Below are 72,089 nucleotides of genomic sequence, written 5' to 3'. Positions count from 1 at the left end.
AAGTATTGTTTGAGTTGCATGGGTTGCATGGGCATTATGATGTTTTATTTTGTAGAATATTTCTTATACTTTGATTTAAGTGGATAATATTTCTTAAATTGTGCTTATTATTACCCACCTATTAATAATATTATAGATCTATGTGAGTTTCCTTTTTTTATATTTAAGTTGCTAAATTGTATTTAATTATAAGTTTTTTTGGAAGGTGAAATGTAAATTAAATAGTTTGTAATTGTAAATTTTCATGTTTGTATATATATGCATATTATTTTCACATAATGGATGAGTTTGAGATAGATGAGCTATTAGGTCTAGCACCACCTCCACCCGATCAGTTGAGATAGACAATTAGGATGGATATTGATGCTTTGATTAGAGATATTCATAGTATTAGGCATGAGCCTCATCCACCTCCTCAGTTGTTATGCCTTGCAGATAGTATGCAAGGCATTATACAGGCTGTGCTGCCATTAGATAGCAAGCTAGATAGCTATTGTAGTTGGTGTGAGGGATTGCATGCATTTTACACTGATGGCCTCACATACAAACAAGTTAATTAATTAAAAATAACAAAAATGGATTTGAAAAAATATTCTGTGAACCCTAAGATGGGTGAAGAGATAGATCTAAAGAAGCCGTGGATCTCTATTCGATGGTGTAGGCACCTGGGCATTGCTAGCCAATTTTGGGGGCAGTGGTGGATGGTCTTTGACCATCCACCACACTCCAATCATGAGGTCCCAATGTATTTTTTGAAGAAATTATGGGCCGAATTTGAATTGCGCAAAAATCCCAATTACTTTGATATTAGATCATTTCAGGGGGTTGGGAGAGGCATGCCCTAGGATAGGCCAGAAGCAAAATTGAGCGACAAGGTTAGAAACTGTGTGCGCAATGATCCATTGATTCCTCTTCCATCACCAGTTGTTCCAGCACCTACCCATCATCGAGCAGTGGATTCTGCTCGAGGTTCATTGAGTGCCTTGTCGGGCAATTTGGTACAATAGTTGCATGAGGTGAGGGCTGCCCCCAGCTTAGCACATGTTTGCACGAGTTGTGGGGATGTATGTATGGGTCCATAGAGTGAGGCTGCCCCCAGAGGAGATGGTGATTTTGATGATGTTGATGCTGCCCATGGTGGTTATGATGAAGCCAAGGATGCTGCACATGCGGATGTCATCTCTTTATAAGTTGATCTCTTGTGGGCAGACGATGATCAACCTATATAGGTACAAATTTATTTATATAATTTATAGTGCAATATTAAATTCCCTATATATGCATATATGAATCATAACATGAGTCAATTTTTTCTGAATAGATGATGGATAATACCACATCATTGAGGAACTGACATCATGTTACCTCAATACCTATTGATGTTGGTGCCCCATTTACAGTATGCACTTTCATCTAGATACATTGTATTGATATGTACATTTAAAATAAACAATAAATTTTTTAATGTAATGATGTACATATGATATGTTTTTTCAATTTTGTAGGGTGCTTCATGTAGCATTGAGGTGGGTAGTTCTTCACATGATCTATGGACCACTGAGGCTCAACCTCATATACCACTAGTATGTTTTTCATCCATTAATTTGAAGTGTTTATATGCTTACTAATTTTTGTACAACTTTGATTCATGTTCGTTATTTTTTGCAATTGTAGGCTTCTGGATTGTTTGATGGTGCATAACATGTACGCCTTCGACCATTAGTTACTTTGTCTGCATCACATTTATTCTTTTCTGTGATAATCTTGTAGTCTATATGTATACTTTATAATTTATGTATATATACAAGTTTGATTCATGCTTTATATATGTTGTTCAAGTCGATACCACTACCAGTATTGGTATCGCTATGGGATTGAGCCAGATGCAACCATCGACATTATCATTTGAGGTGATGATTAGAAAAATAATTTCTAATATTTTTATACTGTGTGCTTGGCTTTTATAGGGATTATCAAAATTGATGTACAATGTTTTTTTTTGCAGGACTTGACTACGACCACTTTTCTTGTTCATGATAGTGGACCTCCATGTACCAGTGAGGGCATTGTAGAGCACAATAATATGGTAATTTATTTTAAATTTTTAGTATTTAATTACTTTATAAGTGAATTATGCAAGTAAATTCTTCTCATGTTAAATAGTCTTCTCATGTAAAATCTTTTAATAATGTACAGGAGGGTGGAGACACTGATACTGCACATGAGCCTAGAGTCACTGATACTGCACAGGAGGCTGGAGACACTGATACTGCACAGACACAGGATGGTGTATCTTAGGACCACGTGCATTAGGATGATTCATCTCAGCCACCTTCACGTGGAGTGAAGAGGACTGTAGATGAGATGCACGCGAGTTCTTAGATTGTATATTTTAGATCATGTCATGTTATTGTATTGTGGACTTTTTATGATGACACTTGTTATGTTATCTTGGGACTTTTTATTATGTGATTATATATAGGACTTGTTGTTATGTGATTATATAAAGGACTTTTTATTATGTCATTTCCTTGCTATTATGATATCAGGTCATGTTATGTGATTTGGCACACTCTAGTGATTATATATGTGATACATTGTTTTGTTATTATGTTATTTGGACTTGTTTTAATGTCATTTCCTTATTATTATTTTTTCAAAATTGTTATTATGTCATCAGGAATTGTTATGTGATTGTGTATAGGACTTTTTATTTATGACTTGTTATGTGATCTATTTATGACTTTATATTTTAACATTGTGATTGATCATCTTATAGTGTAACAATTTATAATTCAATAAAATAATTATCCCAATTTACAATAACATCATATTCTTAAAATAATAATAAAATCTTTTAACTTACAATTAATCTATGAAGTGATTACGATAAAATAAATATATCATAAAAAATTAGAATTCAATTATAACACAATTACAATGTGCACAAAATAACATTCAGAAGAAGATAACTAATACAATGTTGTTTATGAAACCAAAATTGTATCAAATGTAGACAAATACAATGTTAAAGGGACAAAGAAAAACAATTATCATGATTAAATATAAAAGAGTTCACACAAGTAACACAAACTTACATGCATATAAATTTGATATGAAAATTATAAAAGGATTATTAATTATAAATTAATCTCATAGAGGAATCTGATAGATTGATGGAACTAAGGCTAACCAAATTATTAGGAAGGTTTGAAGAAAATTATTCAATGATTTGAAAGGAAGTAGACATAGATTCTTTCTTTTCAATTTCTTTTTGATATGCATGATTCTTTTGACATTTTGAAGGGTTGGAATAAGTAAAGGAAGCCCTACTATATGGAATAATCATTGAAAGATGGTAGGTGAACATTGTGACCTCCTTTTCCATAATATAATTCATTTATATAGCTATAACATAGCCATTGGGCAAGGAGTGTGTAACAACCTCGAATGCAAAATGTGTAATAGAGTAAGAGCTACAAACATATTATCGACTTTCCTCTTAAGTTGACCACACTAATTTACTAGTGTGTTGAAGGTTTATAAGTGTGGATAGTAGTGGTATGAAAAGCATGAATTTCATGGTACTAAAATAAAAAAACACACTATAAATATAGATTTTTCATACAATGATAAATATAGAGTTGTCATATTTAAGACAATTCTATCTTTGAACTTTCAATTAATCTATGAAGAGATTACGCTAAACTAAATATATCATAAAAAAATAGAATTCAATTGTAACCCAATTACAATGTGCATAAAATAACATTAAGAAGAAGATAACTAATACAATGTTGTTTATGAAACCAAAATTGTATCAAATGTAGAAAAATACAATGTTAAAGGGACAAAGAAAAACAATTATCATGATTAAATATAAAAGAGTTCACACAAGTAACACAAACTTACATGTATATAAATTTGATTCAACCTAATTTACCATCTGCATCCTCTCTCTTCTGCAATGCGTCTATGATTGCCTCATGCTCTTCTACTGAAAGTGTCCACAATACCTTATTAGTAGGTCTACCTTTGTATCTTTCTCATTTGATGTTTGTTGCCACCACCAAATGAGAATAGTGTATAATCTTCTTTTCTGATTGGTAGTCTTCATAAGCTAGTAAGCCATTCCTTCTTGTTAAGTATTTGTGTAGCCATGTACCAACTACCACAAAAGACCCAACTGAATACTGAAAACCATCATCATCTACTTGATCACATATCAACTTTTTCTTAGGTTCTACACATGCTAGCCAATACTCAACCTGCTCATCATTATCCTCAGGTGCAACAACAGCATACACATGTCCTAAAAAACAAATTTAAGTACATGTAGAAATAAAACTTGTTAGAATTTATAATTCAAATATGTAATCATAAATTATATGAAAATACATAAAAATATATAATTAAAAGTTATAAACAATAAATTGAATTAAATTACCAGGTTGTATAAGGTCTGAAACACGATCATAATCTTCTGATGCAAATGCATGATTGGGGTCTTCATTTCTTCTAACATCTTCATATTGTATCTCAGTAGGTGTTAAGGATTTGTGTTGCCATTCTTCGAGTCATTCTGTATTCTCACATTCTTCCCATTCACCTACAACACAAAATTGACAAAAACATGCAAGCTCTCTAGTCCATATAGTCCAAGTGTTAGAATTAGAACTCTTAAATGAATTCCATCTACCTAACCCATTGATTGTATCATAATCATATCTTGGAAGGATATTCTCCTCTTTAAATAGCCAGAAGAAATGTCTAATTGTAGAGTTCTGACTTGATCCTGTGGATAAGTTTACACTAAACCAATCCATAATTGCACTTGCATTTTTAAATTTAGCCTTTTCCTCGAATTTGAGTTGCTCTTTGCAAAGGGATCTCTTAACACATGCACCGACACCGTCATTTTCTCCTATCTTGTGTCCAACCTCAAAAAACTCCACATGTGTTCGATATTAGTTTTCTTATGAATCTTACTCAACTAATAAAACATTTTAGCATTCTTGAATTGCCTTGTGCAATTATCAGACCATATTAGATATTGTGTCATCTGAATTTCTCTCTCCCTCAAATTCTGAAAAAAGGTCTTGAAGAAAAACTGGACAAACTCAGATGAGTGTAATTTATTATCACCCATATAGAAATGGTGCTCTCTCAAAATTTTGTGATCCTCTTTTGTACTATTTGGTGCATGCCTATAAACAATATGGACAAAAATCGATACTTGCACTAAATTATAGTATTATGATTGGACCTCATCTTGTGGTGCAAGCGTGTAGTTCTCTACAAAGTCAACAACCAAAAGTATACTACCAACAGGAAATGCATCCTTACATATTTGAAATTGACCATCAAGCCATCTAGCATTTTGAGTGTGTTTAACATATTTAGGTACGATGTTACTCTTGAATTCATTCATAAATGCATGAACACTAACTTTTTCAGTGATTAGATCACATCGTTTTCCAACCTTTCCATCCTTTAGTGGATACTCAACAGTTTTAAATATTTTAACATCAACTATTTTTTGTCCAAAATCATTTGAAATCTTTTCATACAAACATTCATCCAACAATGCAAGATTGCCACATATATCACATACACCAGAAACATGTGCATTGAAAAGAAAATTTTGTTCATTTAGTGGGTTGCAAAACAAACTTGAAATAAACTCCTTTATAGTTTTAGGTGGTATATTTATACAACATTCTTGTAACATTCCATTACTATACATGGTAACATGTATATATCAAAATACATCATAATGGTAGCAAAATTGAACATGAGATTTGCAACAACATGTGACTCTTTCCTTGTTAATTCGAACATACCAAGGTTTACACTTTTCAAAAGACCTTTGACAAATGCTAATAGTCAACACCTTATCATCCAATTTTTTTTTATAAAATTTATTTTGAGTCATGTCCAATAGGCCTTTTGGATGTGGATCATGAATTTTTGACCCAACTCTAAATTTAAGAACATCTCTGTAAAGCGGAAAATCGCAATCGAACCCTAGTTGTTCTCCCCTCTTCCAACTCCGAGGAGAGAGAAGGGAGGTTTGCTAGGATTCGATGGTTTTCACTTAGGGGAGAGACTTTACATTCAAAAGAGGGGTTGAAACTCATAAGATCCAATCCCACATAATGCAAGATTGGATGCTAAATGAATTTCAAGGGTCAAGACAGCAAGGCTACCCTCTTTTGTAAAGAATATTGATAAAGGAATTAAGCTAGGAATGCATAGAAAGTGACAAAGATTCGCTTATAAACTGAGTTCGGATTATAGGATGAAGCTGCAGACCTGGAATTAGCAGTAAAATGTCGATACGGCACTGTCCTGTAAATTTGAGCAAAAGTTGTCAGGACGATGGCGCCCGGCGCCACGGTCCTTCGAAAAATCTGCGAAACAAAGGGGGATCTATTCGTCTTTGCACAAGGATTCCAGATCTTCAATCTCAGCCGCATACCTGCAACCTACACACAGAAAAGCGAAGACGATTGGGGGGTTAGGGATTAGGGGTTTGCCTTTAGGTCAAACCCCGGTTTTGGAATTAACCAAGAAATGAGCAAGTGCTGTAAATGTAAATGACTGTAATGTAAAACAAGTACTAATACCTTGTTCTAAGAATGTTTGTATCCTTATGTGCGAAGGTTTAGATGTTGTTGTTTGTTGTATTGTTGTATGTTGTAGCATGTAGTAAGTGATCTCCTCTTCAATGGTTGAATCCTTGTCTTGAATGCAACACTTAGCCTTGAATGGAGACTTGAAATGATCAATTGCTTGAGTATAGTTTCCACGCTTTTTCGGTCATGTATGTGTTATGTTCAAATGAGAGAGAAAAATGTAGTTTATATACTTGTCAATTAGCGCTGATAGACTGATTTTCCCGACCTTAGGTCGACCAGGAAATGTAATTTCCAAATTGCAAACAAAAAGACCCGCAATCTCCTTAGGAGACCGGGCCCAAAATAGGACCCAGGGACCAGGGCGCTGGGCGCCATGGTCCTGAGGGACCAGGGCACTGGGCGCCATGTTCCTGAGGGACCTGAGGGACCAGGGCACTGGGCGCCATGGTCCTGAGGGACCAGGGCGCTGGGCGCTCTGGTCCCACCTCCCGGGACAGCAGGGTGCAAGGAGGTTCAGGCCAGGGTACTTGAAAAATGCAGTTTTTGGTGTCGTGAGCAAGTTTCGGGGTCTCCATTCAGGTTGCGTGTTGCGTCGCCATCGTGAAGACCGAAATGCAGTCAAAATTGTAAGTGTCGCAATTTTAGGATGCTACAATCTCTAACATTAGGTGATACTCTCGTATTATCGTGCCAGAATTTTTCGATCAAATTTTTGACTTCACCAGTAAGTTTCATATTAGACCTTGGTAGTCTACCACTAAAAGTCCACAATTTGTTTGCCGGATCACTTTCAAAAATTAACTCTTCTTTTTACAACTGTTGACAAAGTTTTGCGATGAATATTAAGATATCCACTTATGTTACTCATGATTATTTTATTAGAAGTTGTTTGGCTTACTAAAGCTATTGTAATTGCTTGTCATGCCACATTTTTATCTTTAGAATGACTTTTCTTTCCAATTGTATCAAAGGCGCTAGCAATAGTCGATACAACTTGTTTTAAAGACTCATCCTTCTTCTTGGGTTTGACATAAAAGCCTAACTTCTTCATCACTTTTCGCATTTTAGTCATTTTAATTAGTTGTACCATTAATTGACATTGAAACCCAAATTTCTTATTATAAAAAAAATGTCTAAACAATCTACTTGCATGTGTCCTAATCTATCTCCATGAAACCAAGCCAAGAAGGTTGTCCAGTACATCACTTTTAATTTCAAAATTTTCATTCATTTGATTATCATTCAAGCATGTTTCATTTTCAATTGGTGTTTCCATGTCTACATACACATTATTGGTTTTAGTTGCAGGTGGATTTTCAATTTCATTTGGAGTTTCAAATTCGGTTTCAGTTTCAGTTTCAAGTTGAGATCTAGTTTTATTTGGGGTTTCAATTTGGATTTCAATTTCAGTTTCAACTTGAGTTCTAATTTTATTTGGGGTTTGATTTTCAATTAGAATTTCATTTAATAAGTAACCTGCTTTTGCTTCTACTAAATCACCAATTTCTTCATGAGAAAAAACATAGGGCTATGAAGACATACATGTATCCAATAATGGATTAGAAGATGAACTTGAATTAAATGGTTCTATTGTGTTTCCTTCGTCATCATTTATGATCTCATTGATTTTCTCCTCTTCTAAAACAATTGTGGAACTTGAAGCTCCTTGTCTCATTCTTGACCTTCTCTCTCGTTGACGCATTGCCTCCTTCTCCCTATTTGTTGCAATCTCCTCAATTGTCAGAACCTTCCTTTGCCTCTTCCTGCATTGATTTGATCCCAGGGCTACACCAAAATTTGAATTTGAATCGATCCCCTTATCGAATCAACAATAAGACAAACAAAGAGAATGATTAATCAAAACACTATTTGCAGATCGTACCTGTCAGACAATGATTGAAAAATAATTCAATCATTGGGATTTGTGCTTGTGGGCTAGATTATGTTCCATAGGATCTTTTCAGAAATGGGCGCCCATTATTGAATATAACAGGCGCCTGTTTCGCTTTCAACGGTACAAAGCAAAATGGGTGCCCGTTTGTTAAAATTAGAGGCGGGAAACAACCCTTAGCTTTGTTTTTTGCTTTGGGATAGGCTTGGTCCCACCAAGCCTATGCTTGGACCTCCAAAAAAATGACTAAGGTAAAATGGCATTACATTTCTACCTTGGCCTAATTTTTTGAGGGCCTTTCCAATTGAATTTTTTGACAAAACAAAAACCCATTAGAGTTTTTAGCCTCCTGATTTCAGAAATGTAAATTTCATAGTGATAAGATTACTTTTACTATTTTTGTATTATTTATTAATCAAAAGTTGAACCTAAACCTAAAATACCAAGGTTCACTAAAACTTTAATAACATTTTTCATTTTTAGGATTTTAGAAAAATAAATTATATGACATCAATCTACATACAATTCTTTTGAATATTAAAAAATAAAATGAAAAATATGAAATTTTCATCAAATTATGGTGGTAATACACCCAATGTTTTGAAAATATACTTTAGTGTCAGTTAAAAATTAATAAAAAAATATATTCAATAAAAAAATAAGAAAAAATATTCTCATCAATATTTGGTGTCTTAGGTATGATTTCGCAGAAGAATTTGCAAAAATTCATTTATTTGCATCAAAAAAGGGTGGTCGTACACATGTGTGGTATGGTCCTGAAACAGGTATTTTGAAAAGCTGGTTTTTAAACATGCCTACTAAAAAGGGATTTCTAGCATGTGGGTATTAAAATAAATTACATATTTGAGAAGTAGACTCTGAGCACTACATTTTCTATTATTGAAGTTTTTTGAGATTCAATCTCTAAGTGCATCAAATTTTGACATCAATCGATAGAAAATTTGAAAAATAGAGAAAACACTTCCACTTTTTGCCCAAAAGTGGGACTCAAATTCTTGCAGCCACCCAAGGAAACTAACTATCCATTCCCATGCTCATGCATACTTACATGACTAATTCTGCCCTTGTGTATCCTAAACATTGGAGAGACCTTACTTGACTTTCCTAATCAATGTGGTTGTTGTCCTAATATGAAATACTAAGTTCTACCCTTGCCTCTGCATCAAACTTCTCACATCATGTTTCTTCACCAAAACACACTATTCCGAATCTTCACTAAAACACACTTTTTCGCTTTCTAGATCAGTTGTCTTAGCTTACTTGGTTGTTGTTGAGTCTTTGTTGTTAACCTTTTATTCATAGTTGCTCAGGATATGGCCAAGTCCTTCTCTTTGAAATGAAGTGAGGTTTAACATTCCCTTTGCTTAGCCAAGGCATAATCCCTTCCACTTCTTTCGATCCTGTCAGTGGGTGCCCAAACCCAATCACTCTCATTTCCATTTCCTCCCATTTCCACCTCCCCTAACACTTTACACTTCCATTTACGATACCTTCTAAGCCACCTACCTTCCTATCCTCTATCCTTTAACCACCTTTCATATCCCATGCCTTAACCTCCTTCACATCTTAACTTAAACCTATCCTTACATCTTACACCCTCATCTCCCTCCACTAACTTCTTTTCCACCTTACCCCTACCCCTATTCTATCCTAGCTTCTCCCTTCCCCTCATACCTTATATCCTACCCATATCCTATCTCTATCCTAACCTAGCACCCTACACCCTTACCCTTTTTCCTTGCCCCTTATAACTCCCATTATAACCTACATCCCCTTTACCCTTTCATTACCCCCTTATACCTCCCACTCCACTTTATTCCCCAAGATATCCTAACTCCAACCCCTTCTAACACCCACATCCTAAACCTCTTTCCCCCGCACAAATATCAATCTTCCATCATTTATATCCCTTATGTGCCTAAAGAAGAATGGGATAAAAGAATGTGCCTATTCTGTAACACTAGAGCAGTAGAGACAGGGTGACATTTTGTCATGAAATGCTGGACATATAGTGGCATTTGTGCCATTTATGAAGACATTTTGAAAATAGATAATTTAAACACACTTTTTTAGGAAACAAAACTAAAAAAAATGATGAGTTTTCTAATTAAAATTCACTGAAGAAGAGTAGATCTTGAGAAGAGGTTACATGTTGTTTAAAGTCACAATGCCCCAATTTTATAGGTTGTGTGTTGTCTGTGGGTCCCATGGGCTGCTTTGGCCTCGTGGACATTATTAAAATCCATCATCATCATCATTTCACATGGAATTCAGGGTATCTTTGTGTTCATCTCAACTTTTCTTCCTATTTGGGCTTCTTCATTGTGAAATTGAGTTTAACTACTAAAAAAAAGTTGCATGTAAACCCTTATATGCCTACTGCACCACCAAAGAAGCCACAAAAATGGCAATAATCTGAACCACCAGAAGAATCATGCATATGAAGGGCAGTCCCAAAGATTCAACAAGCATTCAAAGAGCAAGTCAAGAAGAGTTTTCAACCAAGATCAGAGATTGAGGTAGGATTTCAACCCAAAGCCAACACCTTACATTGCAAAGGAAAAAGTATTTGCATTCAATTTAGATTGTTTATTGATAAATATATAATCCTTATCAATTACTTAGGAGAGATCATAATTTGTGAATATTACATAAGGAGGGCCAAAATAAGATGTTTGGAGAGATATGATGACGACCCCCAAGGGTTAATAGTCACAAAAACCACAAAGATATCAGCCATTACGTAGAAGATAGTGAGTAGAACAATGGGAAGATGATCAAAAATAGATGGAGCAGAAAATGTTAGAATTCAAATAGATGTTTTATAGCAGCCAAACATAGATATTAAAATCTCATGCTTAATGGATAGGTCTGAAGTGCTACAGATAACAAGGGTGGAAAGAAAAGTTTTAGAGATGAAGAAAACACACGCTTAGATGGATTTCATTGACACCGAGGAGTAGAGATTTGTTCTTGGCCTTCAATTCCTATGAATGCATGCAAACCATTGCCAATGATAAAAGATATAGGTTTGTATAAAGAACCAATAATGGAGAATATGATATTCTTAGGAACACAAGAATATAAGCATGAATCTCAGAGTAGTCACAACATCAAAAGACAGTCCAATGATATATTTTGAGATCTCTTTTTGGCAAAGAAATTATCAAAGGGTGACAGTTGAGGTTTAGGAGAAAGTGGAGCCAATCAAAAGAAGTTTAATATAAATGAGAAACAAAGATCAATAATACAAATCATAGCAAGTATGCCCAAGGATAACAAATAAATTCACCACAAGCATATGGGAACAATGCCAAGTTGGTAGTTATGTAGTCCAAGACAGTTCAAGGACAAAGGCATTGGAACTTGTAGAAGTTTTTTTATCATCCAAATGGTATGAGGCAACAAGGTTTTATGACAAAAATATAACTATGTGAACAAAGAATCATGTCAAGACATAAAGAGGTAAGGTGGTATCCTTACAATCAAAGTGTGACAATTAGGAATATTATGAAGAGAACTCACATGAATAGATCTAGTCACCTATGAAAACATTTTAGCCATCTTGTGAAAGTTAAAGAGGGCACTAGTAATAAGTCTTCATGATGGAAGTCCATTAAAGGTGGTAGTCAGCATAGTGAAAAGGCCTAATCATGTTTAGAGAAATATGCAACCTTAAGAACAAGAAAAAATAGTCATGTGCTAATGCATAGGACAACCTTAATGCCCAAGTTTAGAGAGCATACAAGATGAATAATGATAGTCTATCTGATAAAATGTCATTGTTGGGTGAAGATGATGATCTATGGCTATTGTGAACAATGGAGGATGCAGTCAAATTCAGAGCATAGTCAATGATATAAAATAGTGAGCATCATCTTCAAGATCTTTACGAAAAAGAAAAAAATTGATAAGGTCTGCTACAAGTCTACATTAGTTAACATTGGGAAAGAGTTTGGTTGATCCTCTGTTCATGACTTCTAGTCCATTAGCAAGATTGGGAAAGAGTTTGGTATTGAGTTTGGTATTGGTGGAAGGTTTAAGGACGTACACTATCATCATAATGAATCTTAGAGAGTGTTGTGAAGAAGAATGCCCATGAACGGAGTGACTGTCCTAAGTGCTTGAGACTGTCACAAAAATTGAGTATTGCAGCAGTGAATCTTCCTTTGACCTATGGGTGGTTGGGAGGGTAAAGACCCATGGTGGTATATGCTGAGTGGTTGGGAGGGTAAAGACCCACATATCAACTATCTACTTTGACATCCTAGGATGGCATCCGCCTACTTTAAAACCTTGTCGACACTCTTTATCTGATACTAACATATACATAACATGTGCCTCTCATATAACCCTATGTTGGCTAGGCCCCACCATAATTAGAAGATCCTAACTACTGTCCTAAACCTTGCATTGACTGTCACAACTTGATAGTGAGTTGAGTTAGTCCATTAGAGAGATTGGGAAAGAGTTTGGTATTGAGTTTAGTGTTGGTGGAAGGTTTAAGGAGGTACACTATCATCATAATTAATGTTAGAGAGTGTTGTGTGAAGAAGAATAGCCATGAAAGGAGTGACTATCCTAAGTTCTTGAGACTATCACAAAAAGTGAGTGTTTCAGTACTGAATCTTCCTTTGACCTTTAGGTGTTTAGGAGGGTAAAGATCCATGGTGGTATATGTTGAGTGGTTGGGAGGGTAAAGACTCACATATCAACTATCTACTTTGACATCCTAGGATGGTGTCCACCTACTCTAAAACCGTTTGGGCACTCTATGTCTAATACTAACATATACATAACATGTGCCTCTCATATAACCCTATGTTGGCTAGGCCCCACCATAATTAGAAGATCCTAACTACTAAAAACACTAGATTCTCCCCTAAAAGTTTGTTGAGTCATAGAAGGCCTAGCTTGATAGCCCTAGAGTCTCTCATACCTGAAATATCCTTGTGTCGATGATGGTCACATGTGACTACCCTATGGCCCCTACTATGCTCTAGACCTTTGTCCCTAATATTGATACTAATGGGTTTTTCTTTCAAATCCTATAGTAAGCCCAAATTCTTGTTTGAAGGATGGGGAGTCCTATGGACACTTTAGTCCCTTGATCAAGGTTACAGACTTCTCTCATGCCTCTTGTGTCCTCCCATGTACCTCCTTTTCCATAAGAGACTTTTCCATAGCAACCCTAAAGTCATTTAGATTGGCCATGTGTAGGAAAGTTGAACTTTTGGGCTTTCCACCCCTAATGAAATAATTGACAAGTAACTTGTCTTGAATGTAATCTACAAACTAAAAGAACTCCAAAAACTAAATCTTATGTTGAGCCACTACGACACCTCATTATGTAAATTGTGAAATTCATATATGGACCTTTGTCAAAAATATTTTGAAATAGAACACACTTTGAAGCACTCCAAAATGGTATCCCATCAGAGGGTTTCCAATGTGAGTTGGTGCATTTTATCCTCCCAGTACCACAAGGTGGAAGAAAGTCCTCTCAAAAATTGCATTGCAAATTATGCCTTTAGGTTTCTCACAGATAGATGCAACCCAAAGCATAAGTCCAAGCTAAGTAACTAAGACTTAGCCTCAACCCCGTTTGTGGATCTTAAAAATATAGAGGATTGGAGATAAAGCAACTCTCGAATATGATCCTTTGGCTCATGATATGTTCTTGCTATAGTCTATACCTCTTGTATTTATGCATGATGAGGCTAGGTAATGTGTATTGATGAATCTTCTATCTCCTCTATGTGTATTTCCCATATTCAAAGAAAACTCCTAATAATCTCCCAAGATGCAAGTATATGCTCCTCTACTACAAGTGGATCCTCATGAGGTGTCTCTGTTGTCGGTGAAAACCTATCCTATATCACACCTATAAAATTCTATAAGGCTTGTAAGATTTGAGGTCCATACTCAGGCTACTCATCTAGGTGAAAACTCTCAAAGTTATATGACTCTTCTTGTCCCTTATGTGAATGTTCTTCTCTTGAAGCACTATGGCATGAATGACCCTTCCTTTAATTTCCTACACCCTATTTTCTAGCCCACACCTCATACCCTTTACCTCACTTCCTATCATTATTACCTTCCATCTACCTTTCATATCCTCTCTCTTAACCTCCTTCATTTTCCTACATCCTATCCTAAACCTTAACCTCATACACATTTACTTTTACTTCACCTACCTAACCCCATTCCATCCTTCATATCATTTTAAGTCCCCCCATTCGCTTTCCTACCTTCCAAAACCCTAACATATTGATGCAGAGAGTCTTGGAGCTTGATACAATTCACTTTCTGGATTGACTTGTCTTAGTCCACCCTTCAACTACTCAAGCCCATCTAATGGAACCTAGTAGGGGGTTTTTCTATTGATACCTCCAAGGTTTGAACCACTTTGGCTTTCCTCCAAGGTATAGCCACTGTTCATAGACAATCCACTCCTTCTATTGAGGTTGCCACCTCAAACTCTTCACACCACTCCTAAGGCTCCACCAACTCATTCTATGAATTCCAAATGCATTCACATAGTGATTTTGAAGAATTTTAGGCGTTTTAGAATCACAAAACCCAGCACCATGGTTCCTTAGCCTTTCTTGGTCTCTACCGGGCTAAAATAGGCCTAATTGAATTAGCCCTCCCTTGGTGGTTTAAGAGACTTAGTTTGCAAAATTCCCAAACAAGGATAGAAATAAATTATATATTTGAGTACCCTTTTCAGAGTTACAAACAATAATAGAAAAGTGCATCTATTTTATCCATACACATAGGGTTTCCAATACTACACTATTTTTAAGGGTTTAGGCCTCCCCGAGTGACTTGGAAAGATGGTTTTAAAAACCTTCACCAGTCAAATCATCTGCTCAAACAAATTAGGGATTCTTCAAGGGAATACTCATGGATTTCCAACCATGTGACATTTTTTCCTGCACCAATCCCCATGTGCTCTTAAAAAACCCTTCTTTCTCTGTCCTAACTCACCAACTCCCAACGGTGAGCCTAGGGCTTCATTGTTTCTCCTCCACAAGGTCCTACAAAACAAAAAAAAAAATTCTAAGCCTACATAAAGAACCTAACCTAGAATACCTCTTGATTTCAATAGGTGCCATCAATGAATGCTTAGGTTAGAGCCATTTTTTCTATTAAACCCTACTTGCAAGGGTTTTACACCTAGTTGCAAAGAATGGATGAAATCTCTGTAACTATAGATTATCAATCCTACAAATAAAGCTTACTAGAAAGTAAATTTAATGAACACTCATTCCTAGCAATGAGATTCTTCAACTAAGTTCGTACTAGACCATACCAAGCAATGAAAACAAGAGAAAAATGTCACAAACGGTGAAAGAGAAGATTGCTTCAAGAACCAAAAACTTGTTCTTGCATTCTCAATCATCTAACCCATAAAATGAAGTGAATTTTATCTTTTATTCTATTGGTTCAGTTGGTTCAACCAACTTTTCAACGCCATCTACCAAAAATGCAACTTTTGCAAAAATTGTAAAAAATGTTGCTCAACAAATTTTTACATCTTTTGAGTCCTAAGATGCAACTTTGCATTCTAATGCATCTCAAGAATCTTGAAGGCTCTCAAACACTCTAGAAGACCTAAACAAAACACAATTGACCCCTATTACATGATAACAATTATCTAGAGTACTACTCCTATGATCTACCTTAGCATTTGACTTCTTAGGCTGACAACATCCTGAACACAAATGACTCAAACCAAAACATGGACAACTCAATGATGGCTATATTGAGTTCCAAATGGTTGATCCATTATTACATCATAAATACAACACAAAAAACTTGAAAGAAACAAAAAATTACATGCTTGGAGTGTTAGGTTCCCTACACCACATATCCCAACTTACTCTTTCACCATTACATCCTTCATCACTTACCTTCGTATCTTATCCTAACGCACACCTCATAACCTTATACCTCTAAGATTCCATTTTATACCTACTTCCTATCATGATACACCTATCCTCCCTTCCAAAACACTGACAAAAAATGGCACTCGATCACTACAAAGTGGTCTCACAGTCCTGCAACAGGGAGTTTCTGTCACAACCATATATACCAGCATCCATACCCAAGGTAAGCTCCTTAGCTAGAGCCTACGTTTAGGCCACTTCCAACGAATGTCAAATAGAAGAGTAGCACAATCTGTGGCTCTTCCCTTTTTGATCACCCAGGTTTAGGTCAGCTCGCTCCTTAATTAGGGTCTACCGTAAGAGGTTATGCCTATAAAGGGGATAATTAATCACTTCATTTGCTCAACCATCCAATTCAATCTTATTTATATCTTTTTCTACCAGACAATGAATATGAGATAGGGAAAAAAAAATTATGAGAAGTAAAATTCATTATAAGAAGGATACAACTTGATCATCAACCAAGACAAATGCAACCTCTTATGTAAAATTTAAACAATTTCATCACTACATCAAGCAAATTCAACACATTGTCACAAACATAACGAATTTTTCTTCAAGAAAACATTCTGTGAATGAATTGGTTTATTACCCTACCTTTTTTCTTCAACTGGATCTTGGCGGCACCCCAATCTAGAACTTTTTCCCTCCATGTAATGCCTAATTTTTTTATGATGGTAGAGGTCAACGGGATGAAGAGGCAGGATTAATGTTTATCAAATGACTTGGTCTTTTTTTGTTTTTTTTTAAGTAATGCCCATGGTCGTCAGAATTTTGACAATCACGGGCACTTTTTCTCAAAAAACACAAATTTCATTGCCAATTCCTTTTCCGTCGAAACCAAATGTTGAATTATTATCATAATTCCGACTAATGCGGACATTTTTTCAAAAAAATGTCAAATTTGGTAACAATATACCTTCTCCATTGGAATTTTAGGCCAAATGTATTAGTGAGAGACCCATAATTTTTAATTTAACCCTGATCTCTCCTTGCAAGTGGGTTTCACCCTTTCATTTCCACTAAGATAATTTGCTCCTAGGTTATTGATTGTTTTTTACGAACCATGTGTAGATGGGCCCCTTAGACCCATGTCTAGATTTTTTGATAAACCCCCTAGGGAAGCACCAATTTTTTAGTTTCCATTGGGATCCACATGACCAACTTCTACTTTGTTAGACTTACCTTCAATGTCTGCGTTTGATGCCTTTTGACCTTCATCATTCACCGATCCATTCTTTGATGCCGCCAGATTCGCACTAGCATCTGTGCCTCCACTCAAACCTCCAATTTTGAAATTCCTCTTCTCGTCGCTCTTCTTGCCGCTCATTGCCTTCAAAATATTTTTTCAATTTAAAAGAATTTATTGAATTCACATTTTTAGATTGTTTATTACATAATATAATATAACATTATACATTAACTTGTTATTAATACTTATTATGATTCTCTGGTAGGTAGATTTTAATTTTGTCAAAAAATTCTTTTCTTATACAACTTATACTACTCCTTAATGTGGCTTCTTTGCAAGTAACTATTAAAAGTGATAAAAAGGAAGATCAAACAGTTTCTATGGTCTAAAGGGGAGGGTAACACAAATATGCATGTTGTTAAATGGGATTGGGGCTACCTAGATAAAGATGAAGGAGCGCTAGGCTTAAAATATTTAAAAACATGGCATCACTTTCGAAATAAAATGGATAATTAAAGCATTAAAAGGCAATGAACCCTATGTTGGAGTAATAAGGTTATTTACTTAATTAATTAAATCATCTTTATTTAATAATTAAGTCACCTTTTACTTTATTTTTTACTTAAGCTAAAATTAGGCACATTAATAATTAATTCATTATTAGTCAGTAATTAGCTCATCCTAGGGTTTTTACTTTTAGGTTTTGATCTCCTTTTATAAGGATTGATCCCTTTGTAATTATTCATTTTTTATTGCATACACTTTTTTGCTCTAGGCTTTTAGAGTACCTTGTTTGTGTTTCATGTATGTGACATGTTATTTGCATGCAGGTGTTCACTTGATTTTGCGAGGTTGTATTTCACAACTTTAACATGGTATCAGAGCTTCAGATATGTCGCTTCTTGTTCATCTTTTGAGGGATCTTGTCTTGAAAGAGAATTTTTTATGCATTTTCAATCGTTATTTACCTCTGTACTGTGTCCGGAATGTTGAAATGAGTCAAAATTGACTTATGGTTTATCAATTTTGGACTCACGGCATCAGATTTGTGAGGGTTTTAAGATTTTGTATTTTTTAGATCTCAGGGGGTGCATGCTATTTCAGAGCATTTTGGGCCCAGATGAACCTCACTATTACACTCAGAAGGCTTGAGAACCTAGAAGATGACTGTAAATTTGTCCAATTTGACCTTTGTGACCTGTGAGGCAATTTTTTTGTTTTTGGGGCCCTATTGGTTGTACCATATGGACCTAGCAAAAAAATAATTTAAAAATAATTTTTGCAGTGTGGAGGCCACTGACAAGCTTAGCCGTCAGCGACCCCAAACTAATCATTGGTTTGTTGATGATTAGGCAAATTTCCCATTGAAAACAACCTTTCAAAGCCACCAATGGTTTTCAAAACCACTAGCAGCCCACTCGTGGCTAGCCACCAGCCAGTCACTGACAACCAGGCCACCAACACATAGCTGCACCCCCATTGATGCTTAGCTGCCATGCCATTGTTGTCGGCTTGCCACCAATAGAGCCACCCTACCCCAGTTTGAAGACTTTTTTGACCTGCTTGGCCTTTTTTTTGATATTGGGAGCATACAGTATCAAAATGCGCAAACAAAATATCACTGGAGAGCTCATTTTGAGTACAATCTAGAGGTGAAGGTTATTTTTTCATATTTTTATATTTTGCTGCATTTATTGCCAGTCAGAATCAATCCTTATTTTTTACACTTTCGGGGGTGTATCTTTTGCATATGGACTTCATTTTTCTCACATGAAAAGGCATTGGAAAGGCGTTTGAATGCTCTTTCTAGATCGATAGTTTATTTCATCAGAAAAGTTATTAGGTAAACAAAGAATAGTTAGAAGTATTTTTTATTTTTTCATGCTTTCTAGCTTTCAAAATTGTACCAGGGCTTTGTTTTTTGTGTTGTGGGGGGTGTTTTTTGCTTCCTTTCTGTATATTCACATAAGAAATTAGAAACCTCTATCTTTAAACATATTTCAAAACCATAAATATCATGGAGAATACCTCTTCTTTGTGACCATCTTACTCCACACAATTATCATACTTGGAAGACACATATGACTAGACTACTCATGTCTAAGGGGTTATGGTCTTGTTTGGATGAGAACCAGCTTCGATTGCCATTTCCCTTTAAGGTTCTACAACACAGAAACATAATGGATGAGGCCATGGGTTTGATGTGTTTACATGTTATAGATAGTATTGTTTTTCACCTGGAGGGTTTCACAACTCCTTAGGTTATGGACTAAGTTTCATGATCTTTTTGGCACCATTAATAAGTTCAAGGCACTTTAGAATGAGGCAAAATTGACCACCTTGGCACCTGATTCTTTTCCATTTATTGAGGATTTCTTGATGAAATTTAAATCGCTGTGATCATTGTTATAGGGTTATGGTAAGACCAAAAGAGACACTAAGTGTATATACATGATTTTATCTAAGCTATTCTCTTCAACCTTCTATTCCACCATGGATGCTTTGGGTCCAAGATTTTCCATGCCTATATTTGAGGTATTCTATGATCGGTTGACATGAGAGAAGTCCCACCTCACATAGTTGGATTCTCTCCTAGGATCAAAGATCCAAGCATTGGTAGCTCAACCATCTCAAGGGAAGAAGAAGCCAAAGATAGATTCAATAGGTAGTGAGAATTCCTCTAGGCCACCACCTAAGTCTACTTCTAAACCACAATCCAACCCTAAGTAGGGTGAATCTTCTAAGTTTGGCGAGTCTTCCTCCAAGACTAAGAATAAATTAGGTTAACCTTGCAGTTTTTGTGGCAAGGAAGGTCATCTAGTTTCCAGGTGTTGGAAGCGATTAGAGGCTTTAGAGGAGGCCATGCAACAACATCACCTCATCTCACCTTAGTCACATTCCCCAACCATAGGGAAAGGTCATGCTCTTTCTACATGAGCATTGCCTTCAGGATCCTCTTGGATCTTAGATTATGATGCTTCTCATCATATGAGACACACTCAGGAGATTGTTATTACACTTACCTACTGTGGCACTTCACACATTGCAGTTGTTGACTCTACACAACTTTCCGTTATGGGTTCAAGTATTGTTTCATTGGATGGTGGTTGTCTAGAGGATGTCCTTGTTGTTCCTGATATTTTGACAAACCTCCTTTATGTCTATCAAATTTGACACTCAGGCACTGGTAAGATAATTGGGTTCTCACCACATGATGTGGTTATTCAAGACCTTCATGATCTTAATTTGGTTGTGGCAAAATATACATATGAGAATGTATTCTATGTGTTGTAGCTACATGATTATGTTGACCCTGTATGATCCATTATTAGATTATAAGGTTATTATACAAGTCTTGTATAAGATATATATGCCCAAATCATTAGTTTTCAAGGAAGAAACCAATTTTCACACGTAAATTTTGTGTACATGCTTTTAGAATAACTTACACAAAGGATGAACAAGAAATCATGACACTAGAATATCTTGTAGTGATTTGTTGCCAAATTGATTGTAGTATACAAGACTTTTACATGCCCAAATAATGAATTTGTGAGGAAGAATCCACCTGTGAATGTTGTGTGCATGTTGTTGTATTCAACAAAACAATTTCCATGAAATTTAGGGTTTTGAAGAAAGTAGGTATAGTTTGATTGGGATGTATTGATTTTGTCATCAGTTGGGTTGGTGTCCAAATCACGAGTCTAATTTAATCTATTTTATGACTCCGTGATATCTTATATTTTATTCAAAGAAGGAAAAATTATTACAACTAATTTTATTCGCCTACCAAACACTATTTTACTTATTGAATCCTACAATATGAAAAAACACAAGAATATAATTATTTGGAATTCAATGTCTTAATAGAGAAGATAAGTATCAAACATGTAATTTCATCAGCACATTGTTATCTGGTGAAGTTTCCATATCCGTGCCGATTTAATTAAGTTTTGAGTCCATTTTCAAGAAATGATAAATGATATTAATATTAAAGAAAAAGAAAATTATTTAATGAAATTTTAAGTGGTATATTTGTATATATAATTTTGTCTAGTTTGAACAATTGATATCTTAGATTGTACTCTTATTCCTTCATATTTCTCATCTACTCTCCACTTTTGTTAAAATGGATGATTTACTCTCAACTTTTGTTAAAAGGGAAGATTTCAAGAAAGATATGCATATCCAACAAAGCATAAAGGATAGAGGATTCTTTTTTTATGTTTAAGTTGTAACTTCATAGGGACTTAGGATTAGGTTAAAAATAGTAGTATACAAATTAAATTATGTTGGTATGTTAAAGTATTTGTCTATGTGTGAATTGCACTCTCAACCTATGTCAAAATGAGAGCTTTGGAATGGGGTACCGACATCCATCAAGGAATAAAGGATAGAATAATTCCAATAGCATCATAACTCGCATTGTCTTGGTAGATAGAAGTCCAAAATATAAAAGCATACACAAGGCTAAAATAATAGTGAATCTTAGTCTATTAAAAAACTATATAGATAGACATTTTTGGACCTTCCTTTCATAATCCAAGCAAGAAATTTATTTAAGTTGTATTGTTGCAACTTGACATATATAAAATAAATCAAGGACCAAGATTGTGTTTATTTTTGTTTCAATCCATGTTATCTAGTTTTATGTTAGAGATTTTTGTTTCTATCTTTTCTAGCGGTTATGTGGTTTTCCCTATTAAATAAACCTTTCTTATTACATTTTTCCTAGCAATTATATGGATGTTCTTTTTGTACACTATCATTTTTTTATTGTTTTAATGAGTTTTATTCATTTTTATGTTTCATGGTTAAAGTTATAAATGAAGCACTAAACAAGACTACAATCTTTCAAAGTTTACATTTGTATTAATAATAAAGCTGAAGAGTTAAATCCCAATTCTACAAAACCCCTTCATTTAAAAGAACAAGTATGGATTTAAGACCATAACAACAATATCCAATAAAAATATCTCTATTTTATTTTCCACTTAAGCTTTGGAACTATAACACCCAAATAAACTTAGTGGTTTGAATTCTCATTTTTATATAAGTTTAGGGTATTTAACATCTGAAACAACTATGATTATAGAAAAGAATATAAGTGTTGGAAAGAAGTTAGATAAGGGACAATAATGCTGAGATGTTTTATTATATTATTGGATGAATATGGAGAAATATTTTTAGTCTTATATAAGAAAAGGTTTCTAATTTTTTAATATTTAACACATTTTTTATCTCAATAATTATGATAGTATAAAATTTCATACTTATACTAATTAACATTTTTTTCTTAAATTTATTTTTCTACAAACCAATTTTATAATTGAATTCTTTGTATTCCACTAATTATTAAATAAACATATTTATAAAAAAATAAAAATATATATTCTAAAAAAAAATGAGCTAAGTAAAAATTACAATTTGTAAAGTTCCTTGTTCAATGAGAAAGCACACGTATAAAGATAAAAGAATAAAATTACTCAAGCCTTAGTAAAACTTTTGAATATGTAAGCAAGAGACATCTCAAACAAGTCATATGCATTCTTCAATATTAAGTTGTGTGGCTTTTGCTTTTAACTAGAAGTTTTTATCCAATGATTTTTTCCATTAGTACAAATAATGGTGAGAATCTCTTTTTTAATAATTTTGTCTAATTTTAAGCTAAAATCTAGTGTATTTCTTACTGTTGAAATAAAGAATTAAGTTTTGATGTTTGTGTAAGCTTCTATCTTTATTTATGTAAAATCTAAACCATTTAAATATATTGACTCTAATTAAATATTTATCTTATATAGATGTATTCTCCACCATGATGAATCCATTTTCTTGAATGTATGTCACTTTAATAAAAATGTATGCTTTGGTAGAAATAGTTTTGAAAGGAATTGGAGCTTTAGTAAGCATGCATTTTGGATATTTTAGTGAGATACTATTTTTATTTCTAAAATTTACTCTCTCCACTATGTCGATCTATTCACCAGCAGTAATTATTTTGGAATTTAAGAGATACCAAATTTCAAACTAAAAATAAATAATTAAAATGTGTCACATAATCATTAGTACATACCTTTTATAAATTATATTTTTAAATTTATAGAATATTTGTAACAATCTAAGCTAATTTTTTAATATCAATTTAGCAATCTTCTTTTAATTGTAGTTTTTTTTTTTTGATTTTGGGTAAACTTTAATAGTATTCAATTTTATCATAATTTAACATGTTATATAAAAAGATATTATAAATTTGCACTAGTAATTATAAACATGTGAATAAGTAAGAATGGTATAAATATCACTTAATTTATTTTATGCAACCATTCAATTAAAATTAAAATTAATTATAAATTATTTAGAAGTATTTATAATAAGTACAATTATAGATTATGATTTTAACTACATTTATTATTAATAATTATAATTAGGATTAAAATTAGAATTATAACAAGAGTTAGTGTTAGAATAAGGGTTAGCACCAAAAGTTAGAATTGAGGTTCAAACTATTTATAAAATTAAGGTTAGAGTTTTTAGATTAAGGACTAGGGATAGAGTTAAGGAAAAAATATGATTAGGATTGTATTTAATGTTAAAATTAGGTTAAATATTAGGGCTATCTACAAATTAATGTTAATATTAGTATTAGGGTCATTATTACAACTAAACATAAGACCAAAATTGAGATTAGGGTTAAACTTCTTTTTTTTATTAAGCATCATAAAAACAACCAATACAAAATTTGAGAGTTTGGGCTGGAAACCACACAACCAGTCTACAGAGTTAAAACATAAGATGCAATAGCTATATCAGGTAGGATCTCAATATACAATATACAAACATTTAGATAGGAGCTGTTACAAAATTATACAAAATGATAGACATGTCCAAGCATCGCGGGGGTTACAGTTAATTGAACACAAAGGAGGAAGCAGGGTCATTGTTGTCATCCACTGGGGGGATCCATGCAGTCCAGCCTAGTTCTCCTTCGCACCAAACCAGTACATTCCCTTCGGCAAACTGATCTCTGTAAGGGTGAGAGGGAAGTCCTTCCAGCTCTAGCTCTATGAAGTCTTCTCTCTATTGTTGTGCCTCAGTCTCTTGCATGAACCTCATCAGCCCTTGTTCAAAATGAGTCTTATTGCTTCCCATGTGGTCCCATGTGAAGCCATGTGAGAGTTCTCTTATAAAGACTAGAGTAGAGCCATTCTTCAGCCACCTATCAAATTTGTCTTCCTTGAGTCTTAGTACCACTATGACCTGCATAGCCATTCTTTAGCCATTCTTAAGAGACTCAGTGAAGTACCTACTCTTTCCATTAAACACATCATCATTCCTATATTTCCAAATGATCCACATAATTTCCAAAGAGAGAGAGGACTAGAAAAGATTAGCATGTTTCTTTCCATCTCTAATATAATCAAGTACCATCTCTTCAATAGTAAAACAGTTGTTATTAAGTGAGATCCCAAACAGATTCCAGATTTCGCTAACAAAATGACAACCAAAAAAGATGTGGTATACAGATTCAGGGATGCGGCAGAGTTTGCATAGCAAGGGGTCACCATTGATGCCCTTAAGAGGCAGTTTATGTAGAAGAGTCTCTAGGCAAAAAATTTCTTCTTTGGCTCAGTCAGGGAAGACCAGAATCTCAATAGAGTAGAGTGCCATTGTTTGGAGTCCCAGGAAAGGTTCCAGGAGCAGTTAAGGTGGTTGACCAAGGATATCCCCAGAATCAGTAAGGGTAGAGTAGATCATTTTGGCTTTGGTTTGCAAGAGGGGAGATCCATCTATCCAGCAGAGGGAGGCTAAGGGGGGGGAGGTGGGGGTAGGAGCAGGAAGGATGGGAGCCAATGCAGACTTAAGGATGGAGTAGGTTCTAGCCTGGGAGAGGGGGAGGTTTAATTTAGAGCTAAGAGATTCCCAAGAGATCAGGGTTCCATCTTGTAGAATGTGTTCAAATGAGATTAGTCCCAGGTTGTGCCATTTTAGGGCAAAGCATCCTTGAAGATAGGCTAGTTGTTTTCCATTGTGTAGAACATTCCACCATATAGACCTTTTCAGATTAAGGGATCCTTCCTTATCTATTATGTATTTATTGCTAATGAATTTCCTAACATGGTTCCAGGCTTTCCATATCAACTTGAAGACTTCTAACCCTGTAGGGGATACCTCAAAACTCCCAACAATCAGATCACTGATGGGTAGGTTCTTCCATTTTTTTGCTGATTTTGGGGTGTAGCATTGAATATTGTTTCTAACAAGCACTTTCCAGGGTTCGTTGCCATAAATGGCTTTACAAATCCATTTGGTAGCTAGGGCAATTCCTTGAAGTTTGAGGTCTTTGAGGCCTATACCTCCCCGAGTCTTAGATCTGATACATGAGTCCCATTTAACTACATGTTGTTTCTTTTTGCCTTTTCCATCTGACCAGAGGAAGTTCCTGATTTGTTTTTGAATGTAATTGAACTGATAATTACTAAATAACTAGGTTGAGGAGCAATATATGTTATAGGAAGATAGAAGTTTCTAGCAAACCTGATAGTGACCTGCCAAGGAGAGGAAGTTCCGGTTCCACTTGGTGAGTTTCTTATCAACCTTATTTCTGAACCATTCCCACATTTCTTTCAAGTTTGGAGAGACAGAGAAAGGGATTTCCAGGTATTTAATGATGGTTTCTAGGCCTCCCCACTATAGGTCAAACTTAGATAGCCAGATAGGAGGGGCATCAATCCAACCTAACAAGGTAGACTTGTGGAGGGAAATTCTACTCCCTGATGCTTTGCAGAATATCTCGATATTGTGAAGAAGATGTGATAGATTATCCTCTTCTAGGGAGAAGAGAATAACTGTGTCATGTTCAAACTATATATTGATGATTTCTTCTTTGTTAGGGAGTGTTATTCCTTTGACCTTAGGAGATAAGATGAAGTCTTTTAGTATGTAGTGCATAGCATCCACAACCAAGACAAACAGGGCTGGGGCAAGAGGGTACCCTTTCCTAATTGATCTGGATAGAATGATGTTATCATATTTTAGTCCATTTACTTCCACAACTGCATTGGCATCACTAAGAAGTGTCTGGACAATCCTACAGAAGGAGACTAGGAAGCCCAGATTGTCTAGCATCTGTGTAATGAATCCGCATTCTATCCTATCATATGCCTTCTCAAAGTCTATTAATAACATAACCCCATTCTGACTAGAGGCTTTGGCCCATTCTAGAGACTCCCAACAGGTCACCAAGTTCTCAAGGATAAACCTGCCTTTCACAAAGCCTGTTTGGGTAGGGCTGATAATCTTAGGTAGTATTCTGATTAACCTATTTGCTACTACTTTAGCTAATATTTTGTAAGACACATTTAGTAGTGTGATAGGCTTCCAATTCTTGACCAAGGTCTTGTCTCCCTCTTTGGGAATGAGTTTGATAAGCCCTTGGTTGATCTCTTTACCAAGGGTTCCTTTGGATATGGCCTCCAAATATAGGGCATGGAGGTCATCTACAATCCATTTCATATTTTTCTTATAGAAATCCACTGGGAATCCATCTGGACCAGAGGACCTATCATTGCCCATAGAGGAGATAGCCATGACTATTTCTTCTTTTGAAATAGGGCACCCCAAAATCTCACAGTCCTCCTCATTAATTTTGGGTGGGGTCAGTTGCTTAATAAGGATTCTAACTTGTATGTGCTCTTCATTTACTTCCTTTGAGGAAAAAGATTCTGATAATAGAGGGAGAAACATTGCAGGATCTCCTGGGAGCCTGTGATGTGAGTGTTATTGTCCCATATAGCATTGATGTTGACCTTAGCCTCTTTAACTTTGAGCATGTGGAAAAAGAATTTGGAGCCCTTGTCCCCCGAATCCAGCCAATTTAGTTTGGCCTTGGTTTTAAGCCCTTTAATTTTCTGGTTCTAAAACTTCTTGAGGTGGTCTTTGATTGACATCAGAGTGCAGGTGAGGTTTTCATCATTTGGAGAGTTTTGAAGATTCATTTCTGCATTACATAGCTCCTCCTGGAGAAGTCTTTGAACCCTCCTGGCATCCTTGGCCTTTTTTTGCCCACTGTTTGATAGAGGATGGTCCAAGTTTTAATGTTTGCATTCCAGGCATCTAGATAAGATGGTTGCATCCTATCCTTTTTATTAAACAGTTTGATAAAGGCGAGGGCAGAGTAGAGGTCTTCATCTTCTAGGAGTCTAGTGTTTAGGATAAATGAAGAGGCTCTTGAGGAGGAGGGGGGGCCTCTGGGGAGAGGTCAATTCCTATTATTATCAAGTGATGATCTGAGAGGGTATATGAGGAAACAGAATAATGGTCACCACTGGGGCCTTTGTCCATCACAAAGTGGGCTTTATTGAGGTAGAACTTCTCCAGCCTACAGTATATCCTTTTATTCAACTGTTGATAGTTGCACCAGGTGTACCATATAGTGTTCAATTTGTCTTTCTTCCCAGCAATAGGGTCAAAAAGATGCAGTTTATTGATCATTCTATCCCATTGAAGCCTTTCCATTCCCTTCCATTCAAATTTATTGCCCCCTTTTTTATCACTGGGAGATTCCACCATATTGAAGTCTCCCCCAATAATCCAAGGGATATCCTCTAGCATTGTTAGCTAGTTCCAAAGCTTACCTCTTTCCCTTTAGTCCTTCGGGGCATATATAGAGCATATTCCAAACATCTGGTTCTACATTTGAATGGAGACCCATATAGCTCTAGCATAGGGGGATTGACCCCAATTAACTACATTGTTGGCCCATTTAGGGATAAGGAGTATGGGTGATCCAGCTTTTCCTTTGGTATGGTTTGTGTAAAATGAGGTGGCCTCCCTCCAGATACATTTGAGACCAATTTGCAGTGTGAAGCCCACTTCCTTTAGCTCCTGCAGGAGGAGACAGTCCAAGTTCTTATGTGCATTAAAAAATCTCTTTATGATGTATTTCCTATTAGGGGCCTCTAGGCCTTTGATGTTCCAAGATATAATCTTCAACATGATTCACCTGGTTGGTGAGATTCAGTTTGGGATTTAAACCCCTCAAAACACTTGGGCTAGTCCTCTTTGTTTGCTATATTGCTAGCATCAAATGCAATAGAAGAGGAGGGTCTACCTCTCTTTTTCCTTGCCTCTGAGATTTGTTCAGGGCCTAGAGATTCCTTCATGTTAGCACTATCCTTGTTGTTCTTAGGAGATCTCTTCCTCCTAGCTTTCCTGTATTTAACCACTGTAAATTCATCTTGAGGGATTGTCATTCCTTGTTTGAAGTTGGCTTCCACTAGAGTGAAGGGGCCTATGCTGGGTTCCACAGGTTGAGTGGTAGCTATCTCTGCCTTCAGGGCACTAATAGGGGTGCTAGTCGCATGGGGGGCACCACTAGGAGGGTCTCCCCTAGAGTCCTGTAACTTGCCAAACTCATCTAGAGGGGTTGTCGGTACCTCCTCCTGAGTAGGTTCTTCCCCAACCCCTGGCCAAGTAGGGGGAACCTCAGTATTGAGACCACTATGTTCTTTGCTAGTGGATAGCTCAGGGTCCTAGGCCAAGGCCCTACTAATGGTGTTTTCCATATCTGGAGCACCTCTATCCATGTTCTCAAGGTCAGGTAGCTGGCATCGAGAGGCCTCAATTTCCATTTTCTGCTTGAGGAGGTTTAGTTCAAAAATTTTCCTTGCCTCCACTGCTTTTCTCAATTTCTCCATCACTAGTTGTTGAGCATTAAGGATCCTTGGGTTAGAGAGGTGGGATGGAGTATCAACCAATTCAAAGGAGGTAAGGGGGGAGGCTGAGCAGTGGTGAGGGCCTCTTTGTGTTAAATTCTAATACTAAATGTAAAGTATTGATGCCAATAGTTAACAAGATGAAAGTGGGGGGGTGAATCATACAAACTTAATCTTCCATAAAATCAATAGATTCAACCTCGGTAACATATACTTCAGCAATATAACCAAAAACTGCTAAACATGCAAACACATAACCACATAATCATCACAACACATATAACACCAGATTTAATGTAGAAACCCAAATAGGGAAAAACCACTATGGGATTTCAGACTCGCTAAGAAATATACTCTTCTAGAGTATGCTTGGTTAAAAGCAAATCCTCTTAAAGATTACAAACACATTGCTAGATGTGACCCGGTTAAGGGATTTCCCTCAGATCTGTTAGGATATTCACTTTGTTAGAAGTGACCTTGTTAAAGGATTTCAAACACTCATTTAGAATGTTACCTTGCTAGAGGGTTTACAAATAAGACTGTTAAGTCCACTCGGTTAAGAGATTTTCTGTCACTTACAAAATAACAGTAATAAAAATATATCTGCAACTTCACATCTAAAATGCTAAAGCAGATTCTTATTTGCTCAAATAAATCTAGTCATAAGACTTATCTAGTCTTCTACTGAGCTCCTTACTCTGTTACTCAAATAGGTATCCAAGCTTCTATGCTTGGTAATCACTATGTAGCATCCCTGTGCTTACACTTGCCCGCATACATTATTCATCAATTATTTCTTATTTATAAACAATTCTAACCACTCAATCTCCTTGATCACATTTCCCATGATCAATTTTAGCCATCAGATATTCAAACTTGACTGGGTTCAATGCATCCTTTGATTTGAAAATGTGTTACCTTGCCTAGGGACTTGCAGTCCTTTCTTGGAACTCATGCAAGGTTATTGCGATTCAATCTACGTTGTAGATCTTCCTGCCAATTTTTCATTGCCATAGATCCTTGAAAAACTTCATGTGCGGCATACCAATCATTTATACATCTCCAGCTAATCATTGTCCTTCATTAAATAATGCTTTCATTCATCCAATGCGCTCTGTCATAACTTGGTTGCAACTCGATAAATACTAAACTTTACTCGGTAGACATTCCGCCTCCATTAACCGATATTGATAACCTTAGGGTTTACTGACTAGGTTCCTTGGGGTTTACCGACTAGGTTCTTTGCTCAGTGACATAGTATAGTATTAACCTTACAATCAATAACATTTGTAGGATATCAAAACAATCTAAACATCATGATCTCATCATTGTCTAACTCGGTAATAGTTGCCCATTGAATAACTTATTTCTCCCCTTATTCATCACATTCTTTTTGTGTCACTTACCGACCATTTAATACTTATCAAAACATGCTTCTTAAGATATGGCAACATCATACTGAATCAGAAAATCAATTTCTTGACATCAATGACAAAATAATGTTATAAAGATAGTTATCATCCTTTTTCAGTTATATCAATAATCTCCAACAACCTTCTCAATATCCTTAATGAATATTAACAATCTCTCTTTCTACTGAAAATGCCAACAATCTCCCCCTTTGGCATTGATGGCAAAACTAACTTTTAAATGGTAATACCAACAAAATATTCAAATTGATTTAGATTCAGATTGCTGGAAGACTTCTCCTGTTATCCTTGAGCTGTAGACTTCTTTCTGAAATCTTCTCCCTTTTTGTAATCTTCTCCCGCTGTCATTAGTCTTACGTTCTTCATTTAGTCTTGCTTTATCATTTAGTCAACCATTTAGTCTTCTCCCCCTTTGACAACAATGCCAAAAGTAAAAGAACTAAATCATGATTTCTTCCTCTATGAAGTGATTTGCCTTGCTGTGTATCATCTTAGTCTCGGTCAAAGTAACTTGTCTCTAATTCCTATTTCTTGTACAACTTTAGAAAACCTTCTAAAGTGCGTAAATCAGCATCATTCCACACATAATATTATGTAGATTCATCGAATTGATGCTTTCACCAAACTCTGTCAGTGAGTAGAAGATAGGGGTAGGACCCCTAACTTGCTTCTAAGATACTCAAAAGTGTCCCTTGGCAGTGGCTTTGTGAAGATGTCTGCTAATTGCTCCTTTGAACTGATCAATATATTCCAGCACAACTTTCTTCTCTTGAACTTCTTCCCTGAGATAATGATACTTTATAGATATATGCTTTGTCTTAGAGTGCATTACCGAGTTCTTTGAAATGTTAATGGCACTAGTATTATCATAGAATATAGTTACTGGCTCGATAACTTTTTCATTTATACCTTCCAACAGTTGTTTTATCCATGCTATATTTCTGCAATTCAATGTTGCAGCAACATATTCAACTTCTGTTGTTGACTGTGAAATACATCCTTGTTTCTTGCTAAGCCAACTTACTAGTCTTTCTCCTAAAAAGAAAGCTCCACCACTTGTTCTTTTCCTATCATCTATGTTGCCTGCCCAATCAGCATCAGTATAAACTTTTAAATCAAAATCATTTCTCTTTTCATATACTAAGCCATAATCTTCAGTGCCTCTCAGGTATCTGAAAATTCTCTTGATTGCTGTCATATGGGTTTCCTTGGGATTTGCAGAAAATCTTGCAACAATACCTACTGCATGTGCTATATCCGGTCTACTATGCACAACATATTGCAACTTCCCAATCATAGACCGGTAAAGTGTCTCATCAAAAGATGCAGATTCATCATTCTTTGAGAGTTTATAGTTAGTAGTCATAGGAGTACTTACTGGTTTAGAATCCTCCATTCCAAATTTCTTCAATATTTCCTTTATGTACTTGGATTGAGTAATGAAAATCTCATCTTTCATTTGCAGTATCTATAAACCTATAAAATATTTTATCTCACTGATTAATGACATCTCAAATTATTTGCTCATTTCATTTCCAAAGTTCTTGCATAGAGAGTCATTTCCACAAAATATAATGTCATCAATAAATATGGCTGAGATCAGTATTCCATTATCCTCATCACTCTTCATGTACATGTTGTTGTTTTCACTTGTCCTTATAAAACCAATTTTGATCAAATAAGAGTGCAGTCTCTCATACCATGCTCTAGGTGCTGGTTTCAGATCATATAAAGCTTTGTTTAGTTTACATACCTAATCTTTACTCTTGTCTTCAACAAATCCTTCAGGTTGTTCAATGTATACTTCTTCTTCTAGTATACCATTCAAAAATACAGATTTAACATCCATTTGATATACCTTGAAATTTTTGAAAGTAGCATATGCCAACAATGTTCTTACTCCCTCAAGTCTAGCCATGGGTGCAAAGGTTTCACCATAATCTATTCATTCTTCTTGAGCATAACCTTTGCAAACTAGTCTTGCTTTGTTGTGAACGACCTCACTTTTTCATTTAGCTTGTTTTTAAAAATCCACTTCGTACCGATTACATTTTTGTCCTTCGGTCTTGGAATCAGTGTCCATGTGTCATTCTTCTTGACTTGATAAATTTCTTCTATCATAGCATTTACCCAATCTTCATTGTCAAATGCCTCTTTTACTATTCTCGGTTCAAATTCAGATATCAGACATGTGTTCTATCTCAGTTTGTTCCTTGTCATCACTGGATCATCCTTATCTCCTATAATCTAACTTGATGCATGATGTCTTCTGACATATTTGGCTAATATAGGCTCGGTAGGTTCTGTATGATCTTCTTCATCACTTGGCAACTGGACATTCTCTTCATTTTCTTCAACAACTTTCTCGGTAGGACTTCTCGGTTGAACATAAACAAATTCTTCATAATCTTCTGGTTCTTTGGAATTTCCTTCATCATTTCTTTCTGCAAATTCATCAATTTTTACATTTGCACTTTCTACTATTTTGTTAGATGATTTGATCAAACATTTAAATGCTTTACTTCTAGAAGAATAACCTAGAAATTTTCCTTCCTCACTTTTCTGATCAAAATTTCCATTTCTGTCATCTTTGTGAAGATAGCATCTACTTCCAAATATTTTAAAATAACTTACATTAGGTTTCTTGTCATACCAGATCTCATATGGTGTCTTCATAGTCCCTTTCTTTAGTTGAAATTGGTTCAAGGTGTAAACTATAGTGCTAATTGCTTCTCTCCAAAATGTTTGAGGTACCCTCTTTTCTATCATCAAGGTTTTGGCACAATCTACAATTGATCTGTTTCTTCTCTCGGCTATCCCATTTTGCTGAGGTGTTCTCGGTGTAGACACTTTCCTTTTTATACCATGATCATTGCAGAATAAGTTAAATTCATCAGAAGTGAACTCTCCTCCTCTATCAGATCTAAGACATTTTAGTTGTCTCCTTGTTTCATTTTCAACTCTTGCCTTGTACCATTTGAACATTTAAGAAGCTTTTGATTTTTCTTCTAAAAACATAACTGACATCATCCTTGAGTAATCATCCACAAATAATTTGAAATATTTATCACCATAATAACTTTGAACTTTTATAGGGCGACACAGATTAGTGTGTACTAGATCTAAAATTCCTTTAGAAGTGTAGGACTTACTTGTAAAGCTTGATCTTGTCATCTTACCCATCTGGCATCCTTGGAACATAGCATTCTTAGGTTTTTTTAGACTCGATAGACCTCTTACTTGGTGCTTCTTACTTATTTTGATTAGATTATTAAAATTTACATGACAAAACCTTTTATGCCCTAACCAGGTATCATTTATCTTTGCATAAAGACACTTGTTCCGAGTTGAGTCAAGATAAAATGTATTACCTTTTGTTTGTGTCTCGGTAACAACTAACTTTCCATGCTTGTCATGAACTTTGACAATTCCTTTCTGAAATTCTATTCGGTATCCCATATTGTTTAGTTGTGCTACACTCAACAAATTGTATTTCAAACCTTCAACCCAGTATACATCATCACGTTTAGCATCGTCAAGAAGTGTTATAGATCTTTTACCTTTCACCGGACATGGTGCATCATTACCAAATCTTACATAGCCTCCATCATAGTCTTCTAATTTAACACACTTGTGTTTATCACATGTCATGTGATGTGAGCATCCACTGTCTATGATCCAAGAATCATTATTATTTATGTGAGATACTAGGGCTTTCTCTTCATACCTTTCTTCATCAGATCCATCTTTAATAGCCACTTAAACAACTTCCTCAGTATCAATTTCATCAGATTTATCATCGTTGGATTCCTCATCAGCTATTAAGCATGTCTTTCTATCTCTCCTTCTGAAGTCTCGGTGTCCTCTGTATTGGTTGTCTTTCTTCTTGTCTTCTCGGTATTCTCTCTTTTCACTAGATTCTTTGTTAGGACAGGTGGAAGCCATATGTCCTATTTTATCACAATTGAAACATTTCAAAGGTAGCTTTCCTTTATACTTACCTTTTCCTCTCGGTAACCTTTTGGCTAATAATGCTTCAAACTCTTCTTGCTTCTTCATTTCCTCATACAATTTCTGCACTTTTTCCATGTTATCGCGAAATCTTTCACTTGCTCCACTATGATCCCCTTTAGAGTACTTACTCATTCTATCATTCTAATAGTCAGATTCACCAATATGAAAAGAATTGAATGCAGATTCTACTTTATTTACCGAAGACACACTGTTATCAAAATTACTTAACTCAAATGCATGTAGCCTACCAATAGTAGCATCCAAAGAAATTGGCATGTTAGGTATGGACCTCAATTCATTGATTGCAGAGACTCGAATAGCATAAGTTGGTAGAAGGGTTCTCAACAACTTACTTGTTACATCCTTTTCTTCAATAGTTCCTCTTGCTCCTTTAATTTGATTGACAATCTCTTTTAATCTTGTACTATATTGGGTTATGTTCTCACCTTCATTCATTCTCATGGATTCAAGTTGTCCTCTTAGACTATCTACTTTTTCTCTTTGAACATGTTCATCACCACCATATACAGATATGAGCTTAGTCCATATTGCTTTTGCATCATTACAGCCTTCTAGATCATTAAACTCTGAGTCAGTCAATGCTGATGTTATTTCAATCATAGCTTGAATATGTTCTTGCTTTTCCTTTATCTCTTCCAAGGTCATCGGATTGGTGCTCGGTGCAATGTAATCATTCTCCAGATAATATGTTGCATATTCTCCAATTCCCGATAAATGCAACTTCATCCTTTTCTGCCATGTGGAGAAACTTGACTTGTTCAGCTTTGGTGCATCCCTTTTATACATCTTCGGATCTTTGCCTCAAGTACCTTTAAACTTTTCTTCCGGAGTCCAAAGCTTTGATACCAATTGCTAAATTCTGATACTAAATGTGAAGTACTAATGCCAATAGCTAACAAGATGAGAGGGGGGGGGGTGAATCATACAAACTTAATCTTCCATAAAATAAACACATTCAACCTCGGTAACATATACTTCAGCAATATAACCAAAAACTGGTAAACATGCAAACATATAAACACATAATCACCATAACACATATAACACCAAATTTAACGTGGAAACCCAAATAGGGAAAAACCACTGTGGGATTTCAGACCCTCTAAGAAATATACTTTTCTAGAGTATGCTCGGTTAAAAGCAAATCCTGTTAAAGATTACAAACACATTGCTACATGTTACTCGGTTAAGGGATTTCCCTCAGATCTGTTAGGATCTTCACTTTGTTAGAAGTGACCTTGTTAAAGGATTTCAAACACTCATTTAGAATGTTACCTTGCTAGAGGGTTTACAAATAAGACTGTTAAGTCCACTCGGTTAAGAGATTTTCTGTCACTTACAAAATAATAGTAATAAAAATATATCTGCAACTTCACATCTAAAATGCTAAAGTAGATTATTATTTGCTCAAAACAATCTAGTCATAAGATGTATCTAGTCTTCTGCCAGGCTCCTTACTCTATTATTCAAAAAGGTATCCAAGCTATTGTGCTCGGTAATCACTATGTAGCATCCCTGTGCTTACACTTGTCTACATACATTGTTCATCAATGATTTCTTATTTATAAACAATTCTAACTGCTTAATCTCCTTGATCACATTTCCCATGATTAATTTTAGCCATCTGATATTCAAACTTGACTAGGTTCAATGCATCCTTCGATCTAAAAATGTTTCACCTTGCCTAGGGACTTGAAGTCCTTTCTTGGAACTTGTGCAAGGTTATTGCAGTTCAATCTGTGTTGTAGATCTTCCTGCTGATTTTTCATTGCCATAGATCCTTAACAAACTTCATGCGCGACATACCAATCATTTATACATCTCCAGCTAATCATTGTCCTTCATTAAATAATGCTTTCATTCATCCAATGCGCTCTGTCATAACTCAGTTGCAACTCGGTAAATACTAAACTACTTGGTAGACATTCCGCCTTCATTAACCGATATCGATAACCTTAGGGTTTACCGACTAGGTTCTTTGCTCGGTGACATAGTATAGTATTAACCTTACAATCAACAACATTTGTAGGATATCAAAACAATCTAAACATCATGATCTCATCATTGTCTAACTCAGTAATAGTTGCCCATTGAATAACTTATTTCTTCCCTTATTCATTACATTCTTTCTGTGTCACTTACCGACCACTTAATACTTATCAAAACATGCTTCTTAAGATATGGCAACATCATGCTGAATCAGAAAATCAATTTCTTGACATCAATGAGAAAATAATGTTATAAAGATACTTATCATCCTTTTTCAGTTATATCAATAATCTCCAACAACCTTCTCAATATCCTTAATGAATATCAACAATCTCTCTTTCTACTGAAAATGCCAACACTTTGATAGCATTGTTGTAGTTTAAGATGGAGTTAGCCATCGAGGAGGGTGGAGAGGCAGGGGGAGGGGTGTGGCGGAGTGGCGAGGGGAGGGGAGAGGAAGCAGGTGGGTGGGGGGTGGCGAGGAAGGGGAAAGAGGGGGGAAGGCGGGGACACGTTCAGAGGGAACGACTTTAGGTACAAGGGGGGATCGGAGGCCCTAGTTTTAGACCTTGATTTTTTTCTCGATAGTAAGGGACATTTGCTTCTAAAGTGGCCACTAACTTTACAAAAGTGACAGGCATCTATTCCTCCCATGTATTCAATCGGACAACAATAGGTTTTATTGTGGAGATGAATAACAATCTCTGCAGGGTAAACCATGCTTGGTTTTAATGCAATGAGCAATCTAGCATCGAGATGAGGGAGGACCGAGGGGGAAGAGTCAATTTTTACAATTTTTCCGAAGGGTTCCGCAATTTTGTCAACACAGAACCAAAGGAAGGCTGGAACATTTTTAATGGTTATCCATTTTGGGCATTAAAGGGCAAGAATTTCATCATTACAGGCTTTAGGGTCCCATCGAACCGCCCTAAAAGACGAGTTTCCTATTAACCAAAATTGTTTATTTACAATTTTGCTTTGGCTTTCCTTATTATCAAAGAAAATTAAAAATAAACCCTTTTGAATCATTCTACAAAATGAAAATTGAAACCCTATTTTTTTAACCCACACATCTTGCAACATTTACTCATGCACTGTTGAAATGGTAAGTTATTTACATCAAACGCAGCGAAAAAAAATTGCTAAATCCCTAAGTCTAGAAATCTCCAAAGAAATGGTAGAGAGCATGGAATCATTCGGTTTAATGGTGATGCGTTTGGAAGAGAGGGCCTCACCTTGTGCTGGCATGAGACTGGTTTCATCTTCATGGTGGAGAGCGGCTTTGAACCTTGCATCTTTAGGAAATGAACACCGTTTGCCCTCCACCGCCTGGCTGAAAGTTTTCCGCTGCTCTCGAGCGTTCACTGATGAAGAAATGGCCTATTTAGGGATCTTTTGGCCATCTTTATTTGGCTCCATTAATTGCAGGAGGTATTAAATGACATCGAGGGCCTCCCAGCAAGGCCAAGGAGCCCTTGCACACAGTAGTATACTGCAACCAGCGGCACTACGGGTTTCATGCCCTAATTGCAGAGCGCTCCCCAAAAGCTTTCTAAATCAGATTAGGGTTAAACTTAGATCAAAGGTTAAGGATTAAGGGTTGTTAAACTTTGAACATATTAAAACCCTTTAAAAAAAAATTTTCGTATTAAAAATAAATCTAATAATTTTCATTTATTAAAAAAATTAAATGGTTATAAGGAAACCATTTAAATCACTCTACAATGGCTGACTTTATATATCAGACATGGAAAGCTAAGCAAAGTCCATTACCAAATGAACTAAATTACAAAAGAAAACCAGAATTTGTGGAACGCGCAGAGCAAGTTTATATGTTCTACTTGGGGCACAGATTATTGTGCTTCCTCCCTTCGTCAATTCAATAAAAATATGTTTACAAAGCCATGATAAACAGTTGGAGGAGTCATTGCAGGATTTACCCAACCTGAATTTACAAAAAATAATGACAAATTCTTTCAGTTTTGAGTTTGTGGGAAAGAGAAAATACTCAAATAGAGCAGTGTTAATGAGTTGCAGTGGGCATATACCTGCGGAGGAATTAAGTCCTCTTTGTTTAAGTTCTCTGTGTTCCTGAGACACAGCGCAGCATTCAAAGCACATATGCACCCAACAATATGGTGCCTGTACATTCAGAGCACATATGCACATACGCACATATGATGCCTGCACATTCACAGCACATATGCACACAACAATATGGGTTATATTCAAACCTGTTGGAGGATTAAACAACACAATTTCTATAAAATTTACCGCTGAAGAACAAGTTTGCACATTTGATAGTTTTGCTTTAAGAATATAAAAGATGTATAGATATATAAATCTATATGTTCTGTTTCCAAGAATGCCGACTGATTTGTTTCTGTTAGCAAATTCAAGCAAGCCGCCAAAATTTGTCAAAACAATGGTTCTTTTATTTATCTAATTGCTTGGTACAGGTCAACAGAATTCGCCCCCACCAGTTCCGGTAATCTGATTACATTGCGAACAGAGGTAGTTGGAATTCAATGGCGTAATCCACAAGAAATATATGTCCTCCAGTTTCACGATTATGTGTACAATTACGTTATATATATTTAAATAGTAGGCAATTTTCGTCAAAAACATTGGTAAAATTCATGTTGTAGGTATTTACATGGTGCTTAATTTAAATGTTTTTCAATAGAAAAAGAAATATTAGCTATCTTTTGGTTAGGTTGTTATGAGTAGGGTAACTTTATTTGTTAAAGCATGTTTATTTTAAATTAAATTTTGATATCAGTTTAGTGTATTAGTGATATTAGATTTTATTTTTTATGGAGGATTATCATTCACAAAGTCATTTTATCTACCTATTTCATTTGGACATATTTCTAGTCTCATCCTTTATGATATTAGAGTCTTGCATTCATCAAGACTTGATCCCTAGTGGGCCCATTAAAAACCATTCAACTTGACCAAGAGATCTAGGGCCTAATGACAATATGAAATTTTTACTAATTGTTATTTCCAGATTAAAACGTATCTAAATTTTTTGTATCAACATCTTGAATTGCGTTGTGCAATCCATCATCAGAATAATAAAGAACAAAAGAACGTTAGTTGCAAACCAAGATAGACTAAAAAAAGGGGCAAATGGGAGAGAGAAGTGGCTGCACATAGTTCAAGACACAATCATGGCAAAAAGACTCAAATATGGAAGATAAAAAAGGAAATAAAAAGCCACAAATGAGAGGAAGGAATAAACATTATATTTATGAGCTAGAGTAAATCAAGTATGCTATTTTAAGTAAAATTAAATTTATTATATCTAGTAAAAAGGATAAGTAGAAAACAAGTATTTAAGGGTTTTTACTTGACATCATTTGTCTATATTTGGTTAAGTATTGTCTCTAGATAAACATAGAACATATAGGTTAGGAAGTTGACATGTACACCATGAAAATTTCCAAAAGAGTAAATTCAAAACCATTATTTAAGTTGTAGAATATTCCACAAAAAGGAAGCCATGGTGTTGGAGTTGGTATGCCTCCATGAAACTAAAGAGTGGAAACTAAGAAATTAAAAGACTAGACAAGTTGAGCCGGATTGTCACATTTGATAATGATAAATTTATTATGTTCTATTTGATTCATAGGTTGACCTTATAGATGATCATATAGATTAACTAGTTATGCAACAAAACTACAAACACCTGAAATAAAATAGATAATACCAAAAGATATTTGAAATGAAGAATGCTTCTAGCAAATATGCCACATAGAAATCATATCATAAATATATAGAGTTTAGATGAGAGTATAGGTATGCATATTCTATGCTATATAAAATGTACAAACTAGGTAATTATAATATTATAGGTAGGATATCAAGTAGGCTCCACTTAGGTGTTGACAGTTTCTTCATCCATATGGCAAATGGTTTATTTCGTTGGAGTGATAGTGACACCAAGTGCAAACCTATATCATGTTGGCTATATTGCTAAAATATGACACAAATAATGTCATATTTTATACATGTATGTTCCAATTGTTGGCAATTGACACTCATCTGGGCTCATGGTGTTGTCATTGATGGCAAAACACATCATTTTGGGTTGGATACTTAACCGGTACTCATCGGTATTCAAGTTTTAACATCCAACATTCAAGGAAACCAACAAGAAAGCGTAACCGAAAAACTAGGAACTGATATTTGGAGGCCGACATAGGAGATTGATCCGACGAAGGTTAAAGTAGCAACACTCATGAAGATTAATGTTTATATTTTTGTCTGGGCCAAAATGTAATCACATTGTAATATGATTGTAAGCTGACATAAGGCATTCATGCTTATGTATGTAAAGGGTATATAAGTCAGTCCGGTTAGGTCATTTTGGAGAGATAGGTGTGAAAGGTTATGTGATGTTTTGTGACAAAATTCAAATGTAATTATTTGTAGTCGGCCTTGGTAATTGGTCAAGAGGATTGGGAAGCAAATTGGGTTATCAATAAGGTAGGAGATAGTGTTAACTGATACAGATAGTGCTTAAACCAGAACTCACCCAGCATACCAGATGCACACTCAAGAGTTTAGATTTTTTTTTGTAATTTAGTATTTTGAATCTATAGTCAGTGAGGCTCCTTTTTGATGAGCAGTGTGCCTTCCTACATGTACAGGCCCCTCTTGTAATATTTATTCATTTGGCTAGTGGATAGATATTGTGGGTCATCAATCCCACTGTGGTTTTTCCACGTACAAATCTCCATGTTATGGTGTTGATCTTTGTGGTTGCATTATTATCACTTGTTGTTATTTCTTTTGTGCATACCGATTACTGAGCCATTTTGTTAATAAGGTTAAAATTAATCATATCGATAGAACACTGATTCACCCCCCCCTCTCAGTATTCTTGGATTCCAACAATTGTTATCAGAGCCTGGTGCCTCAGAATAAGTTTAATAGCTTCATGAAGATCATGAATCCAGAATCCATGGAGATGAGTATAGAGAAATAACTTGAAGTAGCACTTGAAAACCATGATACTGAAAGGTTGAAGAAAATGAAGTTGCAAGATGAGTTGAATTCTACAAAGGAATTCATCCTTACCCTTCAAGAGAGGTTGTCATCTTCTCAAGCCAAAATGAAGGAACTTTAACAAAATCACGATGATAAAGAGAAGAATGCCCTCAACAAGCAATGTCAGAAGCTAAGTCAAGAGAATGGTGTCATGAAGAATGAAATGCAAGCCCTAACCACGAGGATGTCCAAGGAGATTGAAGATTAGAAGAAGAATGAATAAAATATTGCCAAATCTCTAAAAGACAGATCTGAAGAATGCATTAGGTTGGCGCATGAGAATGATATGTTGAGAACTGAATTGGTGCAATCCCAAAATAATGAGCAAGTGTTGGAAAGAATGGTGGTAGTCCTAAGAGGAGATTTGGATGTTACAAATGAATACAAAGACAAGTTTAAGGAGATATCAACAAAGCTTGATGAATTATTGAAGAATCAAAGGTGCAATGGAGACACTAGAGGTCTTGGATTTGAGCATGGAGAAAGCTCTGGTACTGCAAATTAGGAGAATCCGCCAGTCAACTAGAGCCAGAGATCACTACTAAGGCAACCCAATGCACGTAAATTTAATGGTCAACATTTTTTTTGCAATATTTTTGGTCATATGGTAAGTCAATGTAGAAATAGAGTCAATCAAACTAATAACTCTAGTACCAGTCAATGTTTCAATGACAAAAAGTATATTCATAGAACAACATATTGTAGAATGAATGTGAAATGTTATGCATGTGGAAATTTTGGGCATATGGATAATCAATGTAGGTCAAGAAATGATCAAGGTTACAACAAGGCAGTTCAAAAGAACAATGTCACTTGCTATGCATGTAACAAAGTAGGAGACATTGCTAAATTCCACACAATCAAGAACCCATTGGCAGGAAATGATGAGAAGGGAAAACAAAAGTTGATGATATCCTGAAGGAGGGTGAGAAGAAATGGATCAGAAAGTATGAGGATCAACCGATTGAATAAAATAACTTGGTTACTCAACCGACATAGCAGTATGTTCCTGCACTGACAGGAAACTCATTCGATAACTAAAGCATTAGCCTTAGGGGGAGGAAGATTAATGAAAGATATTACATTACCCTCGGTAGTGGTCTAAAATATTTTTCAGACATTTGAGAAGTCAGTTTGAAGGTTCACAGGTGCAAAAATGATGGATCTTGGATCTGGCATGATATGTCAGCAAGCATTTATGTCAATAAGAAATTAGGGTCTCACAGGTTAAAAGGTAAAAAGTGATTCATTTTTATTGACCAAGCATTCAGAGAAAAGAAGAGTGAGTTGAAGGGGATTCGGAGAGATCTTGAGGATTCCTAAGCAAATTCCTATGCATTTAGAGAGAATTTTTAAGGTTTTTCACTGACGAAGTTTCTAAGGTATTTCTTGGTTTTTAGCTATCTTTTTTATGTTGCAATGGCTTCTGGATTTTCTCTCACTCCAAAAGATGTTTCTACTCCTTTTGTGGTTGATATCAAGGATTGTCCATGCTTGGTATTCAAGAAATGCCCTCAGATTGTGAAGGCTGATGATTCATTCGGTGCATTTTCTAGGATCCTCGACGATGTTCTATATGTTGAGGATGTCAGTGTACATTCACTTCAGTTTGGAGGAAATGGGGTCATCTGAGATGAAAACCATTTATATGATCTAGCATTATTGGACAAGACAGGTGTAATCAAACCAGAATTCAGACATTTGAAGAATAAAGGGTTTACCAACATTCTGGAGATGCTTGAATTTGATGATGAAATTATCTGGTATGTGTTGATCCGTGTTCATGGTGAGTTTATATGGCTAGATTGACCTCATAAAATCAGTAAGGATTCCATTCAAGTGATTACCGATCTTCCCCAGGTTGGTTAGAGACTAGATAAGAAGAAAATCTTGAACAATGAAATCAACAAGTTAACCGGTGCCATATTTGACAAACAGTCTATGAGGATCAACACAATCAAAGATAAGGACATGTAGCTTTCCAGCATGGTTATTGGGTATAAGGTAACTCAATCTAACTATTTGAACTATGTTTCTAGCTCCTGTATCTACTATGCACACAAGATGATCAAAGAAAATGAGAAATACGATCTTCGCCAGTGGATGTGTGATGAATTGATGTTGAATCTTGGGAAAATCAAAAGTGAGAAGAAGGGAATATTCTAGTATGGTAATCTTATTTTTTGTTTGATGTTATTCTTCAACATGAGACCCCAAGATCCGATAAAAGGCAATGGGCCTTTGACATTCCGTTAGGGAAGAAAATCAAGGATTCCTTAAGAAGCCTAGGACAGGACATAGAATCCACCTTATGGGGATATTTCAAGGCTTTCTAGAAGGCAATGAAACAAATGGAAAGAGTGCCTAAGCACATTGTTGATAAATATTCCATTAAGATTTGTTTTATGGTTAAGAAAGATGAAACTCTGATGTAAGCAGTGCAACCAAGAAAGATATGGATAATTGAGATGGGCTATGACGTTGATGTAGATATCTTGGATCTATATGCCAAGACACTTATAGATGCCCTAGTAGATGAGTCAGAAAAGACCTTTAGGATAGCAAAGCAAAAGGAACTTGAAGTTGAAATTGGGTTCAGTAAGAAGAAGAGGGAAGGACAAATAAAGAAGGTAGGATAGTTTGTTGATAAAATGTCAAGTGAAATCAAACATATTATTGGGTTAGCTAAGTCATCTTCTCCGGTAGCAGTTTAGGCCTCACCGATAGCAACAACCAACAAAGGTGTGATGAAAAGGAAGAAACCAAAAACCTTTATTGCCCCTATTGCTTCCGGATCTGAAACTGAAGATGAACCCCCTAATATTCCCAAAATCTACATGACAATTAAGAGGAAGAATACTGAGGAAGGAAAGAAGCAAAAAACAAAGGTCACCCCTTTGGCAGCCCCTAAGCAACCTATGAAGGAGAGGAAGCCTATAGAGAAGAGGAAATCAATAAAAGAAACAACTCCCACTCCCGGTAAGAAGAAGAATTTTGATTTAGACATGGCTCTTGAATCTGATAAAATTGTCAAAGTTATCCCTCCTTTATTTGTAGATGAATTGGTAGAACAAATTACTAAGGACGGAATTTTGAGTAATATACAGTATTACTGTGTACATATGGATGATAAGGTACAAAAGGAAATTGAGGAAGCAATTTTTCTATACTTATATATATATATATATATATATATATATATATATATATATATATATATATATATATATATATATATATATATATATATATATATATATATATATATATATATATAAGAAGGTTTTAATAGAGATAGAAAAGAAAATTCTAGCATAATTATATAATAAATTAGGTGCTAGGAGATTGGTTGTAATTGAGGAGGATAAGCATATAAAGGTTCAAGAATTATTGAATTTTTGTGGTGCAATTACCGAAGAGGAGATGCGTCAATGTCTTGAATTTTCTAATAAAATAATTTTCCAGAGTAGACACAAACATGTTAGCTTAATGGTGGGTAGAGTAAATGAAATAGTTAAAGAGACTCATGAGGCATGGGTAAAATTCTTTATTGATAAACTAGATTTATTTACATCACCAGAAGTCCTTTCTAAGTCTAACATTCTAGACATCTTGGTTGATGCTAAGGGTAATGGTATATTGGGTGAAGATCCACCAATATTGGATAGGTTAATTGTGGATATTCCTCTGACAGTCACAAATTTAAAGGTTGTAGATGATAAACCAACAGATATTGAGGATAATTTTCCTCTGGTATTTGATGTAGATATAATTGAGATTCATGATTTAGTAGTAGAAAAAATAACTGCACTAAGTGGCGAAGCCACCGGTGCCAAAGAGAAGGTACATAAAGATGTAGAGGATAAAGAACATGAACAAACTAAAGTTAGGGTACCGACACAATCACCGATTGTTGGTCCCTCATTGTTGGCACTTGACACATCCGGTCAAGTAGATTTTAGGCATTATGAGAAGAACATTGAGTAGTTGAGTAGTTCTGAGTTAATGATTGTTGCAGCTCAAAAGCTTATGAAGGAAGGATTTGAGGATAAGTAGGTCATTGAGCAAGCCATTTTAATTAGTTTCGCAACAGCTTGCATCGGGTTATAAGATAAATCAGGTAACTATCCCTTCTGGCAAGCTTAAAGGTTCGATTGAACACATTCTAAAGGAGTTCCAAACTCTTCAGCAAGTGTGAAACTAATAGTTGGTGGAGAGATATAATGTAGCTAGGAAGGTCTCCTATGATAACATGATCACATTAGATAAGGCTAAGCTAACATAAGAATTGAAAAATATTGATGAAGCTCTTTATTAGTGTAGCAGTATTTACCAGTCTTTCACTAACACAACCAAATTAGCATGAGACTTGAAAGTTGAGATAAAAGCAGCTAAGGTCCAGTTAGAGCATCTTGCAAACAATTTTTAAGGTACTCAGAGATATCAACTTTTTCCTACAGAATGCTATCGATGGTCAAATTTTTCTTACAGAATCAGAGATATCAACTTTGGAGAAGGATATGGACAGGTTAATCCAATGGGCCAAAGAATTGAGAGCTTGTGTTAGTCCCCAAATTAACACCTTATTACTTCACAAAAGGGAATGTATAGAATAGATGAATAATCCCACACTGGCCACCCTAACAGAAGAATAATTACATGCATACATTTTTAATGAGTTTGTATCAATTTTAGAAACATTGAAAACCAGTTGGGACACTTACTTGGTATTTTTGTAGAGTGCTTATCCAGATATATTCAAGTAAATATAGCTCCAGTAAACACAATTTTGATTTCATTCTTTCATTTATTATTATTTGCCCCGAGGGCTTTGACATTGTTGTCAAAGGGAGAGAGGTTGGATGTGCACAATGTTAAGGGACATAAGAAGTAATGTATAGCTTAGGGGGAGCAACCTTTTGAGATCAGTTTTGGGAGATTAGTTTTGGGAAGTTTGTGGAAAGGAAAGGAAATAGCACTTCAATGATCCATTTTTCACATGAGTGTTACCATCAATGCCAAAGGGGGAGATTGTTGACAATTAACACTCATCTGGGCTAATGGGGTTGTCATTGATCGAAACACACATCATTTTGGGTTGGATACTTAACCAGTACACACCGGTATTCAAGTTTTAACATCCAACATTCAAGGAAACCATCAAGCATGGGTAACCAACAAACTAGGAACCAATATTTGGAGGTCGACATAGGAGACTGATCTAGCAAAGGGTAAAGCAGCAACTATCATGTAGATTGATGTTTATATTTTTTCTAGGCCGACATCTAATCACCTTGTAATATGATTGTAACCTAACATAAGGTATCCATGTTTATGTATGTAAATTGTATATAAGTCAATCTAGTTAGGTCATTTTGGAGAGATAGGTGTGATAGGTTATGTGATATTTTGTGAGAAAGATATTGATTGACATAATGAAAATGTAATAATCTGTAGTCGGTCTTGGTTATTGGTCAAGAGGATTGGGAAGAAAATTAGGTTACCAGTAAGGAAGGAGACAATGTTGACCGGTACAGAGAGTGCTTAAACTAGAACTCATCCAGCATACTAGATCCACACTCAGAGTTCTGATTTTTGTTTGTAATTTAGTATTTTGAATTTGTAGTGAGTGAGTCTCCTCTTTGATGAGGACTATGCTCTAGGCAGTGTGCCTTCCTGCATGTGTAGGTCCCTCTTGTAATATTATTCATTTGGCCAGTGGATACATATTATGGGTCATTAATCCAACCGTGGTTTTCCCTCTTTGAGGTTTTCCATGTATAAATCTCTGTGTTATGGTGTTGATCTCTATGGTAGCATTATTATCACTTCTTCTTATTTGCTTTTGTGGAGGCGAGAAAAGAGAGATCGAGTGACTAAGACCTACTCCTACTTCTGTCAACACATTGGGAATATAAAAGAGCCTAGGGAGGTAGATCACTTTGGCTACATCTTGTGAAAAATAGAGAGCCAAGGACTATCTCTTAGGGTTTCTATTCATCTTGTTGCAAATGATGAGAAAAACTAGGGTTTGAATGATCAACTAGACTAGGAGATGAAGAATAAAGTACAAATGAACATGAAATTACACAAACTTGCAGATCTGAAACTTGATGGTATGATGAAAAAATAAGTATCCAGTAGATTGCTGAGAGGGGGGGTGAATCAGTGAATAGAAAAATTCATACAAACTTTCCCAAACTCAATATAAATCACACAAAGTAAACTTTTCAATGAAATACCACTATCAAGATAAAAGCTCATAATAAAACCGGTTGACTATTACAACAACTTAACAGTAAACAACATTAACCTTATAAACATCCAAATTCTTTATCATATGTCAACAAACTTCATTTCTAAATGCTTCTGATTATCATGCCTTATGAGAATAGTTAAGTAGTTAATAAAATCAATCATAAGATCATAACCACATAAACATTCACCACATGACACAAGTATTTTGACGTGGAAACCCAAATGGGAAAAACAATGGTGAGATGAGACTCACAAGATAACTATCTGAACTCTTCTAAAGTTCACCCTGTTAAGATCCACGCCTATTTAAGCTTTACAAAAGTCCTGTTAAGAGCTGATCCTATTAGGAATCACCCAATTAAGGGATTGACTACAAATGCCTTGTTAGAAGCAAGTACCCTATTAGGAGTAACCTCAGCAGAGGATTTAAAACCCCAAGATAATGGATCACCTTGTTAGAGGATTTGATAAGTAACCAAGCTTATTAAAGTTTACCCGGTTAAGGGATTTTAGTTCTACTGTAATTGTTAGAAAAAAACAAGGTTTAGCTTGATTTGTTTGAATAGAACTACACTTGCTCAATCAGATCCTTTTTAAGCTTCCATCCACCTTTACTCAACCTGCAGACTCATCAACCTGGTTCGGCAACCACACACTCAACTAATTTCTGCCAACACCTTTACCACAACAACTTCATCGACCTTATATGCAAATCAATTAGGTTAGTTACACAACATAAACCTAATTCTCTCATAGAGATTACAAATAGATTCGGTTCAAGTATGACCATTGGATTACATAGATATCTCATCACATAAATAAAGAAAACCTCAATCGTTCCTTGATCACCTCTTCATTGGACTCAGTAACTCATCACGTGCTTTGCATTAGATACAATACACTTTGCTCATTCCCTAGACAAAAAAATGTGCCAAAAAATTTTGAACTTATCTTCATATAATGACCATACATGTCACCATCATTACTACTCATCTTTAGATCACAAACCAACATAACCAATTCAACAACCTTAATCGGTTAGGGTTCTAACAAAATCAACTCGTAGGGTTTACCGGTTACATTACATAGATAGGTTTGAACCTTTATACTGGTTACTGGTTCAAAAAACAAACTTACATACCGGTTTATAATGTCCTTCACAAATCTCTTGCTACCAATTACAAGACAATATCAACAATAACAACAATATCAGTAATATCATTACCGGTTAATTGACATCAATGACAACATAACATATCATTAATGCAATCTTCATGCAAATGTCAACAAAACTGAGATAATGAAAGCATGAAAGGGGGAGGATTTTGGATGTGTACCTAATGTTGCAAACTAAGCCAAACTTACTAGAACCAGGGTGCCATGCCATTATCCCTGAGAATCTGATAGAGAGTTGTAGCTGGAAAGATGGAATCTGAAGGTCTTGAACCTGAAACCTACTAAAAATCACTGATTTTGAGGAGGATCATGGTGCCACGCCACTGTCTTGGATAGGACCATGGCACCATGCCCCTATCCTTGACATTTTTCTACAAATTTGAGACTTCTGGGTGGTTTTGGTGCCATTTCTTGATCTAAAACTGCTTCTGGGTACTTGTTCCTGCACCTGCAACTAAAAAGGGAAGGTTTGGGTGGCAATATAGGGTTTTTCCTCAGTCAAACCCCTATTTTTTTATATAAATATAATTCAAAACATATACAACATATCCATTATGAGGATGTAATTAGATTGGTGTCCTATAGTCATTATCTAGAGTTTCATTTCTACATGTAATTCAAAAAAGGTCATCACCCTATGTTATATCACTTAGCTTTACATCATATACAATATAGAAGAGGTTTTGTACAACAAAATTGCCTCCTATGTCAGTATAAATATAGAAAAAAAAAAACTGATCAACAAGGACCTAGAACATTATCCCAGTCCTAGGAGAAGGACCATCTGCATCTTCAATCTTGAGTCTCTACATATACTGTGCCAATACATCACTTTCCTTTGGGTGTAACATATCCATGTGTTTATTGAAGTATTTAACAAGCTAGATATCTACTTTGCAAATCTGAAGAACACCCTCCTAGTCCAGAATCATGAACCTATCTTTTGAGATCTGCAAAATAGTAGAAACTTGAGACAATGTTAAATTGTTTGAGTTTAATATTAAACCTAGTAAGCCTCCTCCTCTTGTTTTGAAATACCTCTCCATTTATTTATTTCTAGAGAAGGCACAAGATTTCACAAGACAAAAAAGACCAAAACCGGTTCAACCTAAGATCAAAGGACTCCACAAAACCAACAAGGATTTCACTCCAAGAATGACCAAGCCGATGGTTCCAGACAATAGGAGAGCCAAAGGAAGATGGACCACACACCAGAAGAAAAATCACATTCAAAAAATAAATGCTCAAATGACTCCTGGACATTACACACTCCACACCTAATAGGTTTAGGACCCACATCAGATAAAAAAGAACCAACAACTAACTTTTTTAGAAGTACAAGCCATATAAAACAAGATTTCTTAGGATCAATGGTGGAGTGCCAAAAATAATCAAAATCAAATTGCCATGTGGACTTAGGCCAATCAAAATCCCAATACTGATTGAATTGAGTGAAGATAGAGTAACAATAAGAGAATATGTTTTCTTTTGTGAGGGAGGAATCCCATATTTAGAGCTAAGCTCGACCCAAGACCCTAGCCAATTGTCAAACAATACATTAGTAATTAGAGAAATACCTTTTTCATTCCAAATTTTTAGTAGAGCAACTTTGAGTTAGAGCAAGAAGTTTATTGTTTAAGTTCACCCCCACTAGATAGATCTGTGTGTAACAACATATGAAAGGGAATTAATAGTAGCATCCTTAGAAGGGAGTAAACTCCTTACTTGTGACCATGCCTTCCATAGTGAAGCAAATACATTAGAACCAAACACCTTTATGTTATAATCCCCCAAAGAATATCATATAAAGGGATATTCTTCCATTTTTTTTCCCTTTTTAATAACATACCTTTTGATATTATTTCTGATCAACACCTTCCATGGTTCATTACCATTTAGAGCTTTGACAATATATTTAGAGGCTAGAGAAATGCCATGGGCCCTAAGGTATTTGATACCCAATCCACCCATAATCCTTGGTCTGCAACACCAATCCCAATTCACACAATGTCTATTTTTATGACCCATCCCATCAAACCATAGAAAGTCCCTCATGATCTTCTCAAGCTTGTTTGTTTGCTAGTTAGAAAACAACCATTGAAAGGCATAGTAAATATGATGAGATGAAATAACCTTTTGCATAATTTGCACTCTTCTATCCAAGGAGAGAATATGAGTCTACCATTTTAAGTGCTTCCTCTCAATTTTAGAATATAACCAAAGCCACATATCTTGAATACAAGGGTTAATAGAAAAAGGAATACCAAGATATCTAACAATAGAGTTGAGTCTGGCTCATTGCCAACCTTTGCAGGAGACCCAACTTGGAGGAACATTAGACCAACCAAGAATTGTATATTTGTGGGAAGCTACCTTTTCTTCAGAAGCCAAGTAGAAAAACTCCAATCTATCCATAGCATTATCAAAGTTTCCTTCCTTCAAAACAAAAAATAAAGCAGTATCATTAGAAAATTGGGCATTGATCAGATCTTCAGAATTAGGCAAGGTTATCCCTCTGATAGAGGGACCAAGGACAGGAGCTCTAAGAATGTAAAAAAGTGCATCAACAACAATGACAAACAAGGTCGGGGAAATGGGGTAACCTTATGTGATAAACCTCCTTAGGGAGATAGGTTCAAAGAATTCACCATTAACCTCAACGATCGTGCAAGAGTCCTTAAAGAGAATATCAATCCATCTACAAAAATAGGAGGGAAATCCAAAAGCTTTCAACATCCCTCTAATGAAGGGCCACTCAATTCTGTCGTATGCTTTCTTAAAGTCCACAAGAATCACTGCAACATTCTGCTTTTCAGCTTTATCCCAATGCATTGCCTCCCAACTAGTAACTAGATTCTCCAAGATATATCTACCTTTAATGAATCCAGTCTGAGTGGCAGAGATGAAGTTATTTAATAACCCAACAATCCTGCTTTCTAAGACTTTGGCAACAATCTTGTAGGAGATATTCTATAATTTAATAGGTATCCATTTTTTAACCAGAGTCTTATCCCCACCTTTAGGTATAAGTTTGATGATACCTCTATTCATATTTTCTTCAAGATATCCCTGATTAAATACATCTTCATATAGGGAAAATAGTTCCAATATTATCCATTCCAAGTGCATCTTATAGAATTCAGTAGGTAACCCATCTAACCCTAGGGACTTACCATTGGCTAGTGAACTGATAGCAGCTTTAATCTTCTCAAGTGAGATATTTTGGCCCAGAGCCTTGGCCTCCTCACATGATATTTTCTTAGGCATTAATAGCAAGCACTTCTCAAGAGCCTCATGATTCATAACACCATGTTCAAAAGAAAAAAGGCCGCTGTAAAAATTGAAGAAAGCCTCCTTAATGGACATCAAATCATTAGTGAGAGTGTTGTTGAATTGAATATCTTCAATAAATTCCCTTATATTCTTGGCTCTAATAAGATTGGAGAAGAAATTGGTTCCCTTGTCACCACCTTTAAGCAAATTCATTTTAGCTCTTACCTTCTGCCCTTGGATCTTGAAGTGTTGTAATTTCCTTAAGATATTTTTGACCAAAGATAGCTCTCCCTCTAGGGCCAGGTCATGCCCCTTACTCTAAATCTCCTTCTCAATACCATTTAGCCTTTTATGTAGATAGGACTCCTCCCTAGACTTGTGCATAGCATATTTCTTACCAATAATCTGAAACATATCCCCCCAAGTAATAATGAGAGCCTCCCATTCCTCCCTAGGTCTGAGATTGGGCTTACAAAACTTAGTCAAATGGGAGACCATCTTAATAAAATCCTCAATGTCCTCATCCTTAAGAAAGGAAATAAGCTTGAACCCATTCTCCCTTTTAGGCCGGATCACAGAAGAGGGATCAAGATCCAAATTTACAATGACAGAGATAGGAGAATGATCCAAAATAGTACCAGGAGAAACACAAATAGGGGTCTGACCCCCTATCAAGAAAAGGAAAAAAGTGAAGCATTTGCATAGAATCTATCCAATCTATAGTACATTCTCTGCCTACCACTTTGATTATTAGACATGTGAACCAAATACCAGAAAAGAACCCTTTTTCCTCTCCAAATGATCTACCAAATTAAATCTCCTCTTGAACTTATCCCATAAGAAGTGTGCATTATCCTTCCAACAATGCTTATTGCCACCAATTTTGTCCTCACCATGCTCGATCATGTTAAAATCACCTACAAAACTCTTGTGAGCATTCAGGAGACCAGTTGTCAACCAATCCCAAAAATTAGCTCTATCTCTATAATAATTAGCAACATATATATTATAAATACCAAAAACACAATCCTTCTCATTGAAAGAGACCCACAAATCCCTTTGGTAAGGGGATACACCATTATCAATGATCTTATCTACCCTCTTAGGACCAACCAAAATGGCAGTACCACCTTTGCCCATATCATGATTAGATTGGAACCTAATGGCCTGACCCCACAAAAATTTCAACATAGTATAGGCATGTAATCCTACCACTTTGATTTCTTGGAGGAAGATAATGTCTTTCTCCTTGATACTGTTACACCATTTCCTAACCACATATTTTCTATCAAGCATCTCCAAGCCCCTAACATTCCAACTATGAATGTGCATCATCATAAATTTATTTAATGGATGGTTTTTGGTTCTTGTACAACCTATTAAAACATTTTTGCACTTCATTGCCTTTTTTACTATTATAATTAGAGAGAGATTGTTTGTCTGATGTTTTCATTTTTTTCCTAACCTTTTTACTAACAACCTCTATAAGCTACTTAGAATTGTTGATAGCCATACCATCAGCTCCAAAGGGCACAATCTTCTTATCAAAATATGCATCCACCATGGAATTCATGATACCAAGTAAGGAGTTACTCATAATCAACTTAGAGGGGACTTGGAAGGCATTTCTAATTAAATAAACTTTCTCCTTAATACTTGCAAGAGCAAGCTGTTGTGCATTCAGTCTGGGGGGAGAGATTATCAACCTTAACATGATCACAATTAGAAAGATTAGCCTATACTGAGTGACACTTGACTAGGATGTTGGAAGGAGAAACCATGTCAGAGGCTTGGACAACCTTGTACTGATCCTCAAACATAGGATTGGAGAGGCTAACAAATTTGTTACCATTACTATCATCAATCGGGAAATCAAGGCCCGAATTGACCTTCTCAATGCCAATATCAAAGGTGCTATCCACTAGTAAATTGTTACCTTCTTTACTATTATTAATATAATTATGCACTTTACTAGGATCACTTCTCATATTGGCTTTAGAATCAATTTTAAAGTTAGCACTGTGATAACTTTTTAGAGAAGGGCAATCTTTTCTCATATGCCCATTAATTTTGTAGAAAAAATAGGCCCCCAAATTGCCCAACATGGATAGTTCCCAAGCAAAGATCTCATCTTTGAATTTAAGAGAGATAATGTCGTGAAGGAAAACCTTAGGATCAAGTGCTACAAGAGCCCTGGCATTTAGGTGAGGGAGAGTGGTTCTCGATTCCTCAACTTGCAGAACCGAACGCAAAGGTTTCAAAATCTGAGGAATGAAGGGCCAAAATTTGGGCTAAAGGTTCTTAATTTCAACCCAATTAGGGGAGGAACAAGCAATAACTTTCTCAACATTCCCTTTAGGGGACCATGGAAATTCCTTAAACAAAGAGTGCCCCACATTCCAAAAAAATTTCTTCAAAGCCCTATCTTTCATATTATGGGATTTCAAAAAAACCACAAATAATCCCTTATGAATCATTCTGCAGAAATTAACATGAATACCTAACTTCTTACCCTAGACATTGGAAATCCAATCATCAAAAAATTTATGTGAGGGCAAGGACTCTCTATTCATACAAACAAAGAAAATTTCAATATTTATTAAACGCAACTACTTAGATCTAATGGCTTTAATCATATCTTCATTTGGAAACAAGGAGAGGGTCTTCAACCCAAAAGGATGAGACTTACCATTTCCTCCCCCTCCAGGGTTGTCGACTATGCTACCACCACCAGTTCCAAGTCTATCTCCATCGACTGGGGGCCCTCCTAGACCGATATCTGTATCCATGTGCTTCTGCCTAAAAAATCTTCCATTGAAATTAGCAGAAAGAGTGCAAACCATGGCCGATTGATCTAAGACCACTGCTTTGTATGAGAGTTTTTCATGCTTGCCCTTTTGCAGATCAACAATCGCATTCTCCAAACTCCCACTATTATCAATGATATGCTCCTTGTCATTCTTACAACTGGGTTTGCCATCATTAACGCTACCCATCCACCTTCACATGAACAACCTCAAGGAAGGGTCATGACTGCCTAATCCCAAGAGCACCTAATGAAAATCATGCAAAGAAAAAATAACAAAGAAGCAAGAGGAACAAAGGGAAGAAAACACAAACAAATAAATCACCAAACAAAACAATCAAACACCAAGGAAGTGACATGGGCAAGACATCAATCACATATGAAGATGACATATGACACCAAGGGAAACACATGAGCGCCAGCAAGCCAGGTCCAAAAATCAAGGAGGGTGCGTAGATAGCCCCCTCATATTCACTAGACTCTATTATGTTAGACAGTTCAAATAACTGGAAGACATCTGAGAGGGGGGGGGCGTGAATCAGTTGTCACAGATTACCAGAACCATTAGCAATTTTAAACTTTAATATCGAAACCCAAAACCTTAATACCGAAATGTTTAAACCAAATATAGTAATAATAGCTAAACCAATTAAGCATGAACAATAATCACAAAATAAATAGCATCCACATGATACCAAGATTTGTACATGGAAAATCTGATAAAGGGAAAAACCACGGTGGGAAGCCTACCCATAGTCAGATAATACTTCTGTAGTAAGTATGTGAATTATAATTGAGGGGCCTACACTTGTAGGAAGGCTAATATCCTAGAGTGCACTTCTCATCAAAAAAGGAGCCTCACTGTCTGTATAGAAATCTAGACTACAATCTGAAGAAGTGTTGAATTGCAAAAGATAGAATCTCCTATGCCTGAGTACAGTTCTGGTTAAGCTCAATACTAGAGGACTAAATCCTCTTACATAAACCAAATTTGATCTCCAATGATCAACCAACTCCTCTACCTAAATGATATTACATTATTCGCACATTACATTCCTTGACCATGACCTCTAACATTAACCATGATGTTCTACAATGAGATCTTACATCTATATATACAAACCCTCGACCATAAACAATCAGGTCAACTATAAGACAAGAAACTAATTACATAATTACAAACCATGTCATCCTTAGACCAAATAAATAATATCCAACACATAAGACATCTTGAAAATACATCGATAGGTCCAATCCACACGTTACATTAAAGTCGGTCCATAATCTAGATCAACTGTGACCCAGTATAGGTCCACATGTTAGAGCAATGATCTCCAATCGCCAAGTCTTGAACATGATCACCAACAACATCTAGAAACTCCATGAGAAGATGCACCAACATCACTTATGCAATTTATCAAAGATAATTACCAAAAAACTTGTTGGTGAAACCCTCACCGGAACCAAAAACCAAGCTTCTAAGCAAGCAAGATAGCATCGGATCACCAGAGCAAAACCAACTGACCAAATATGAGCATGAGTATCATGAACAAGACAATTCCATCACAAAAATATACTGGATCCTATCACATCATGTCGGATCCAAGTCAACCAAAAACCACTCAACCTACCGGGACCAGAAGGGTGTCACTAAAGCATCCAAACATCTAGTGTTGGCATCAATGACAAAACATCAATGCAACACATAATAAATTCCACAAAATGGCCAACAATCTCTCGCTTTGGAATTGATGGCAAGACTAGATGTGAAAAACATCTAAGTACCAAGAAATTCCAAACAAGTATCCCCCAATGGAAGACAACCAACAATCTCAGGCATACAAATTTGAATATCAATATCTCTCCCCCTATAAATAATATTTCTGTAAAGCTTCCCTTATCAATATCTTACCATGATATTGGCTTCGGTGGAAGATAAGAGATTTTTCAGTGCTTTGGGGTTCCTAAAATCAAAGCTAAGAAATAAACTAGATAAGAATTTGGAAAATTGTGTGAGGCTCTATACATCTAGGTATGATGTCCACCTTTTTCCTTATGATAGAGCACTAAAAGTATGGAGGTCCAAATGTGAAAGAAGAGATTTGGACTGCACTTCAAACCAAAGTGGTAAGGAAACAATTAACTCATGTACTAGACCTACTGGTAGCATTGAGATGCAATTCAGTATGATAGACTTATAAAGCACTGAGAGGGGGCGGGGGGGTGAATCAGTGACACGAAAAACAATACTAATTTAAACACTGACTGATAGATATAGTTAAAAAGTTTGTTAAACACTATGCATGCTATCCAAAATGATATTAAAGCATTCACAATAAGTAAAACATCCACCATAATACAAGTGTTTATACGTGGAAAACCCAAATGGGAAAAACCACGGTGAGATGGGACTCACAAGTTAACTAACTGCAATAATAGGTAACTAACTGGTTAAGGTCTACAAAATTGCTCTACTAGGAGCGAATCCTATTAAAGATCCCAAAGCTCTATTAAAATCTATACTCTGTTAAAGGTAGTACTCTGTTAGGAGTAACTTCTAATAGAATATTTCTGAATCCAAACTAATGGATCACCTTGTTAGAGGATTTGTACAATGAAGCTTGTTAGAGCTTACCCACTTAGGGGATTGGACTATTGTAGTGATTAGAAAATAGTAGGTGGTTTGATCTAAAAGTAGCACAACTTGCTTGAATAGATACTTTTATGCACTTTCAAAACTTCATTACCAACATACTCTGCAATACCTTTAACACCTTAACACTTCTATCTTCGCATCAAATCAACATACATCATATCTCATCATATGTCATTATATAGACATTTAAATTTCATGTCGGCCTTAGAAATTATATCACAATTTCCTAGGTGCAGTGTATCTAGACAATCAAACATAACTCATCACAAATTAGCACCAAGAATTATCAGTTAGGATGAATCATCACACAATCAATGAATACCGGTTGGAACATCAATACCAGTTGACATTAACCATATCAACATGTAGACCGATTGTCTCTCATTGTTCCTTTGAAAATCTCCTCTGGATCTTCAGGTTGGTGTCAGGTCATTCCTATATTTACATATATACCGGTTGTCTCCATGTATTGGTATGATACTCTCTAAACAAAACTTCTAATATTGGTAGCAATATAATACAAATAACTTTGAAGTAACATAGGTAGAAAATGTGATCATATGTGTGTGTACATGTTCTATCAATGACAACATATGAATTCATTCATTACAATCATCATCATGCCAACAATCTCCCCCTTTGGCATTCATGGCAACACTTAGAAAATTTTATAACTATACAACTAAGTGTGCTTACAAAAATTGTATGTACACATATATTTCTATTCTTACTCCCCCTTAACAATACACACAAAATTTTTACAACACACATACATACTTGTACTCCCCCTTTAACAACAATGCCAAATTGAAAAGAAAAAAAAAAATATATATATATAGAAGATTTTTGTATCAAAATATTTTATATATACAAAAAATTGAAAATCTGAATCAAGAGGTATGCATTGCAATTCTCATACAAATATCACTAAAGTTGCTCTTGAATTGAGAAAAATCATGTTCCCATGTCTCTAACAAGTTATCGGTGATCTCAATTGTGGTCATAATCTAAGTACAAAACTCTTCCATTGTATCAAGTGTACACGTCTCTGGAGTAGCCAAAATTGCTTATGCATTCTTGTAGGCTCTTTGTAACATGTTCACTTGGGGTCTGAGTAGATTTTTCAACTCCTTTAGGGATCCAAGTCTTTTTGTCTATTCTCGATCATAGGTGTCTAACCAGTTTTGCAAATCATCCATAGATTTGCTAAAACAAAAAATTGAATCTTGTAATGGTACATAGGCATTACATATCTTTGCTATTTCTTTCTCAGTTTCAGTTTGCCTTTGATTGATATCATAATAGAAGAATGAAACATTAGATGTATATGCAAGAAATATCCCTCCTATTTCAATATATTTTCTTATCAAGTCTTTATAAGAGATTGAGAAATTATTCCTATAGCAATATCTTTCATGACATGTTCTCCACGCTTCTTCCTGTAGCTTTTCTCAACATAGATTGGCATTGCTTCTTCTAGGGACTTAAGTTGATCAGCTGCATTAGCAACCAACTGGCCAATCTTGCCAATGGGAGTTGACAAGTGCCATGTAGCAGTTTTTGGTAGAAGACTTGTCAGAATATCTATGACATTTTGAATGGTTTCAGCTTCCATTCTCTGTTCTTTAAGTCTCTTCTTCTATGTCCTGGATTGCATGACAGTTGCAATCTTCATTAATTCTGATGCACTCATGCTATCAACATCTATAGGCCCTATGATGCCTAGTGAATCATCAATATCTTCATCAGTCTACTGAGTGACTAATGATTTTACCGGTTTAACAAATTTCTCTATCTTAATTGTCTCTTCCTTTTGTTCCTTCATCTTTGCCAATTCAGAGATCTATGTAGCAACTTGTTCAACAGTTTTTCCTTGGGTTGCAACTAGTTAGGGTTTTACTGATTGTTCTTTAACTGGTGGAGGTGGAATATCCATTCTTGGTTGAGTTGCTGGTATCTTGGTAATCTCAAGTGCAAACAATGTTTCCAGATATATCTACAGTATCTTGAATATCATCAACAAGAATAATCTTTTGAGAAGTGGTGTCATCCTATGTCTTGATAGGATAGACAACATCAACTTGCATAATTTCTTCCTCATCCATTTATGGTCGTACCTCAGGCTCAACTTGCTCATCTTTAGAAGATTGTAAATGCTTTTGCATTCATTGAATATTATGAGCTATCTAATGAGTCTCAACTTCAGCAAATTGACTTTTCTCATTCATTAGATTTAATCTTCTTGCCTTAGACATAAAATTTTCTTTGTATTTGTCAAGTAAAGCAATTAATTCATTCTTTGAATTTCAAGAAAATATTGAATAAAAACATTATCAATAATTTCTTGGTCTTTGTCAATAGCAATTTGCCACTTATTTGAAAGAATAGAATACACAGAATTAGAAATATCATCCTTAAGATCTTGAGGTAATTGATTATATTGACATAAGTAGTTGCTTACGTGTTGAACAATGTGTTCCTTCTGATCTTCATCAAATGAATCAAAAAATTTCTTGACATTATCAAATCTATTTCTTCCCAATGATTTGACTGTCTTCTCAAAATCAGTCATAGGCTTGTAAGATAATATATTAATAGGCACAGTTGCCTTTGGCACTTCTTTCATTGATTTGGCAGTTTTACCTGTTGCTTTCATTTTCTTGGGTTCCTCCTTAGATTAGTATCTTTAAATTCTACTTGGAGAATCAATTTATGACCTCATTTCTTTACTGTAGTCTCCTTCGAAGCAGTAACTTTGGGTATGTTGGCATTACAGTAAGTTTGTTGGTATGAGGATATTGAGAAGGTTGTTGGAGATTAATGATATAATTGATAAATGATGATTACTGTCTTAATATTATTATTTTGTCATTGATGTCAAACAATTGATTTTTTGATTTAGTATGATGTTGCCATATCTTAAAGAGTATGTTTGATGAGTATAAAGATGTTGGCAAGTGACACTGAAAGAATCTAAAAATGAAGGGGAGTAATAAGTTATTCAATGGGAAACTTTTACCGAGTTATACAGTGATGAGATTATGATATTTTGATTGTTTTGATATCCTATATATGTGTATTTGAAGACTGAATAAGAAGGAGAAAATATTTCATGCAATATAATGAGTAAAGGTTTGATACTATTCTATTTTATTGAGCAAGGAGCCAGTCGGTAAACTCCAAAGTTATCGATATCGGTTAAGGAAGGAAGAATGTCTACCAAGTAAAATTAAGAATTAACCGAGTATCAACCGAGCAGTAACAAAATGCATTGAATGAATAAATACATTATTAAATGAGCTGGAGATTTATAGAAGATTGGAATGTCATGCAAGAAGTTTGTTAAGGATCAACAACAATGAAAATTCATTGAGTTAGATCTACAACACAGATTGAACAGTCTTAACTGAGCACAAGTACCAAGGAAGGAATACAAGTTTTAAGGCAAGATAAAACATTTTCTAGTTCGAAGGATTCAATGAACCTAGTCAAGTTTGAAGATTCGATGGCTAAGATTAATAATGGGAAATGTGGTTAAGGAGATTAAACGGTTAGGTATTGCTTATAAATAAGGAAAATTTGAAGAACAAAGTATGCAAGAAAATAGAAGAATAGTGATTCTGCTGAAGTGATAACCAAGTACAGAAGATTGAAGATTTGTTTGAAGAATAGAGTGAGAAGCCCAGCAAGGAGGAAGATAAGTCTTATGACAAGATTATTTTGAGCACATAGAGTCTGCTATAACATTTTAGATGTGAAGTTGTAGATATATTTTATTACTGTTATTTATTTTTGTAAGTGACAAGAAATCTCTTAACCAAGTGGATCTAACAGTCTTATTTGTAAATCCTCTAGCAAGGTAACATTCTAATTGAGTGTTTGAAATCCTTTGACAAGGTCACTTCTAACAAAGTGCAAGATTTTGATAGATCTGAGGAAAATCCCTTGATCGGGTCACATCTAGCAATGCGTTTATGTAATCTTTAATAGGATTGGCTTGTAACCGAGCATACTATAGAAGAGTATATTTTCTTAGTGGGTCTGAAATCCCACAGTGGTTTTTCCCTATTTGGGTCTCCATGTTAAATCTGGTGTTAAATGTGTTTTGATGTTTCAAGTTTATTAGTTTATGAGTTTGAATGATTTACAGTCATAGTTGCATATCAAGTAAGTTCTACCGAGGTTGAATCTGATCATAGAACATTGTATTGTGAGTTTATATGATTCACCCCCCCCTCTCATTCAACTAACAATTGGTATTAGAGCTAGAACTCCGAAAGAAAATTTTAAAGGAACTTGAGGCAAGATTCGAAGATGTATAAAAGGGATGCACCAAAGCTGAACAAGTCAAGTTTCACCACATGGTAGAAAAGGATGAAGCTGCACTTATCAGTAATTAGAGAATGTGCAACATATTATCTGGAGAATGATTACACTGCACCTAGAACCTACCCTATGATAATGGAAGAAATAAAGGAAAAGAAAGAACATATTCAAGGAATGATTGAGATAACATCAGCATTGATCGACTTAGAGTTTAATGAACTAGAAGGTTGTAATGATGCCAAAGCTATGTGGAATAAGCTCACATCTGTGTATGGTGGTGATGAACATGTTCAAAGAGAAAAAGTAGATAGTCTAAGAGGACAACTTGAATCCATGAGAATGAATGAAGGTGAGAACATAATCCAATATAGTACAAGGTTAAAGGAAACTGTCAATCAAATCAAAGGAGCAGGAGGAACTATTGAAGAAAAGGATGTAACAAGTAAGTTGCTAAGAACACTTCTACCTGCTTATGCCATTCGAGTCTTTGCAATTAATGAATTAAGGTCTATACCAAACATGTCAGTCTCTTTGGATGCTACTATTGGTAAGCTACATGCTTTTGAGTTACGTAATTTTGATAACAGTGGGTCTTCGGTAAAAAAAGTTGAATCTACTTTCAGTTCTTTTCATCTTGGTGAATCTGAAGATTACAATGATAGAATGTATAAGTATGCTAAAGGAAATCACAGTAGAGCAAGTGAGAGATTTCGCAAAAACATGGAAGAAGTACACAAACTATATGAGGAAATCAGAAAGCAAGAAGAGTTTGAAGCATTATTGGCCACAAGGTTACCAAGAGGCAAAGGTAAGTATAAAGGGAAGTTAACTTTAAAATGTTTTAACTATGATAAAATTGGACATATGGCTTCTAACTATCTTGACAAGTAATCTAGTGAAAAGAGAGAATACCGAGATGACAGACAAAAAGACAACCATTACAGAGGACATCGAGACTTCAGAAGGAGAGATAGAAAGACATGCCTAGTAGCTGATGAGGAATCCAATGATGATAAATTTGATGGGATAGAGACAGAAGAAGTTGTATATGTGGCTATCAAAGATGGATAAGATGAAGAAAGGTATGAAGAAAAGGCCTTAAAATCACACATAAATAATAATGATTCTTGGATCATAGATAGTGGATGCTCACATCACATGACAGGCGATAAACACAAGTTTGTTAAATTAGAAGATTATGATGGAGGTTATGTAAGATTTGGTAATGATGCACCATGTCATGTCAAAGGTAAAGGTTCTATTACACTTCTTGACAACGCTAAATGTGACGATGTATATTGGGTTGAAGGTCTGAAATACAATTTGTTGAGTGTAGCACAGCTAAACAATACAGGATACCGAATAGAATTTCAGAAAGGAATTGTCAAATTTCATGACAAACATGGAAAGTTGGCTGCTACCGGGACTTAAACAAGAGGTAATACATTTCACCTTGACTCAACTCAGAACAATTGTTTGGATGCAAAAATAGAAGATACTTGGTTATGACATAAAAGGTTTTGTCATGTAAATTTTCATAACCTAATCAAAATAAGTAAGAAGCACAGTGTAAGAGGTCTACTGAGCTTGGAAAAACCCGAGAATGCAATATGCCGAGGATGCCAGATGGGTAAGATGACAAAATCAAGATTTATAAGTAAGTCTTACACTTCTAAAGGAATTTTAGATATTGTGCACACTGATCTTTGTGGTCCTATGAAAGTTCAAAGTTATTATGATGATAAATACTTCATATTATTTGTGGATGATTACTCAAGGATGATGTTAGTTATGTTTCTAAAAGAGAAATCAGAAGCTTTTCAAATTTTCAAATGGTATAAGGCAAGAGTTGAAATGTCTAAGATTTGATAGAGGAGGAGAGTTCATTTAAGATGATTTTAACTTATTTTGCAATGATCATGGTATAAAGAGACAAGTGTCTGCACCGAGAACACCACAATAAAATGGGATAGCTGAAAGAAGAAATAGATCAATTGTAGATTGTGCCAAAACTTTGATGATAGAAAAGAGAGTACCTCAAATATTTTGGAGAGAAGCAATAAGCATTGCAGTTTACACCTTGAACTGAGTACAACTGAAGAAAGGAACTATGAAGACACCATATGAAATCTGGTATGACAAGAAACCAAATGTAAGTTATTTTAAAATATTTGGAAGTAGATGTTATGTTCACAAAGATGACAAAAATGGAGAATTTGATCAGAAAAGTGAGGAAAGAACATTTCTTGGTTATTCCTCTAGGAGTAAAGCATTTAAATGTCTGATCAAATCATCTAACAAAATAGTGGAAAGTGCAAATGTGAAAATTGATGAATTTGCAGAAAGGAATGATGAAGGAAATTCCAAAGAATCAGAAGATTATGAAGAGTTTGTATATGTACAACTGAGAAGTCTTACCAAGAAAGTTGATAAAGAAAATACTCAGTTATCAAGTGATGAAGAAGATCATACTGAGGCTATATTAGCAAAATATGTTAGAAAAAATCATGCATCAAGTCAAATTATAGGAGATAAGGATGCTTCAGTGATGACAAGGAACAAACTAAGACAGAACACATGTCTGATATCCAAGTTTGAACCAAGGATAGTAAAAGAGGCGTTAAGCAATGAAGATTGGGTGAATGTTATGACAGAAGAGATTGAACAAATCAAGAAAAATGAAACATGGACACTGGTCCCAAGACCAAAAGAGAAAAATGTAATCGGTACAAAGTGGATTTTTAGGAATAACGTAAATGAAAAAGGTGAGGTCATTCGAAATAAAGCAAGGCTAGTTTGCAAAGGTTATGCTCAATAAGAAGGAATAGACTATGGTGAGACTTTTGCACCTGTGGCAAGACTTGAGAGAGTAAGAACATTATTGGCATATGCTGCTTACAAAAATTTCAAGGTATATCAAATGGATGTTAAGTCTACATTTTTTAATGGTATACTATAAAAAGAAGTCTATATTGAACAGCCTGAAGGATTTATTGAAGAGATTCATAAAGATCAGGTATGTAAGTTGAACAAAGCTTTATATAGCCTAAAGCAAGCACCTAGGGCATGGTATGAAAGGTTGCACTTTTACTTAATAAAGATTGGATTTATGAGGAGTAGTGAAAACATCTACATGTATATGAAGAATGATGAGGATAATGGAATACTGATTTCAGCCATATTTGTTGATGATATTATTTTTTGTGGAAATGATTCTTTATGTAAGAACTTTGGAAATGAAATGTGCAAATAATTTGAGATGTCATTAATTGGTGAAATAAAGTATTTTATAGGTTTACAAATACTACAAATGAGAAATGGGATTTTCATTACTCAATCCAAGTATATAAAGGAAATCTTGAAGAAATTTAGAATGGAGGATTCTAAACCTATAAGTACTCCTATGACTACTAATTGTAAACTATCAAAGAGTGATGAATCTGCATCTATTGATGAGACACTTTACCGATCTATGATTGGAAAGTTGCAATATGTAGTTCACAATAGGCTTGATATAGCACATGCAGTAGGTATAGCTACAAGATTTTCTACAGATCCCAAAGAAACCCATATGATAGCAATCAAGAGAATTTTCAGATACTTGAGAGGCACTGAAGATTATGGTTTACTATATAAAAAGAGGAATGATTTTGACTTAAAAGTCTATACTGATGCTAATTGGGTAGGAAATATTGATGATAGGAAAAGCACAAGCGATGGAGCTTTCTTTTTGGGAGAAAGACTAGTGAGTTGGCTTAGCAAGAAACAAGGATGCATTTCATAGTCAACAGCTAAAGTTGAATATGTTGCTGCAGCATTGAATTGTACCAATATAGCATGGATCCAACAACTATTGGAAGGTATGAATGAGACAGTTACCAAGCCAGTAACTATATTTTGTGATAATACAAGTGCTATTAACATTTCAAAGAATCTAGTAATGCATTCTAAGATAAAGCATATTTCTATAAAGTATCATTATCTAAGAGAAGAAGTTCAAGAAAAGAAAGTTGTGCTGGAATATGTTAGCACAAAGGAACAACTAGCAAACATCTTCACAAAGCCACTGCCAAGGGACACTTTTGAGTATCTCAGAAGTAAGTTAGGGGTCCTACCCCTATCTAGTATTCACTGAGAGAGTTTGGTGAAAGCATCAATTCTATAACTCTATGAAATATTATTTGTGAGTTGATGCTAATTTACGCACTTTAGAAAGTTTTCTAAAGTTGTACAAGAAACAGTGAATGTAGACAAGATGCTCTGACCGAGACTAAGATGATTCATTTGAATATGTTTTATCTGCAAGAAAATTACTTCATAAGAGAAGTAATCATGGTTCAGTCTTACTTTTGGCATTGTTGTCAAAAGGGGAGAAGACTAATGACATGGGGAGAAGATAACAGGAGAAGAATAACAGCAGTTCAAATCAATTGGAATAACTCAAGTTGGTATTGCCATCAATGCCAAAGGGGGAGATTGTTGGCATTATAGTAAGTTTGTTGGTATGAGGATATTGAGAAGGTTGTTGGAGATTAATGATATAATTGATAAAGGATGATTACTGTCTTAATATTATTATTTTGTCATTGATGTCAAGCAATTGATTTTCTGATTCTGTATGATGTTGCCATATCTTAAAGAGTATGTGTTGATGAGTATAAAGATGTCGGTAAGTGACACTGAAAGAATGTGAAAATTAAGGGGAGTAATAAGTTATTCAATGGGCAACTTTTACCAAGTTAGACAATGATGAGATTATGATATTTTGATTGTTTTGATATCCTATATATGTGTATTTGAGGACTGAATAAGAAGGAGAAAAGATTTCATGCAATAGAATGAGTAAAGGTTTGATACTATTCTATTTTACTGAGCAAGGAGCCAATTGATAAACTCCAAGGTTATCGATGTCGTTTAAGGAAGGAAGAATGTCTATCGAGTAAAATTCAGAATTAACCGAGTATCAACTGAGCAGTAACAGAATGCATTGGATGAATAAATACATTATTAAATGAAGGATGCCAATGAGTTGGAGATTTATAGAAGATTGGAATGTCATGCAAGAAGTTTTTTAAAGATCAACGACAATGAAAATTCATTGAGTTAGATCTACAACACAGATTGAACAGTATTAACCGGGCACAAGTACTAAGGAAGGAATACAAGTTTCAAGGCAAGATAAAACATTTTTTAGTTTGAAGGATTCAATGAACCTAGTCAAGTTTGAAGATCTGATGGCTAAGATTAATCATGGGAGATGTGATTAAGGAGATTAAGCGGTTAGGAATTGCTTATAAATAAGGAAAAGTTGAAGAACAAAGTATGCAGGCAAATAGAAGAATAGTGATGCTATTGAAGTGATAACCGAGTATAGAAGATTGAAGATATGTTCGAAGAACAGAGTGAGAAGCCCAGCAAGGAGGAAGATAAGTCTTATGACAAGATTATTTTGAGCACATAGAGTCTGCTATAACATTTCAGATGTGAAGTTGCAGATATATTTAATTAGTGTTATTTATTTTTGTAAGTGACAGGAAATCTCTTAACCGAGTGGATCTAACAATCTTATTTGTAAATCATCTAGCAAGGTAACATTCTAATTGAGTGTTTGAAATCCTTTGACAAGGTCACTTCTAACAAAGTGCAGGATTCTGATAGATCTGAGGGAAATCCCTTGAGCAGGTCACATCTAGAAATGTGTTTATGTAATATTTAATAGGATTGGCTTTTAACTGAGCATACTCTACAAGAGTATATTTTCTTAGTGCGTCCGAAATCCCATAGTGGTTTTTCCCTATTTGGGTTTCCATGTTAAATTTGGTATTAAATGTGTTTTGATGTTTCAAGTTTATCAGTATATGAGTTTGAATGATTTATAGGCATAGTTGCATATCAAGTAAGTTCTATTGAAATTGAATTTAATCATAGAACATTGTATTGTGAGTTTATATAATTCACCCCCCCTTCTCATTCAACTAACAGGGTACCTGTTCCTTTTTTATTTGGACACTATGTGTAACTCTTGTACTTTTAGATACTGTAGGTGCTTACTCAGTCTTCTTCCTCTTACCTTTACCACTACTTGTTGGAGCACTACTGGATTCAGCTTTTGCAGTTTTCTCTTCAATAGTATCTAATCTTATCTTCTTTTTGTCCACTGGAGATGCCAACAGGTTATTGGCATAACCAATCAATAAGTCATAATTGACTTCATATCTCATGTCTTCCATTTCTTCTTCCCTTGGCTCAATAGCTTCCATCAGACAGAAATCAATGGTGACTATGAAAATGATTCTCTTAGCAAAGTGTTTGACCACATCCTTGGGTAGCTTTACCCTCATACTCATTTTCTTCTTAAATTAATTAAAATATTTATTCATTGCAGCAGAGAAGGTGTTCTTCACAACCTTAATGATGTTCTTGATCTGGGTAGTTACTGATAGATCTTTAGACCATTCAAGATCACCAATTTCTGGTAGGAAATTAGGAAATAAAAGAATAAACCAATCAATAACTGACCAAATTTGAACTTTTGACTGCTACCCTTCTTGATAGATTGAAGATTCAACATCAGTTATCTCCTTATGGCCTCATATAGGTAATAATTTAAATTTTTAGTTATCATTCTATAGGCAGTATGCACTGTTGCAGATGGTACACTATTCATTCTACTGGAATAGAATATCTAGTAGCCTATAACCATAGTAGCTAGTATAACTGTTGGGTCCTTAATGTTATTGACAGAAAAAGAACACCCATCAGAGGTTGACGAGGTTAAAGTGTTTACTGTCTCTTTTGAAATTTGCCTCAGCTTAGGGACTTCACCTATTAAGCAAAAACCAGTCATAGCCTAAATAGCCTCCTTGGTTATAGTGTGTGTCCTTTCCAAATATATATTTTTCCCATGAACACAACCCAAAATTATTTGGATATGTTCATTTTCAAATTCTTCAAGAAAATAAGTTGCATTATGAAAACCTTTCTCACAAACCCTAATATACTTGGGTTGAATCTTTCTGTTCTCATTACAAAGGGATTTCAATAGAGAATAAATTGACAATGATCCTAAATCTTCAATTTTATAGTCAATGTAGCTAGACAAATCACCTTTTACAATGACTTTGTGAGGAACTTGAGATAAAGCATTATAAGATACAATTGGTTCCAACTCTACAACCTCCATCAGTTCTGAAGTCATCACTAATCTCTCTACATGCTTAGATGAAGAAGCCATTTCTGATAAACTAGATTTGAAATGGGATTTACAAAGAAATAACTTAATTCATATTTGTTGCCTTGGTTATCAGTTGATTACTCAAGTGCACACCAGTTTAGCCTTCACTAACCTTTAAATCAACTTAGATCACGCAAATCATGACACAATTTTGACTAAAATCATCTAGCAATCCTTTCTTTTCTCTACAGGTGATAAAGAATTTTCTCTTGAATGCATTGAGGGTAAAAATAACAAAGTAAAATTCGCTTTTATCCTTTTTACCTACTGCATTAAATTCTCAACCGCTAGGGTTACAAACCCTAATACATCGCTTAACGATGCATAAAGATGTAAAACTGGTTGATAAACTTTTGAAAATCCGATTAACAAAAGATATCAAGATTTCATGCATAACAACTCAAAATTCAAACTCTCTTACCACTCATCTTTTCAAGGGGTCCAAAAGTAGATTTATTGCTATGCCCCCCTTAGCCTTGTTAAAAAGGCTCATTTCACCGATTTAGGACTATCCATAGTAGGTGAAGGAGTAGGTTCTTCTATAGGTGTATCATCACTCTTCTTTTTCCATATTCAATTCATCTCTTCTTTGGTTTCCTCAATATTTACCTTCTTCTCGCCTTTCTGACCTTCAGAATGATTAACCAGTTTGTTCTTTCTTGATCTACAAAACTTTGCCATGTGTCCCAGTTTATGACAATGATAGCAGGCCATTCCAAATGATCTCCAAAACTGTTACAAATGGTGCAAATGGCATTAATTACCTTTTCTATCTCAGATGGACTAAACTGGTTGACATAGGGTCTCTTCCAGTTCATGTTACCCTGGTTATCACAGGTTCTCATCCAGTTGCCATTAGGTCTTGGATTCATGTGAGGTACTAGATTATTTGCTCCATATTTGCATTCAACTGATATATGTCCATATATTTTTCATGTGAAACAATGACCTTCAAATCTCTTAGACACATACCTAGTATTTGAATTGTAGCTTGTATTTTCATTGGATTTGTTTCTACACACATTTACAGTATGACCAGGTTTATGACAAAAAAAGTAAACAGGTTTAGAAACCTTCTTACCAGTAGGCTTATTAGCCTTAGGAGAAATTTTGTCCTTATGAATGTTGCTCTTTGTACCAAAAGACTCTCCTTTCTCAGATGTGTTAAAACCAAGTCCAGAAGTATCACCTTTCAACCTTTGAGATTGAATCTACTCATCCAAAATAGTAGAACTTTTGTTGAACTTTTCCAATTTTCCTTTGGTTTCAGTGAGTTCTCTGGTAAGATCTTCATTGTGTTTTGCAAGGGTTTCTCTTAGAGATGATGTCATCTATCTACAGAGCCTCTTTTTCTTCTTTTTCAGCATGCCATTGATCATGCCAGGTTGCATTCTCTTGTTTGATCTTAGCAATTTCATAATCTCTTTCTTTGATAGGATCTTCAATTGTCCTCTTGGCTTCTAGTTCTTAACTCATGCAGATAGTTAATCCCTTTAGCTCTCTCCTTAGATTTAGCTTTTCACCATTCATTTTTTCAACTTCTTCAACTAAAGCATCAATGTTGGCTTCATCTAAAGAACTATTGTCAGATATTTCCAATAGTTGTTTAGTTAGCTCTCTCCCTTTGACTTGAGAAGCTTTGAATCTGACCCTTAGGGTTTCAAGATCATCCTTACTAGCTTCAAGAACTCTATCCATCTCAAAGTAGCTCATATCCCCCATGGTAGCTTTAGGGTTCCCTTCCAAATGATTAGGCCTTAAAGAAGTTAGGCTCTGATACCAATTGATAGACTTATAAAGAAATAAGAGGGGGGGGTGAATCAATTACACCAAAAAAAATACTACTTTAAACACTGACCGGTAGATATAGTTAACAAGTTTGTTAAACACTATGCATGCTATCCAAAATGATATTAAAGCATTCACAATAAGTAGAACATCCACCATAACACAAGTGTTTATACGTGGAAAACCCAAATGGGAAAAACCATGGTGAGATGGGACTCACAAGTTAACTAACTGCAGTAATAGGTAACTAACCAGTTAAGGTCTACAAAAATGCTCTGCTAGGAGTGAATCCAATTAAAGATCCCAAATCTCTATTAAAAGCTATACCATGTTAAAGGTAGAACTTTGTTAGGAGTAGCCTTGGTAGAGGATTTTTGAATCCAAACTAATGGATCACCTTGCTAGAGGATTTGTACAATGAAGCTTGTTAGAGCTTACCCACTTAAGGGATTGGACTGTTGTAGTGATTAGAATACAAAAGGTGGTGTGATCTAGAAGTAGCACAACTTGCTTGAATAGATCCTTTTTTCACTTTCAAAACTTTATTACCAACATACTCTGCAATACCTTCAATACCTCAACACTTCTATCTTCGCATCAAATCAACATACATCATATCTCATCATATGTCATTATATAGACATTT

The sequence above is a fragment of the Cryptomeria japonica genome, chromosome 4, assembly GCF_030272615.1.
Source record: "Cryptomeria japonica chromosome 4, Sugi_1.0, whole genome shotgun sequence".
In the NCBI taxonomy this organism is placed as follows: Eukaryota; Viridiplantae; Streptophyta; class Pinopsida; order Cupressales; family Cupressaceae; genus Cryptomeria; species Cryptomeria japonica.
Note: the sequence above shows the minus strand (reverse complement) of the source record.